The sequence below is a fragment of the Notolepis coatsorum genome (assembly GCF_963971535.1).
Source record: "Notolepis coatsorum genome assembly, chromosome: 12".
In the NCBI taxonomy this organism is placed as follows: Eukaryota; Metazoa; Chordata; class Actinopteri; order Aulopiformes; family Paralepididae; genus Notolepis; species Notolepis coatsorum.
In genome coordinates this window covers 95772174-95844111 of record NC_140176.1, presented here as the reverse complement: position 1 = coordinate 95844111, position 71938 = coordinate 95772174, and the positions used below count along the sequence as shown (strand labels likewise).

The 71938-nt window shown below is 44.5% G+C and overlaps 1 protein-coding gene across 1 annotated transcript; it reads left to right on the top strand.

Annotated features, from left to right (window-relative positions):
* Nucleotides 1–29925: 29925 nt before the first annotated feature.
* Nucleotides 29926–71655, top strand: st8sia4 (ST8 alpha-N-acetyl-neuraminide alpha-2,8-sialyltransferase 4). The gene is made up of 5 exons (XM_084326128.1): nt 29926–30114; nt 36266–36397; nt 41522–41779; nt 54628–54921; nt 68191–71655. The coding sequence occupies exons 1-5, from the start codon at nt 29999–30001 to the stop codon at nt 68471–68473; spliced, it is 1083 nt and encodes a 360-aa protein (XP_084182254.1). The 5' UTR covers nt 29926–29998; the 3' UTR covers nt 68474–71655.
* The last annotated feature ends 283 nt before the right edge of the window (nt 71656–71938 follow it).

Genomic DNA, 71938 nt, shown 5'->3' with positions numbered 1-71938 from the left:
TGTATGTGGAGGAGTGTAATCTTTTCCAGTAACCCTCTGGAGGGGGTAACGGTAGCATTGAACTGAAGAAGTTGATTTTAGGTAGTACATCCATCTTAACTATTGATATCCGTGCTTGTACTGTGTTTTTAAGTTTTGCCCATCTATCAAGGTCGTCTTTGATTTTGTTTTGGATTTTTGTGTAGTTGTGCTTCACCGTTTGTCTTATGGTAGGGAATATTTCCACTCCCAAGCATCTGAAATGTTTTACCATCGGTATCTGTCCTGGGAGGGTTGTATCTTTTTTTGCAGGGGTGTTAAGTGGAAGGAAAGCCGACTTCGGCCAATTTATCTTAAATCCCGATAAATCACCAAAGTCCTCAATCAACTTGAGCAGATGAGGCAATGTGGTGTTGGGGTTTTTCATGAACAATATTACATCGTCCGCATATAAACAAATTTTTTGTTGTGTGCCCTTGATTACGATTGGTTCTATGGATTGGGATTGTCTTATATATTGTGCTAAAGGCTCTAATGATAAATTGAACAGTCCGGGACTAAGAGGACAACCCTGTCTGGCAGAGCGTGATACCGGAAATATTTGGGAGATGATTGTGCCTGTTGTAATCATGGCCGATGGGTCTTTGTATTATACTTTAATCATATCGATGAATCCTTTTCCTAACCCCATCCTTTCTAGCACTGCCCACAGATACGACCATTCCAGCCTGTCAAAGGCCTTCATAGCATCCAGGGACAGCAACGCCTTAGGTATGGTGTCCTCCTTGTCGGCATCAAGTACGTGCAGTATACGTCTTATGTTCTCAGTGATCAGGCGGCCTCCTATGAAGCCAGTTTGGTCCGGGTGAACTAAAGACGTCATATGCTTTTGTAATCTGATGGCTAATACCTTAGAGTACAGTTTGATATCTGTTCCGAGGAGGCTTAAAGGTCTATAACTACCGCACTCGTTGGGGTCTTTGTCTTTTTTAAGGAGGACTGTTATGAGTGCAATATTGTCATTTTTATGGAAGTTCCCCTCCTTGACTGAGTATAAGATCATATTTAGTAATAAGGGGCCAATTATGTCCCAACAAGAAAGGTACATTTCTGATGGGAAACCGTCTCTTCCAGGAGCCTTACCACTTTTCATTGCGGTTATGGCCTTCTTGAGTTCCTCTAGTGTGATCGGTGTTTCTAACTGTTTAGCGTCATCCTCTGAAAGTTTAGGGAGAATAATTTGATTAAGAAATGTGTCCATTTTGTTTTGATCGAAGGTCATTTCTGATTTATATAAGTCGGAGTAGAATACTTTGAATGTATCGTTTATTTTTACAGGATCTGTTACAAGTACTTGTTGTGCTCTAATGGTAGTTATATCTGCAAATGTTGCATTAATTCTTAATCGCATGGCTAATAGGTGGCTGGGTTTGGAACCATGGGAGTACTGCTGTTGTCTTGTGCTGCGTATTTGTATTTCCGATTGTTGTCTGTATATGGCATTGATCTCTATTTTTAGTACGTTAACTTGATTTTCTAGTCGAGTTGAGTTGTTGTATTTCAGAGAATTAAATAACGTTGAGTAAAGCGTTTCCAGCTCATCCAGTTTTGTGCTTTGATTCTTGCGCATTTTGGAGGAAAAGCTATCCGTGAAGTCTTTGATCATTCCCTTTACCGACATCCATATTATTCTGGGGTCTTGCACCGAGTTTGCATTCTCCCGTTGGAATACTATAAGAGCTTCTTTGAGTTGTGTAATGAATTCCTTGTTATTCAGCAGCAACGAGTTAAATCGCCATCTTGGGGCTCGGGAGGATAGTATACCAAATGTACCTTTAAGGAGTAAATAACAGTGATCTGATAGTGCGTTGGGTATCATTTCCACTTCATAATTATCAAATAGTCTCTGTGATGCAAAGACATAATCTATTCTGGATAGTGTATTATGTCTCGCAGATCGACAAGAGTACTTTCGGGTCGTGGGATTAAGTAACCGCCATAAGTTCAAGTTTCAAGTTTCTTTAATAGTTGTCATACAGAAGTACAGAATACTTTTATACAAAATGCTTCTTACTGTTGCGCTCCAGAGACTGTGCAAGACAAGATAAGTATGAAATAAAATAACATAGTAAAATTAGAAGTAAAAAAAAATGAGGTCACAGTGTTCAGTTTAGACATATGTACAATGTTCGATGCAGAATAGACGTAGTTACCATACAATATACAATACTGTGCAGTGTACTAATATACAATACTATATAGTGCAAGGCAGAAATGGAGAAATGGGACGAGGTGCAATTTAGGTACAATTCACAGTAGGTGTACGAGTTGTAGTGCAAATCCTTTATCAATAAATATAAAGTGTAGTGTGTTTGTGTGATCTAAAGTGTGGAGAGTGGGTGCTGCAGTGTGTTGTTTGTTTGAGTGAGTGTGTGCGTGTGGGTGTGTGTGCTGTGTGCATTTGATGGTTGTTGCATAGTGATTATTGTTCGTTTAGCAGCCTGATGGCCTGGGGATAGAAGCTTCTTCTGAGTCTTTCTGTGCTCGCCTTAAGACTCCGGTATCGCTTGCCTGACCGCAGCAGTTCAAAGAGGCAGTTGTTCGGGTGGCTCGAGTCCTTAATAATTCTCTTAGCCTTCCCCTTGCACCGCTTGTTGTAAATGTTCTGGAGGGTGGGAAGCCCCCCTCCAATTGTGCGTTCGGCTGAACGTGTCACTCTTTGTAGTCTGCTACGGTCTTGTGCAGTGCTATTCCCAAACCAGGAGGTGATGTTGCCGGTCAGGATGCTCTCTATTGTACATGAGTAGAAGTTCCTAAGGATCTTCTGACTGACTTGGAACTTCCTTAGGCGCCTGAGGAAGTAGAGGCGTTGTCGTGCCTTCTTCACAACACTGTCAATGTGTGTGGTCCATGTCAAGTCCTCGGATATGTGGGCTCCGAGGTACTTGAAACTGTTCACTCTCTCAACCGGTGCCCCGTCGATGCTGAGGGGGCTGTAGTCCTTGACCCCCGACCTCCTGAAGTCCACAATCATCTCTTTTGTTTTGCTGACGTTCAGGGAGAGGCAGTTCTCCTGACACCACTGTGACAGGTTCTCTACCTCTTCCAGGTAGGCCCTTTCGTCGTTGGCAGAGATCAGGCCCACCACTACTGTGTCATCAGCAAATTTGATGATGGTGTTGTTGTTCCGCTGTGCTACGCAGTCATGTGTGTACAGGGAGTAGAGGAGGGGGCTCAGAACACAGCCCTGGGGGGCCCCTATGTTGAGCGTGATGGATGAGGAGGTGCAGTTGCCGGCTCTTACCACCTGGGGTCTGCCCGTCAGGAAGTCCAAGACCCACTGGCAGAGGTCATAGTTCAAGCCCAGGTCCCTGAGCTTGGCTATGAGTTTGGAGGGGACTATGGTATTGAATGCTGAGCTGTAGTCGATGAACAGCATTCTCACATAGGTCCCCTGCCTCTTGTCCAGGTGTGATGCTGCTGTGTGCAGCACATGGGCTATGGCGTCCTCCGTGGACCTGTTGGGGCGATATGCAAATTGCAGAGGGTCCAGGTTGATGGGGAGGGAGGAACAGATGTAGCCCTTCACTAGCTTCTCAAAGCACTTCATGGCTATGGAGGTGAGGGCTACAGGGCGGTAGTCGTTGAGGCAAGCGGGCGTAGATTTTTTGGGTACAGGGATGATGGTGGACTTCTTCAGACAGGTGGGGATGACAGCCTGTTCCAAGGACAGGTTGAAGATGTCAGTGAATACCGGGGCCAGTTGGTCGGCACAGACTTTTAGGACGCGGCCGGGGATGCCGTCCGGTCCTGCTGCCTTCCTGATATTCACTTTTTTAAAGATCCGTCTCACCTCATGCTCTGTTACCCTGAACACTGAGTCTCCATCAGCAGACCCCCCCCCCCATTGCCGTGGTTTGTAGGCTGGTGTTGTTATTCACAGCCTCAAACCTCGCATAGAAGGAATTGAGATCATTTGCTAAGGAGATGTCACTGTTCAGTTTGAGGGGGGTGCCTTTGTAGTCTGTCATTGTTCTGAGGCCCTGCCACATGCCTCTAGAGTCAGCCTGTTCAAACTGAAGTTCAACTTTATCCCTGTAACGCCGTTTTGCCTCTATTACTGCTCTCCTGACGTTGTATCTTGCCATCTTGTGTTCTTCCATGTTGCCTGTCACCAGCCCGGTGTTGTATGCTGATGTGCGCACTTTCAGAGCCTCACGGACGGATTTGTCTACCCAGGGCTTTTGATTTGGGTAGATTTTATTTTTGGTGGAGGGGATTGTTTCTTCTACCAGAGTACAGACATAGTCAATCACCGTTTCGGTGTATTCGTTAATATTGGCTGTGTTATCACGGAATACACTCCAGTCTGTGCATCCAAGTGCAGCTTGGAGTGACTCCTCTGACGTCACGGCCCAACGCTTAACCTCTCGCGAGACCACCGGCGTTCGCTTGAGACTTTGTTTGTACTTTGGCAAACAAGAATGGACTAAGAGCCTGTGACTTGTACCCATTCTTAAATTGCGAGTATACATGGTCTAATATGTTCTCGCCTCTGGTGGGACAGGTCACATGCTGATAGAAATTCGGCAACACCTTTTTAAGACGCGCGCTGTTGAAATCACCCAGAACCAAAATGGCAGCGTCAACATTAGCTGTCTGGAGTTTGTTTACCTCGTCGTGAAGTTTTGAAAGTGCGACCCCAGTGTTCGCGTGTGGTGGAATGTACACTCCGATGAGGATGATGGACGTTAACTCTCTTGGGAGGAAGAAGGGTCGACATTTTATCGTGATAAACTCCAGGTCTGGGGAGCAGTGGTTAGACAGTTCCTTTGTGTTGCCTAAATCGCACCACTCCTTGTTTATCATGAAGGCAATGCCGCCTCCTTTCTTCTTTAGTGACTCTTCTGCCGTCCGGTCCTTGCGGAGAACGAAGAAGTGGTCTGCCGGTTCTATTGCGTGATTCGGGACATCTGGACTCAGCCAAGTTTCTGTGAAACAGAGGACGTTACAATCCCGAATGTCCCTCTGGAATTGGATCCGTGCTCTGATGTCGTCCAGTTTATTTCCTATCGATTGCACATTGGCCAACAATATGCTGGGCAATGTGGTTCTGTGTCGTTTGGACCTCAGTCTGTTTCGGACCCCGGCTCTCTTTCCACGTCTTCGCGGCGGCTTCTCCTGGTCTTGGCCATGGCCATAACAAAGGATCTCGGCGGGCCATTTCTGCTGTTCAGCGATCCGATCCAGAGAGCAATCCAATCGGTAAGTTTTCCTTAATCCAATGTCAATGATTGACTGACGGTCATACACATATAATGCACCAACAGTTGGTGCAAATAAAACTCCTAATACTATAAAAATTAACAAAAGAAAGCACAGTCTCGACGGAGCGATCAGAAAGGCAGCCATCAGTGCAGCGCCAGTTTCGAGTGTTTTACACCTGTAATCTTTGACCAATCCTTTAATGCCTTCGATGAATTCTTTTGTTCGCTGGAAAAGGCGAGGTAAGATTTGTCCATCCTTGGGTTCCAGATGGCATTAAAATCCGCTCCTATTATAAATGAGTAATCGGGAATGTCTAACATTGCATTGGTTAATGTAGTGAAGAAATCTTCTTCGTACAAATTTGGGGCGTATACCGCTATCAACGCTATTTTCCTGTTCTTATGTTCAATCTTAGCTATAGTTATCCGACCTTCTACATCAGACCATACTCCCTTTAGTACAATATTCAACTTACGTTTAACGACTATTGCTACACCCCGAGTTCTCGTACCAATAGAGGAGTGACTGATATTATGGTATATGTTGTCCGCTAATTTATCTATGTCTTTCCCTAGAATGTGCGTTTCGCTTAGCAGAGCAATGTCCACATGTTCTTTTTTCATCAGTGTGAGCACGCTTTTGCGTTTGAGTTGGTTATTTATTCCCCCGGTGTTCCATATCATTATATTCAAACTAGCCATAGTCTATACATGTTGCATTGTAATTTTTGGTAATGCTTCTAGAGTGCGAGGCAATAATAGATATACATCCCACTAGTGAGGTCCCGTTGAGAGCCGAGCTTAAAAACATACATATATACAAATAAAAATCCCCTACCCTTCCCTCCCACCGAGAGTCGTACAGGATTGTGTTCCATGAACACAACCTTTGCGTATGACTCCCTCCCTTGCACCACCGGATATCCCAGAATAATCCAATTATCCTTAACATTCCTATGTATACCATAGGATCTAACACTCTAAATTCTACCATAAGTAGAATGTCGACTGTGGCTTGGCCACTTTCCTGTAAAAAATAAATAAATAAAAATTTAAATGAGATAAACTAAAAATAAAGACCAAAAATAAGCTTCAATTGTCATGCCCTAATCTTACATTTTATATGAACTTGTGTAATTTATAGTAACCCATGAATAATATGAAGGTATTGAACTGAAGAGAGAGCCTCAATAAATCAGAGAGAGCGGATGAAAAAGAAAAAAAAACAAGTAAAAGGAAGAGAACATTAACTTAGATCTTAAAAGAGCATTGCTATGCTTAAACATCTAAAGTATAAATTGGAGAAGTAGTGGAATTATTTCCCATTAATAAAAAACAGTTTTTAAATACGTAAAAGCAGCATTTCCCCTGACCGGGGTGGGCGATGATCGTTGTGTAGAGTGATATTTCTGCCGGCCGGCTAAGATGGCTCTGTGGTTCTGCATCTAGATAGCTGTTGATTATTCCCCCGAGGGGCTTCTGGTAGAGTGAATGACCACGTATTGCTGATATTCCAGAATGTTCCATATATCAAAGAATGCTTCGATGTTCTAGATTATTCCAATATGTCATTTTTACATTGTTTGAATGTTCCAGTATGTTCTGGAGTGTTCCAATCTTGAATCCAATATGTCCGCAATAATATAAACACGTCGGGGAAAGCATTCAAAAACTCTGAGCACGTAGGTCTCTGTCCCAAATCCTCGGTTATTAAAGATTGTACTATATGGTGAACTTGCCTAACTGAGATTAAAAGGCCATTTATACACTATTCTGCGTGTTGTTCAGACAGGAATTTGGCTGCATCTTCAGGCGAGTTGAGGAGAACCCTTGCTCCTTGTTTGTCGACAATGCGAAGTATTGCAGGGTATATTAGTAGGGGTCTGTATTTCTCCAGGTATAGTTGAGACATCACCGTCTTGAACTTGGCATGCAGTTCCACTACATCACGACAATAATCTTCAAAGCAGTGTATTGGTACCTCCATGTATTTCAGATTGCCTTTCATCCTGCGAGTTTCACGAATAATAATTTCTTTTATTCTGACTTGGCGCAGTATAACCAATATCACTCTGGGCTTAGCGTTATTGCCAATGGAGCGGGTCCCCAATCTGAAGCACTGATCCACCTCCGGTATTTTAGGAAGGATCCCTGTTCCCAAGATTTTCTGTAATTCTGTGGCAAACTCTTCAGGGTTTGCACATCTCACTGATTCGTCCAGACCGACAATACGAATATTCAGCTTGCGTTTTTGATATTCCATCTCGAATATTTTGGCTTTCTGTTCTTTATTGATTCGCGTAAGCTCCAACGTTATTTCGCTGAGCTCCGTCTTGATTTCATTGTAGTTCCCCTTCATCTCAGCAGTTAGGTTAACTTTGTTAACCTCTACTTCATTGTAGATGCGAGTGAAATTGATTTCGTGGGCTTCCATTACTTTCTCCAGAGCCTCGGTGCGTTTAATCTGTGCGTCGGCGTCCGCTCTCAGCGCATCAATTTTGCCTTCAATAGATTCTTTAATAGCAAGTACTTTTGGAGTTATTATCTTCTCCGACAGTTGTGATTGGAGGATCATTTCCTCCATTCTCTTCTCCATTGTCTTCCCCATTTCCTCCATTTTCCGGATGATATGTTCGGTATCTGCGGAGGTGTTTGATGGGGTTGAACTTGAAGCGGCCTCTGTCAAGTCTATATTTCCTGCTGTCCGCTGTACGAATCCTGGATCCTGCGGCGGGACATCTACGACTGTTTTTGGTCTCGTTGTGTCTTTCTTTGGTGACATCTCGATTCTTTTGGTCAATATAGTTAGTTGATAGTCTCAGTTGATATATGCGTCAAGTTTTAAACGCATTAATGGTATATAAATATGTTTTTAAAACGAAAAAAAAATAACGGGTGAGCAGCTGTGTCACATGCGACCTACTCCATTCTAAAGCTAAACCGGAAGTCCTAATTCTACTTCTGCTTCTACTTCTGCTTCTCCTTCTCCTTCTCCTTCTGCTTCTGCTTCTGCTTCTACTTCTACTTCTACTTCTCCTTCTGCTTCTGCTTCTGCTTCTACTTCTACTTCTACTTCTACTTCTACTTCTGCTTCTCCTTCTGCTTCTACTTCTGCTTCTCCTTCTACTTCTACTTCTGCTTCTGCTTCTACTTCTACTTCTACTTCTACTTCTGCTTCTGCTTCTGCTTCTACTTCTACTTCTGCTTCTCCTTCTGCTTCTGCTTCTGCTTCTACTTCTACTTCTACTTCTACTTCTGCTTCTACTTCTACTTCTACTTCTACTTCTGCTTCTACTTCTACTTCTACTTCTGCTTCTCCTTCTGCTGCTACTTCTACTTCTGCTTCTACTTCTACTTCTACTTCTGCTTCTACTTCTGCTTCTGCTTCTACTTCTACTTCTGCTTCTGCTTCTGCTTCTACTTCTGCTTCTACTTCTGCTTCTGCTTCTACTTCTGCTTCTACTTCTACTTCTGCTTCTGCTTCTACTTCTGCTTCTGCTTCTACTTCTGCTTCTACTTCTACTTCTACTTCTGCTTCTACTTCTGCTTCTGCTTCTGCTTCTACTTCTGCTTCTACTTCTGCTTCTGCTTCTACTTCTGCTTCTACTTCTGCTTCTACTTCTGCTTCTGCTTCTACTTCTGCTTCTACTTCTACTTCTGCTTCTGCTTCTGCTTCTGCTTCTGCTTCTACTTCTGCTTCTACTTCTACTTCTACTTCTACTTCTGCTTCTATTTCTGCTTCTATTTCTGCTTCTGCTTCTGCTTCTACTTCTACTTCTGCTTCTATTTCTGCTTCTATTTCTGCTTCTGCTTCTGCTTCTACTTCTACTTCAGCTTCTACTTCTACTTCTGCTTCTGCTTCTACTTCTACTTCTACTTCTGCTTCTGCTTCTGCTTCTACTTCTACTTCTGCTTCTGCTTCTATTTCTGCTTCTCCTTCTACTTCAGCTTCTACTTCTACTTCTGCTTCTGCTTCTACTTCTACTTCTGCTTCTGCTTCTACTTCTGCTTCTACTTCTACTTCTGCTTCTACTTCTGCTTCTGCTTCTACTTCTACTTCTGCTTCTGCTTCTGCTTCTACTTCTACTTCTGCTTCTACTTCTGCTTCTGCTTCTGCTTCTATTTCTGCTTCTACTTCTACTTCTGCTTCTGCTTCTGCTTCTACTTCTACTTCTGCTTCTACTTCTACTTCTGCTTCTGCTTCTGCTTCTACTTCTACTTCTACTTCTGCTTCTGCTTCTACTTCTGCTTCTACTTCTACTTCTGCTTCTGCTTCTACTTCTGCTTCTGCTTCTGCTTCTACTTCTGCTTCTACTTCTACTTCTGCTTCTACTTCAGCTTCTACTTCTGCTTCTGCTTCTACTTCTGCTTCTACTTCTACTTCTGCTTCTGCTTCTATTTCTGCTTCTACTTCTGCTTCTGCTTCTGCTTCTACTTCTGCTTCTGCTTCTACTTCTGCTTCTGCTTCTATTTCTGCTTCTGCTTCTACTTCTACTTCTACTTCTGCTTCTGCTTCTGCTTCTACTTCTACTTCTGCTTCTACTTCTACTTCTGCTTCTGCTTCTGCTTCTATTTCTGCTTCTGCTTCTACTTCTGCTTCTACTTCTACTTCTGCTTCTACTTCTACTTCTGCTTCTGCTTCTGCTTCTACTTCTGCTTCTGCTTCTACTTCTACTTCTACTTCTGCTTCTACTTCAGCTTCTACTTCAGCTTCTACTTCTGCTTCTGCTTCTACTTCTACTTCTGCTTCTGCTTCTGCTTCTACTTCTACTTCTGCTTCTACTTCAGCTTCTACTTCTGCTTCTGCTTCTACTTCTGCTTCTACTTCTACTTCTACTTCTGCTTCTGCTTCTATTTCTGCTTCTCCTTCTACTTCAGCTTCTGCTTCTACTTCTACTTCTGCTTCTGCTTCTACTTCTACTTCTGCTTCTGCTTCTATTTCTACTTCTACTTCTACTTCTGCTTCTACTTCTACTTCTGCTTCTGCTTCTGCTTCTACTTCTGCTTCTGCTTCTGCTTCTACTTCTACTTCTACTTCTGCTTCTACTTCTACTTCTACTTCTGCTTCTATTTCTGCTTCTACTTCTACTTCAGCTTCTACTTCTGCTTCTGCTTCTGCTTCTATTTCTGCTTCTACTTCTACTTCTGCTTCTGCTTCTGGTTCTACTTCTACTTCTGCTTCTGCTTCTATTTCTGCTTCTACTTCTGCTTCTACTTCAGCTTCTACTTCTGCTTCTGCTTCTACTTCTGCTTCTACTTCTACTTCTACTTCTGCTTCTACTTCTACTTCTGCTTCTGCTTCTATTTCTGCTTCTCCTTCTGCTTCTGCTTCTACTTCTGCTTCTACTTCTGCTTCTACTTCTACTTCTACTTCTGCTTCTGCTTCTACTTCTGCTTCTACTTCTACTTCTATTTCTCCTTCTGCTTCTACTTCTACTTCTACTTCTGCATCTGCTTCTACTTCTACTTCTACTTCTGCTTCTGCTTCTACTTCTGCTTCTACTTCTACTTCTGCTTCTGCTTCTGCTTCTACTTCTACTTCTGCTTCTGCTTTTATTTCTGCTTCTACTTCTGCTTCTACTTCTGCTTCTACTTCTACTTCTGCTTCTGCTTCTACTTCTACTTCTGCTTCTACTTCTACTTCTGCTTCTACTTCTGCTTCTGCTTCTACTTCTACTTCCACTTCTACTTCAGCTTCTACTTCTGCTTCTGCTTCTGCTTCTACTTCTGCTTCTACTTCTGCTTCTGCTTCTACTTCTACTTCTGCTTCTGCTTCTGCTTCTGCTTCTATTTCTGCTTCTCCTTCTACTTCTGCTTCTACTTCTGCTTCTACTTCTGCTTCTGCTTCTACTTCTGCTTCTGCTTCTGCTTCTACTTCTACTTCTGCTTCTACTTCTGCTTCTGCTTCTACTTCTGCTTCTGCTTCTGCTTCTGCTTCTGCTTCTACTTCTGCTTCTGCTTCTACTTCTGCTTCTACTTCTGCTTCTGCTTCTGCTTCTATTTCTGCTTCTGCTTCTACTTCTGCTTCTGCTTCTGCTTCTACTTCTGCTTCTACTTCTACTTCTGCTTCTGCTTCTACTTCTACTTCTGCTTCTACTTCTGCTTCTATTTCTGCTTCTCCTTCTGCTTCTACTTCTACTTCTACTTCTGCTTCTACTTCTGCTTCTGCTTCTGCTTCTACTTCTGCTTCTGCTTCTACTTCTGCTTCTACTTCTGCTTCTGCTTCTACTTCTGCTTCTACTTCAGCTTCTGCTTCTACTTCTATTTCTGCTTCTGCTTCTACTTCTACTTCTATTTCTGCTTCTACTTCTACTTCTGCTTCTGCTTCTACTTCTACTTCTGCTTCTACTTCTGCTTCTATTTCTGCTTCTCCTTCTGCTTCTACTTCTACTTCTGCTTCTACTTCTGCTTCTGCTTCTGCTTCTGCTTCTACTTCTGCTTCTGCTTCTACTTCTGCTTCTACTTCTGCTTCTGCTTCTACTTCTGCTTCTACTTCAGCTTCTGCTTCTACTTCTATTTCTGCTTCTGCTTCTACTTCTACTTCTGCTTCTGCTTCTACTTCTGCTTCTGCTTCTACTTCTGCTTCTACTTCTGCTTCTACTTCTACTTCTACTTCTGCTTCTGCTTCTATTTCTGCTTCTACTTCTGCTTCTACTTCTGCTTCTACTTCTACTTCTACTTCTGCTTCTGCTTCTGCTTCTACTTCTGCTTCAGCTTCTACTTCTGCTTCTGCTTCTACTTCTGCTTCTACTTCTACTTCTGCTTCTGCTTCTGCTTCTACTTCTACTTCTGCTTCTATTTCTGCTTCTCCTTCTGCTTCTGCTTCTACTTCTGCTTCTACTTCTGCTTCTGCTTCTACTTCTGCTTCTGCTTCTGCTTCTACTTCTACTTCTGCTTCTACTTCTACTTCTGCTTCTGCTTCTACTTCTGCTTCTGCTTCTGCTTCTACTTCTGCTTCTGCTTCTACTTCTGCTTCTACTTCTGCTTCTACCTCTGCTTCTACTTCTACTTCTGCTTCTATTTCTGCTTCTGCTTCTACTTCTGCTTCTACTTCTGCTTCTGCTTCTACTTCTACTTCTACTTCTGCTTCTACTTCTGCTTCTACTTCTACTTCTGCTTCTGCTTCTACTTCTACTTCTGCTTCTACTTCTGCTTCTATTTCTGCTTCTCCTTCTGCTTCTACTTCTACCTCTGCTTCTACTTCTGCTTCTGCTTCTACTTCTGCTTCTACTTCAGCTTCTACTTCTGCTTCTGCTTCTGCTTCTACTTCTACTTCTACTTCTATTTCTGCTTCTGCTTCTACTTCTACTTCTGCTTCTGCTTCTGCTTCTGCTTCTACTTCAGCTTCTACTTCTATTTCTGCTTCTGCTTCTGCTTCTGCTTCTACTTCTGCTTCTGCTTCTGCTTCTATTTCTGCTTCTGCTTCTACTTCTGCTTCTACTTCTGCTTCTGCTTCTGCTTCTGCTTCTGCTTCTGCTTCTACTTCTGCTTCTGCTTCTGCTTCTGCTTCTGCTTCTACTTCTGCTTCTGCTTCTGCTTCTACTTCTGCTTCTGCTTCTACTTCTACTTCTGCTTCTGCTTCTGCTTCTGCTTCTACTTCTGCTTCTGCTTCTGCTTCTGCTTCTACTTCTGCTTCTGCTTCTGCTTCTACTTCTGCTTCTGCTTCTGCTTCTGCTTCTACTTCTACTTCTGCTTCTGCTTCTGCTTCTGCTTCTGCTTCTACTTCTGCTTCTGCTTCTGCTTCTACTTCTACTTCTGCTTCTGCTTCTGGTTCTACTTCTACTTCTACTTCTGCTTCTATTTCTGCTTCTACTTCTGCTTCTGCTTCTACTTCAGCTTCTACTTCTGCTTCTGCTTCTACTTCTGCTTCTACTTCTACTTCTACTTCTGCTTCTGCTTCTACTTCTACTTCTGCTTCTGCTTCTATTTCTGCTTCTCCTTCTGCTTCTGCTTCTATTTCTGCTTCTCCTTCTGCTTCTGCTTCTACTTCTGCTTCTACTTCTACTTCTGCTTCTGCTTCTGCTTCTACTTCTGCTTCTACTTCTACTTCTATTTCTCCTTCTGCTTCTACTTCTACTTCTGCTTCTGCTTCTACTTCTACTTCTACTTCTGCTTCTGCTTCTACTTCTGCTTCTACTTCTACTTCTACTTCTGCTTCTGCTTCTGCTTCTACTTCTACTTCTGCTTCTGCTTCTATTTCTGCTTCTACTTCTGCTTCTACTTCTACTTCTACTTCTGCTTCTACTTCTGCTTCTACTTCTACTTCTGCTTCTACTTCTGCTTCTGCTTCTACTTCCACTTCTACTTCTGCTTCTGCTTCTACTTCTGCTTCTACTTCAGCTTCTACTTCTGCTTCTGCTTCTACTTCTGCTTCTACTTCTGCTTCTACTTCTACTTCTGCTTCTGCTTCTGCTTCTATTTCTGCTTCTCCTTCTGCTTCTGCTTCTACTTCTGCTTCTACTTCTGCTTCTGCTTCTACTTCTGCTTCTGCTTCTGCTTCTACTTCTGCTTCTACTTCTACTTCTGCTTCTGCTTCTGCTTCTGCTTCTACTTCTGCTTCTGCTTCTACTTCTGCTTCTACTTCTGCTTCTACTTCTGCTTCTACTTCTGCTTCTATTTCTGCTTCTGCTTCTGCTTCTACTTCTGCTTCTGCTTCTGCTTCTACTTCTACTTCTGCTTCTGCTTCTACTTCTACTTCTGCTTCTACTTCTGCTTCTATTTCTGCTTCTCCTTCTGCTTCTACTTCTACTTCTGCTTCTACTTCTGCTTCTGCTTCTGCTTCTACTTCTGCTTCTACTTCAGCTTCTGCTTCTACTTCTATTTCTGCTTCTACTTCTACTTCTGCTTCTGCTTCTACTTCTGCTTCTACTTCTGCTTCTATTTCTGCTTCTCCTTCTGCTTCTACTTCTACTTCTGCTTCTACCTCTGCTTCTGCTTCTACTTCTGCTTCTACTTCTATTTCTGCTTCTGCTTCTACTTCTGCTTCTGCTTCTGCTTCTGCTTCTACTTCTGCTTCTACTTCTGCTTCTACTTCTACTTCTACTTCTGCTTCTGCTTCTATTTCTGCTTCTACTTCTGCTTCTGCTTCTACTTCTGCTTCTGCTTCTGCTTCTACTTCTGCTTCTGCTTCTACTTCTACTTCTACTTCAGCTTCTACTTCTGCTTCTACTTCTGCTTCTACTTCTACTTCTGCTTCTGCTTCTACTTCTACTTCTGCTTCTGCTTCTATTTCTGCTTCTCCTTCTGCTTCTGCTTCTACTTCTGCTTCTACTTCTGCTTCTGCTTCTACTTCTGCTTCTGCTTCTGCTTCTACTTCTACTTCTGCTTCTACTTCTGCTTCTGCTTCTACTTCTGCTTCTGCTTCTGCTTCTACTTCTGCTTCTGCTTCTACTTCTGCTTCTACTTCTGCTTCTACTTCTATTTCTGCTTCTGTTTCTACTTCTGCTTCTACTTCTGCTTCTGCTTCTACTTCTACTTCTACTTCTGCTTCTACTTCTGCTTCTACTTCTACTTCTGCTTCTGCTTCTACTTCTACTTCTGCTTCTACTTCTGCTTCTATTTCTGCTTCTGCTTCTACTTCTAATTCTGCTTCTACTTCTACTTCTGCTTCTACTTCTACTTCTACTTCTGCTTCTACTTCTGCTTCTGCTTCTACTTCTGCTTCTACTTCTGCTTCTGCTTCTACTTCTGCTTCTACTTCAGCTTCTGCTTCTACTTCTACTTCTACTTCTACTTCTATTTCTGCTTCTGCTTCTACTTCTGCTTCTGCTTCTGCTTCTACTTCAGCTTCTGCTTCTACTTCTGCTTCTGCTTCTGCTTCTGCTTCTACTTCTACTTCTGCTTCTGCTTCTACTTCTGCTTCTGCTTCTACTTCTGCTTCTGCTTCTACTTCTACTTCTGCTTCTACTTCTATTTCTGCTTCTGCTTCTACTTCTATTTCTGCTTCTGCTTCTGCTTCTACTTCTGCTTCTGTTTCTGCTTCTACTTCTGCTTCTGCTTCTACTTCTGCTTCTGCTTCTGCTTCTACTTCTGCTTCTACTTCTGCTTCTGCTTCTGCTTCTACTTCTGCTTCTGCTTCTGCTTCTGCCTTCTGCTTCTACTTCTACTTCTGCTTCTACTTCTATTTCTATTTCTATTTCTGCTTCTGCTTCTGCTTCTGCTTCTACTTCTGCTTCTGCTTCTGCTTCTGCTTCTATTTCTGCTTCTGCTTCTACTTCTGCTTCTACTTCTGCTTCTACTTCTGCTTCTGCTTCTACTTCTGCTTCTACTTCTACTTCTGCTTCTACTTCTACTTCTACTTCTGCTTCTGCTTCTACTTCTGCTTCTACTTCTACTTCTACTTCTACTTCTGCTTCTACTTCTACTTCTGCTCCTATTTCTGCTTCTGCTTCTACTTCTGCTTCTGCTTCTACTTCTGCTTCTACTTCTGCTTCTACTTCTGCTTCTACTTCTGCTTCTACTTCTACTTCTACTTCTGCTTCTATTTCTGCTTCTGCTTCTACTTCTGCTTCTGCTTCTATTTCTGCTTCTCCTTCTACTTCAGCTTCTACTTCTACTCCTGCTTCTGCTTCTACTTCTGCTTCTGCTTCTACTTCTGCTTCTGCTTCTGCTTCTGCTTCTGCTTCTATTTCTGCTTCTGCTTCTGCTTCTACTTCTACTTCTGCTTCTGCTTCTACTTCTGCTTCTGCTTCTGCTTCTACTTCTGCTTCTGCTTCTATTTCTGCTTCTGCTTCTGCTTCTACTTCTACTTCTACTTCTCCTTCTACTTCTACTTCTGTTTCTGCTTCTGCTTCTACTTCTGCTTCTACTTCTGCTTCTGCTTCTACTTCTGCTTCTGCTTCTACTTCTGCTTCTGCTTCTGCTTCTATTTCTGCTTCTGCTTCTACTTCTACTTCTACTTCGGCTTCTACTTCTACTTCTACTTCTGCTTCTATTTCTGCTTCTGCTTCTGCTTCTACTTCTGCTTCTGCTTCTGCTTCTGCTTCTATTTCTTCTTCTGCTTCTACTTCTATTTGTACTTCTGCTTCTACTTCTGCTTCTACTTCTACTTCTGCTTCTGCCTCTGCTTCTGCTTCTATTTCTGCTTCTGCTTCTATTTCTGCTTCTGCTTCTGCTTCTGCTTCTATTTCTGCTTCTGCTTCTACTTCTATTTCTACTTCTGCTTCTGCTTCTATTTCTGCTTCTACTTCTGCTTCTGCTTCTGCTTCTACTTCTATTTCTGCTTCTGCTTCTGCTTCTATTTCTGCTTCTGCTTCTGCTTCTATTTCTGCTTCTGCTTCTGCTTCTATTTCTGCTTCTGCTTCTACTTCTATTTCTACTTCTGCTTCTACTTCTATTTCTGCTTCTGCTTCTGCTTCTATTTCTGCTTCTACTTCTGCTTCTGCTTCTGCTTCTACTTCTATTTCTGCTTCTGCTTCTCCTTCTATTTCTGCTTCTGCTTCTGCTTCTACTTCTGCTTCTATTTCTGCTTCTGCTTCTGCTTCTATTTCTGCTTCTGCTTCTACTTCTATTTCTACTTCTGCTTCTATTTCTACTTCTGCTTCTGCTTCTGCTTCTATTTCTACTTCTGCTTCTACTTCTGCTTCTGCTTCTACTTCTGCTTCTGCTTCTACTTCTATTTCTACTTCTGCTTCTACTTCTGCTTCTACTTCTGCTTCTATTTCTGCTTCTACTTCTACTACTGCTTCTGCTTCTACTTCTGCTTCTACTTCTGCTTCTACTTCTACTTCTGCTTCTACTTCTGCTTCTACTTCTGCTTCTGCTTCTGCTTCTACTTCTACTTCTGCTTCTGCTTCTACTTCTACTTCTGCTTCTACTTCTACTTCTGCTTCTGCTTCTGCTTCTACTTCTGCTTCTACTTCTGCTTCTACTTCTACTTCTACTTCTACTTCTGCTTCTACTTCTACTTCTGCTTCTGCTTCTACTTCTGCTTCTACTCTTGCTTCTACTTCTACTTCTATTTCTGCTTCTACTTCTGCTTCTACTTCTACTTCTACTTCTACTTCTGCTTCTACTCCTGCTTCTGCTTCTATTTCTGCTTCTGCTTCTACTTCAGCTTCTACTTCTGCTTCTGCTTCTGCTTCTATTTCTACTTCAGCTTCTACTTCTGCTTCTACTTCTATTTCTACTTCAGCTTCTACTTCTGCTTCTACTTCTACTTCTATTTCTACTTCAGCTTCTACTTCTGCTTCTACTTCTACTTCTATTTCTACTTCAGCTTCTACTTCTGCTTCTGCTTCTGCTTCTATTTCTACTTCAGCTTCTGCTTCTGCTTCTGCTTCTATTTCTGCTTCTGCTTCTCCTTCTACTTCTGCTTCTGCTTCTACTTCTGCTTCTACTTCTGCTTCTGCTTCTATTTCTGCTTCTCCTTCTGCTTCTGCTTCTGCTTCTGCTTCTACTTCTACTTCTATTTCTGCTTCTACTTCTGCTTCTGCTTCTGCTTCTACTGCTGCTTCTGCTTCTACTTCTGCTTCTGCTTCTATTTCTGCTTCTGCTTCTACTTCTGCTTCTACTTCTACTTCTGCTTCTGCTTCTATTTCTGCTTCTGCTTCTACTTCTGCTTCTACTTCTGCTTCTACTTCTACTTCTACTTCTGCTTCTACTTCTGCTTCTGCTTCTGCTTCTGCTTCTACTTCTAGTTCTGCTTCTACTTCTGCTTCTGCTTCTGCTTCTACTTCTACTTCTACTTCTGCTTCTACTTCTACTTCTACTTCTGCTTCTACTTCTACTTCTGCTTCTGCTTCTGCTTCTACTTCTACTTCTGCTTCTACTTCTGCTTCTGCTTCTACTTCTACTTCTACTTCTGCTTCTACTTCTGCTTCTGCTTCTACTTCTACTTCTACTTCTACTTCTACTTCTACTTGATTTGATTTGATTTTTATTTAGTACATACAATTTATACAAAAGTATAAAAACAAGGGGTACAAGGATAACATGTGAAAGTCTGTCGACTTGTTTCCAACATGGTCCCAAAAAACAAAAAAACTCTATAGTAAAAACACTAAGGCTGTCAAAGTTAACAAGTTAGCGCGTTAACGCACAATTATTTTAATGCCACTAACGCACGAGAGAAAGAGAGCTGGGAGAGAGTGTGTGTGTGTGTGTGTGTGTGTGTGTGTGTGTGTGTGTGTGTGTGTGTGTGTGTGTGTGTGTGTGTGTGTGTGTGTGTGTGTGTGTGCAGGCACGTGCACACATAGAGCCCAAGGGGTGCTTGAGCACCTGCCTTTTTGAGCCTCGTAAAAAAAGTGCCCCTTTAAAAAATAAAAATAAAAACGTTACGCATATAGACTTAGGAACTTCTACTCATGTACAATAGAGAGCATCCTGACCGGCAACATCACCTCCTGGTTTGGGAATAGCACTGCACAAGACCGTAGCAGACTACAAAGAGTGACACGTTCAGCCGAACGCACAATTGGAGGGGGGCTTCCCACCCTCCAGAACATTTACAACAAGCGGTGCAAGGGGAAGGCTAAGAGGATTATTAAGGACTCGAGCCACCCGAACAACTGCCTCTTTGAACTGCTGCGGTCAGGCAAGCGATACGGCGGCTGAACTCCAGCTAGGCTGCGTGAACTCCAGCTAGGCTGCGTGAACTCCAATATGAGACCGAATGCACTAGCAGGTCTACACACCAGTTCTGCTAGTTATCAACTGTCAAATTGACCTGAGCACAATGAGACAATATTTATATTTGCGTTGTATCTGAACGTGTATAGTAGTGCAACGCCTCATCCAAATGGGCCTTGTAGTTTGCGCGATTAGCTGCGGATAGACAGACAGACAGACAGACAGACAGACAGACAGACAGACAGACAGACAGACATGTCCACCCTAATGGTACGTTCAAATAGAATATTAAGCCACATTTGGAGGAGGCGCGAAATAAAAGATTTCATTTAGCATTTTTTTCTTTTAAGTTTGCATTTTTGTACCTCATTGTCTGCATTTTTACTTCATTGTACTTTAGGTTGTACTTTAGTTTGTATATTGTATATTTGTATAGTGTTGGGACTTTATTCCTCTTTAACTTTTTTTTACTGTATGAAGCACATTCTCAGGGCGCTCATACAGGACCAAGCATTTCACTGTAATGGACATGCACCTTATAATGTGACAAATAAAACTAAACGTGGAAACTTGAAGTAAATTGAAAGACAGGAACGGAGGCGAAGAGGCGCAGCTTCGCTCTAGACGGCTGAACTCCAGCTAGGCGGCTGAACTCCAGCTAGGCGGCAGCGTGAACTCTAGCTAGGCGGCATGAACTCCAGCTAGGCGGCAGCGTGAACTCCAGCTAGGCGGCTGAACTCCAGCTAGGCGGCTGAACTCCAGCTAGGCAGCAGCGTGAACTCCAGCTAGGTGGCTGAACTCCAGCTAGGCAGCAGCGTGAACTCCAGCTAGGCGGCATGAACTCCAGCTAGGCGGCTGAACTCCAGCTAGGCGGCTGAACTCCAGCTAGGCGGCGTGAACTCCAGCTAGGCGGCTGAACTCCAGCTAGGCGGCGTGAACTCCAGCTAGGCGGCTGAACTCCAGCTAGGTGGCGTGAACTCCAGCTAGGCAGCAGCGTGAACTCCAGCTAGGTGGCAGCGTGAACTCCAGCTAGGCAGCAGCGTGAACTCCAGCTAGGCGGCAGCGTGAACTCCAGCTAGGTGGCAGCGTGAACTCCAGCTAGGCAGCAGCGTGAACTCCAGCTAGGCGGCAGCGTGAACTCCAGCTAGGTGGCAGCGTGAACTCCAGCTAGGCAGCAGCGTGAACTCCAGCTAGGCGGCAGCGTGAACTCCAGCTAGGCGGCTGAACTCCAGCTAGGCAACAGCGTGAACTCCAGCTAGGCGGCTGAACTCCAGCTAGGCGGCTGAACTCCAGCTAGGCAGCAGCGTGAACTCCAGCTAGGCAGCAGCGTGAACTCCAGCTAGGCGGCTGAACTCCAGCTAGGCGGCTGAACTCCAGCTAGGCGGCTGAACTCCAGCTAGACGGCTGAACTCCAGCTAGGCAGCAGCGTGAACTCCAGCTAGGCAGCAGCGTGAACTCCAGCTAGGCAGCTGAACTCCAGCTAGGCAGCAGCGTAAACTCCAGCTAGGCAGCAGCGTGAACTCCAGCTAGGCGGCTGAACTCCAGCTAGGCAGCAGCGTGAACTCCAGCTAGGCGGCTGAACTCCAGCTAGGCGGCTGAACTCCAGCTAGGCGGCAGTGTGAACTCCAGCTAGGCGGCGTGAACTCCAGCTAGGCAGCAGCGTGAACTCCAGCTAGGCGGCGTGAACTCCAGCTAGGCGGCTGAACTCCAGCTAGGCTGCGTGAACTCCAGCTAGGCTGCGTGAACTCCAATATGAGACCGAATGCACTAGCAGGTCTACACACCAGTTCTGCTAGTTATCAACTGTCAAACTGACCTGAGCACAATGAGACAATATTTATATTTGCGTTGTATCTGAACGTGTATAGTAGTGCAACGCCTCATCCAAATGGGCCTTGAAGTTTGCGCGATTAGCTGCGGATAGACAGACAGACAGACAGACAGACAGACAGACAGACAGACAGACAGACGGACAGACAGAGGGACAGACAGACAGACAGACAGACAGACAGACAGACAGACAGACAGACAGACAGACAGACAGACAGACAGACAGACAGACAGACAGACAGACAGAGGGACAGACAGGCAGACAGACAGACAGACAGACCAGGCCACTGTTTTGCAAGTCCTAAGTAAGTCTCAAGTCCACTACTCGATTATGGTGACTTACTCTACATGTATGCACCTGATCAGTACCTTAGAAAGCTGGATACTGTGTACCATTCTGCCTTACGCTTTGTCACGAGATGTGGAAATCGAGTGCACCATTGCACCCTATATGCCATTGCAAGTTACCCATCTCTACAAATACGGCGATTTTCTCTATGGCTCTCTCTTGTGCACAAAGCTCTGCTTAAACTGGTTCCCTCGTACCTAAGTGTGCTTCTGTGCACTAAGCAATACAAGTATGCCCTTCGTTCTCAAGCTGCTCTAACACTGGATGTTCCCCATATGAGAACTGAATTGGGGGAAAAGGGCTTTTAAAATATGCTGCTCCTTCATCCTGGAACGAGATACAGGAGGACCTAAAGTTACCAGGACTGGTCACCCTCTGAGAATTTAAAGCCATTTTAAAATCCTACGAACTCAGTTCCCTCGGACAGTGCAACTGTGTTTGATAACTGGCCTGTTTGATAACTTGCCTGAAATTGGAGCTTGCTGTGAATGTTTTATCTGTATTTTATGGTGATGTTCTTTTTTTATGTTGAAACTTTCTGCTGCCTTGCTTGGCCAGATCACTCTTGAAAAATATATTTTAATCTCAATGATGCTTATCTGGTTAAATAAAGGATTTGATTGATTGAAGTCTTTACACTCAACCATGATGGTTTGGTTTCCAAATGTAGAGTACACTACAAATGTTATGTATTATTATTATTATTATTATTATTATTATTATTGTAACTGAGGGGTACAATTCCCTGACTGTATTAATCAAGTACTGATATCATTGAATCACTACCGTCTATGTACTCCTGGCCAATACTGTACATAAGTATTTTAAATTAGAACACTCCAACAATAACACGGTTTTCCACACAAAATACTCGGTTAGAATATTTATTACATCAAAGGGAATATTGTTACATAATATACTTTGCTTAGATTGCGCTTATAAGGCAAATAGAATGTGCAGGCAAATCAAATGGTGAATATTAAGGATTATCTCTATGGTTATTCTGGGAATAGGGGTGTACTACCGGTTGTAAGCCAGCAGAGGGGGGCAATGCTCTAGGAATGTCAATGGTCCACGGAGCTGTAGCAATGCACCTGGAGACGGTGTATTTACTCCCTGCGTCAGCGGAGAAAGCAGCCTGGTAATCCCAGGGTGCGCTCCGCGCAGATGAAGGTGGAAGCCGTGGGGTCTCCGGTACGACGGAGACGGGCTTGAGTGATGTCTCCACGGGCACGTGGATCCCACAGCAGTGGGTGTAGACGGTTCTCTGCTTCCAGCAGCGTAGTGAAGAATGAAGAATAATAATCCTTGCCGGAGAAGTGGCACTGCGGGCGGGGTGTAAATCCTCCGTGGTGCTGCTGCTCCGGTGTAAATCCTCCGGTGCGGTAATGCACGGCTGAACTTGACGTTACTATACTATTAGCACGGGCAATAAGTGCTCTATGTCGACGCACAATTACTCACTCCACGTGGTCTTTGACTCGTAATGAAGGTTTACTAATGAATAGAGAACGATACGACAAACAGACGTATTTAGGATAACACGAGACTATATTGGGGCCATGCGAGCCCTGCTCTGCCCACGTTGCGTAGTGGGTGAGACGTTGCTTGGGTAACTGAACCAGACTGAACTGAAGGCGAACTGAAGAGGAACTGCAAGGGGGGTTCTGTATTTGCCGCGCCGTATTTATATGTGCGGGGGGTAAACGATGGTGCCAGCCTGCTCACTGTCTCGTAGCCGTGGGCGAAAGCGGGCATGTTTGGGCAAGTCCTGGCGGTAGCTTTCAAGTCAGCTCGAGGGGGGTATGGCGCTGGCGCCTAGGGGTCGCTTCCAATAGGAGAACGAATATTATGGTCTGTCCTGCTACCAGGTAAAGGGATATTCCGTATATATTGTACAAGGAATATACAGGGGATATCAAACGATATGCAAATATTATACATGGGATCTCAGGCAATAAATATATATATTCGGTTTAATCTGACCCTTTGTAACAGCCGCCCCCTAATTAGTCCCACCTAATTAGCTAAGCAGGGACAGATTAACCGCACTGTCCACTACTCAATGTCTGTGAGGGGTCGGGCAGTTCACAAAGTCAGGGGTCATGGTCGTCATTAGGCAAGTCGGGGAGCCTTGGCGACTCGATCAGCCTCGCCACGGGTCGGTTGTAGGGCCGCCCTTGGCCGAGCACTTCTGCCACTCTGACCTTTCCGTCGGTACCAGTGGTCACTTTGCTTACGCGGCCGGCCGGCCACGCAGCTCGGGGTAGTGACTGGTCTATGGTCATGACGACTGGACTGGATGGAGGGGGGCTTAGGAGGAAGCGGGCCTGAGACTGCTTTGATCTGGGCTTGGCTGCGCTTTCTCCTCCTCCGTCTGTTTCTCTTGTTCGCTCTGTACCCCGTGTGAGGAGGGGCCGGTCCCGGCCGCCCCGTCAAGGAGTCGCTTGGGGTGCTGGGTTCGAGGTCAGCTACGTCTGAAGCGCAGCTGAGGGGGGTGGAGTTCCGAACTCCCTCTGGTACCCACGGTTCTTTCACGGGCCTCTCGCTTAATGTCAATAGCCTCTCCTGTACGGGGGAGAGGCCGGTGTCTTCTTCTGTCTCTCTGGAGTGGAGGCAACTAGTGGCTGCTGTTCGGTTGAGAGATTTAGCGAGGGGGCCTTGGAGGGTCCACCCTAGGCGGGTCTCGACTGCTGCAGGACAGCCTCGGGGGCCTGTATGGACCCGGTCAATCGGGACTATGAGTTCTGCATGGTCGGAGCCTATCAACAGGGTCGGGGTAGCGCCGTCCATGAGCGGGATAGGTAGTTGACGCAGGTGCACACACTTATCCATCAGCTGTGGGATGGGGTAGGTGTACTGTGATAGTCCTATTTCTTGGCTGGTGAAAGCATTTGTAATCCTATACCGTCGCTCTGGCTGCCCGCTTGCTGCGATAGTGAAGGAGACATTCTCGCCCTTTATCGTCTTTAAATCTCTTCTTATTGTCCGAATCGTCATTTGGTTCTCGCTCCCCCGCAGTCCCAGCTGGGCCGCAGCGGACGCGAGCAGAAGGGTCTTCTCTGACCCGTCATCAAGGACGGCGTAAGTGTCCATGACTTTGTCCCCGTGGCTCAGGAGCACTCTGACCACTTTGAGGAGCACACGGGGGGTCCCGCTATGCTGGGGGTCTATGTGGAGCACTCCTGTCTCGGGTGGTGACGTAGACTCTATATGGCACGAGTCGCACCTTGACTCCCAGTGTCTGCCGCGGCAGTCGGGACACCAGGGAGCGGTCTGGTGGAACTTTGGTTCTGGTGCCACCGCCTCGGCGTGGTACATGACCGCGACGGGCCCACTCGGTTGTCCTGGCTGACGCTTGTTGAGGTCATGCAGGACCTCCAGGTGGGTGCCACCGCACCTGCTGCACCTTTTCTTCAGGCGGCACTCAGCTGCTAGGTGGCTGCGCGCGCAGCGGAAGCAGCGGCGGTGGTCCTTGACCCACTGGCTCACATCATCCGTGGTCAGCTTCTTGAAGTCTTCGCACTGATGGAGCCGATGTTCTCCCTCACAGTACTGGCACTCAATCTTCCACTGGTCCTCTTTCGTCGAGGGGGTGTTGTGGTTGGAGTGCTGCGGTACTGACTCTGATTGGTGCATGACAGTCACCGATCTTTTTCCATCATTTATTCTCCTGGGTCCCTCTCTGGAGCTTGGCGTGCTCCGCCCGAAGGTGTCCAGTCGTAAGCTGCTGACCTCTCTCGCCAGGAAGTCGGCCAGATCAAGGAGGGATGGCTCGGGGCCGTCGGGGTCGCGGTAGTCCCTCTGCCGCCGAAAGCGCTCCTGTCTTGCGGGTGGCAGCTTCTCCAAAATCCTCTCAACGTTAGAGTTGGCGTATAGCTCATGCCTGCCCTTCTCCCGTTGAGCTCCCAGCATCCCCACCAGGGACTGCACTTTGATTGACAGGTCGTCTAGTGAGCGATTGTCTGTGGCTGGGGGTAGGCGGTCAATATGCCTTATCTCTTCTATTACGTAATCCCATATACGTCCATATCTCTGGTCCAGCGCCGCTAGGGCCGCTGTGTATGGTGTCGAAGAGGTGGCATAGGCCAGCGCTATATTGTGCGCCCGCGGTACTTTCAGGTGCTTCAGTAATATTGCATACTTGTGGCGTTCACCAGCGACATCCACCATCATTGTCTCTAGGCACATCCGGAGCTCCGTGTACTGTGCTCGACTCTCATAGGCGAAGTCGGGAAATGACGGCGTGGCGATGTATGATGTCATGGATGACTGGCACATCGGTGAGCGTTGGGGGAGAGGCCTCCTAGGCGAGTCTCCTCTTGCGTGTCGTCTTGGGCTGGTACTTGGTGGGTACCGAAGGTCGGGTACCCAGGTGCTGTTCCTCGGGGCTGACGGTGCGTCAAACTCACCCGTGAGTTGAGTCGGGGGTTTGTAGCGCAGGGCCTCGGGGGTGACTTCTGGGCTGTACTGGACCTCCTGGTCCTGAGTACGTTGCTGCTGGTCGGCTTGACACTCCTCCTCTTCCTCCTCCTCTTCCTCTGCTAGGACCTGGAGTCTTCTGTTCAGTCTCTCGGCGTGGTTCGGTTCTGTACCCCGGTTGCTAGGTCTCGTATGGACCGGCTGGGGAGGGGGTTCAGAGACGTGGGCAGGCTCCTCCTGTTGGCGGGGTCCCGGGTCGCTTCGTCGGGTAGGGGAATGTGTCCTAGACCCGTGTCTTGACGACCTCTGAGAGCTCCGTGCGGAGTGAGGGGGTGTCGCCATGGCAACCAGTTTGTCCATCAGCTCCGCCTGCAGCCGGTCGCGCTCTGCCTCGCGCCGGGCATGGGCTGCGTTGCGCGCTGCTTCGCGCTGGGCATTGGCGGCGTCGCGCTGCGCATTGGCGCTGGCCTGGGCAGCGTCGCGCTGTGCGTTGGCGACGTCGCGCTGGGCATTGGCGCTGGCATGGGCAGCGTGGAGCTGTGCATTTGCGGCGGCGTGCTGTGCATTTGCGGCGGCGTGCTGTGCATCGGCGCGGCTTCTCTCAATGTTCTCTTCTGTCTGGAGGCGTCTGGTCTCCAGCCTTATGCGGTCGTCTTCACTCCTTTGTTGCGCCTGGAAGCGCTCTCGCTCGCCTGCAAACTGTTCGCGCTCGCGCGTCTGTTGCGCTTGAAGTCGATCGCGTTCGGTGGAGGCTGCCAGGGTGGCGATGAGTGCTTGCGCCAGCATCTTGTCCGCCGCGCTGGGGGAAGACGCCGTTCGGGGCGATCGGCTCCCGGCAGTACTGGTTGGAGATCCATTCTCCTGTTGCGTACCGAGGAGATCCGTCTCCTGGGTGCGCGTCTCTTTAGGGTTGTCTTCCTCCCGGGGCTGATCGGGGGCTATTTCTTCGGTATTGTCTGGGGGTAAAGTCGTGTCAGTTCCCTCCTGGTCCCCACCGTGAGCTTGGTCAGTTACATTAGCACCCACTAGGGCCTCTGTGGTCGGGGTAACCTGGTTGTTAAGGTCAGACATAATTTTACTTTCTACTTTTACCGCGTTTACCGTTCCTTTAAAGCTAGGTATTGGACTGACAGAGTATGCCTCTAGGTAGGGAGGTGGCTGTCGTCTGCGCTGTGGGCGATCTAGCTCAGGAGAACCGTTTGTGGAGTGTTCGTCATCGGCCATGTCAATATTAATATTATATTAATATTACGCTAATTATTATCTCGGCTATCGAAGGACCAATTGTAACTGAGGGGTACAATTCCCTGACTGTATTAATCAAGTACTGATATCATTGAATCACTACCGTCTATGTACTCCTGGCCAATACTGTACATAAGTATTTTAGATTAGAACACTCCAACAATAACACGGTTTTCCACACAAAATACTCGGTTAGAATATTTATTACATCAAAGGGAATATTGTTACATAATATACTTTGCTTAGATTGCGCTTATAAGGCAAATAGAATGTGCAGGCAAATCAAATGGTGAATATTAAGGATTATCTCTATGGTTATTCTGGGAATAGGGGTGTACTACCGGTTGTAAGCCAGCAGAGGGGGGCAATGCTCTAGGAATGTCAATGGTCCACGGAGCTGTAGCAATGCACCTGGAGACGGTGTATTTACTCCCTGCGTCAGCGGAGAAAGCAGCCTGGTAATCCCAGGGTGCGCTCCGCGCAGATGAAGGTGGAAGCCGTGGGGTCTCCGGTACGACGGAGACGGGCTTGAGTGATGTCTCCACGGGCACGTGGATCCCACAGCAGTGGGTGTAGACGGTTCTCTGCTTCCAGCAGCGTAGTGAAGAATGAAGAATAATAATCCTTGCCGGAGAAGTGGCACTGCGGGCGGGGTGTAAATCCTCCGTGGTGCTGCTGCTCCGGTGTAAATCCTCCGGTGCGGTAATGCACGGCTGAACTTGACGTTACTATACTATTAGCACGGGCAATAAGTGCTCTATGTCGACGCACAATTACTCACTCCACGTGGTCTTTGACTCGTAATGAAGGTTTACTAATGAATAGAGAACGATACGACAAACAGACGTATTTAGGATAACACAAGACTATATTGGGGCCATGCGAGCCCTGCTCTGCCCACGTTGCGTAGTGGGTGAGACGTTGCTTGGGTAACTGAACCAGACTGAACTGAAGGCGAACTGAAGAGGAACTGCAAGGGGGGTTCTGTATTTGCCGCGCCGTATTTATATGTGCGGGGGGTAAACGATGGTGCCAGCCTGCTCACTGTCTCGTAGCCGTGGGCGAAAGCAGGCATGTTTGGGCAAGTCCTGGCGGTAGCTTTCAAGTCAGCTCGAGGGGGGTATGGCGCTGGCGCCTAGGGGTCGCTTCCAATAGGAGAACGAATATTATGGTCTGTCCTGCTACCAGGTAAAGGGATATTCCGTATATATTGTACAAGGAATATACAGGGGATATCAAACGATATGCAAATATTATACATGGGATCTCAGGCAATAAATATATATATTCGGTTTAATCTGACCCTTTGTAACAATTATTATTATTATTATTATTATTATTATTATTATTATTATTATTATTATTATTATTATTATTATAAGTCCTGTCAAGACTGGCAATTCCCAAGTTAAGGCCCAAGTCAAGACAGGCAAGTCTTGTGCAAGTCACAAGTCTGAAACGTTGGGTTTCGAGTCCTAAACAAGTCCTAATGGGTCATTTTACAAAATGATAAAACCAACAGAGTAATAGTTAGTTTATAAAATGTAGATGATTCTGAAACACAACTTCCTTCTCTGCTCACACAACTTGATTGGTGGCTGACTGATTAATCCAAAGTGGAGCTGTAATCGGGGAAATTAAGTAGATTTGCTTGACACTTTTCATGGCATAATTCTTTTTAACATTTTGGGCTTTGAGAGAGTATCAAGTCTTTCAGGTTACGAGGCTCAAGTCAGTGTGAAGTCATAAGTAATTGGTGTTGAACAAAGTCGAGTTGCAAGTCTTTTGTGATTTCGTGAAGTTGAGTCTGAAGTCGTCAAATTTGTGACCAAGTCCAAGTGGTGTCAAGTCTGCACTTCTTTTGAGAAGGAAAAATATGGCATTTTGACATGTAAACAAAAAGAAAAACATATTTAGACCACACCCTCAAAAGGTTTGGTACCCACTTTAATTAATAAATGGTCACAAGACATGAGCTTCAGTGAGAACCAAGTGAATGGCCTAAAGAGGAAAATAAATCTTGTTTTTGAGAAATGTAAATAGTTGTTTTGTGAGAATAGCACCACCATGTGGCCAAATGACTCAACACGTCACAAACATGTTGTCTTCTGGATGAATAGCACTCTGGTAAGTAAGGGGACTTTTTATTGTATTTTATTCATATATTTTTATTTTGTGTGAGCTGCCCCTTTAAACATGCTCAAGCAAGTCGTGTAAAACGATTGAAAAGATGAAAAATAACACTCCAACAGCCGACAGCTGCCAGGGGCCCTGTGTTATGCACGGTATGTCACACATATCATGGTTAGCATGGCGAGAAGGAAGGCCGACTGCTCAGCAGAGCTGTAATGGGAGGCCTCTCTCTCCCTGCCGCCCCAGACGTCTGCTCCGACGCTTCACCTCATTGACGGATAAACTAGTGGTTGACGAAAGAAATACAAAAAGGTTGCAAATTATATTGTATTATATTTATATTTAAACTGCCCGTCTGAGTTTTCTCCCCCTTTTCCATATTGCTAGGTTTTATGGAGTTGTTCCTTATCTTCATTGGGGAAAGTCGGTTGGGGGTGTTGGTGGAAAATTTTGGATTTTATGGTGGTTTTTATTGTGGATCTATTGTGATGTCATGATGCAATGTATGTCGTGTATGTCATAAATGTCACTATGAATTGAAAATGGGGGACCCTGATGTAAACAAGACGAAAGTCTTTCTCTGGTCTGCATCCCCTTAACAATTGTGTGTATTGAGCTGTACTGTATTGTACTCATTCATTCATTCATTCATTCATTCATTCATTCATTCATTCATTCATTCATTCATTCATTCATTCATTCATTCATGTTACTTGTTGAGAGTCTGGTTCCAAACGGTCCTGGGGCCCTTTCAAAGTCAATATTCACAAGATGACATTGTGGGTTGAATATAATACAGTGAAGAAAAAGCAAATCTCTCTCAGTCTTAAGTGGAGTTGCGTGAGAGATTTCCGGCCCTCCTATTGTATCGGTTACACGTTCCGTCTGGCCGCATTCTGTCTGCTAATTGATCCACAACTTAAAAAAAACGGACACGCCCCCTCCGGATAACCATTGGTTCGAGGAAGGGGGTCTAATTTGCATGTAAGGGGAAACGGAGCGAGGTGATAGGACGGCCCGCTTTGTCAATCAGTGGAAAGGGGCGTGGCGTGTGGTCCAGCTGCTAAGTGGTGGTAATGTGTGCAGCAACAGAAGCAGCAGCAGGACTGGCAGCAGGCAGAGAGGCTTCGGACGGAGGGACCCGAATCCAGGCCAATAAAAGAAGACATTAGAGGAAGAAAGAAAGGGATTCCTGCGCCGCGAAATGCGCATCACACGGAAACAGTGGACTATTTGCACGATAAGCATTCTGCTGATCTTCTACAAGACGAAAGAGATCACCAGAAGTGAGGAGGAACACCAGGAGGCTCAACTCACTGGGTACGGATCCGCTCTTTCTGCCTCTGATGCCCCGCTAGCTCACAGGTAGGCTGCCCGCCGCCGCCGGTGGTGGAGGACATGAGGAGCCGAGGAGCCAGGGCGCCGGGAGGAGTGCAAACTTGATTTGTAACACTTTTTGTTTGTTTGTTTGTTTGTTTTTGTTTTATAATCTTGATAAGAAAATAAAATAAAAATGGATCTCCTCGCGGTGTATCCTCCTGCAGCCGGTCCGACTCTCTCTCTCTCTCTCGCAGCAGGTCCAGTTGTATAACGGGGTGGATGCTGCTGCTATTGTGCTCCTTTGTTTGGACTGAACCGGGGTGCGATCACTGTCCCCCACCAGTCCCCGTGTTTGGTGCTTCCTGCGCGGCGTCCAGCCCTCCTGCCGCCCCGGTGCAGTGGCTCGCTGTGCCTGTAGTGCGAGTGCCTGGATTCTTCAGGGGGATTTTTGAACCATCCTCTCCCTCCTGAATGTGTGCCAACAATTCTCTCCTTCAAGAGCCCTCGGGCAGACAAACTGGGGCAAAATATGGCTACCCACTACTACCCAGAATCTAACCAAATATCAACCCACCAGGATGCAGCAGAAACTGGCTGCATTCTGCCAACTGTGACATTTTGATATTGTTATTATTATTCACACATTCATTAGCTTAATCAAAGAGAACGGCTTTTCGTGGTTTGTCATCACTTAACCTGTTCCACACAATGTGAAAATCCGCCTAAAATATATACCTAGGTAAATGGAATATTGCTCCACTTCTACAAGGGCTATTTGCATATTCTTGGTATCTAGGTACATCTATGGACCTCGGGGAATGTATTCACAGTGTCAGAAATATTGTGTCTATTACTAGGCTTGCTTAAATTGTGATGAAACAAAGGAGAATATGAATTATGATTTTTCTTTGCATCTTTGACAGTGAATAACACCATGATAATAATGACCAAACTTAGAACTGCCACTGATCTCGTTCAGTACCCTCTTCTTGAGTACTCTTGAGGGTTATCCGATAAGATAAACCCAATGGAAAAACATGCACAACAACAATAGGTCGCTAACGCTGTGGCGTCCTTGACGAAGACGGACAGGAGCACTTGGATTGGTCCCCTGGCGCGGCTCACGTTGACGCCTGTCTGCTCCCGGCTGCCCTTGGGGGGGAAGGACAACGGGATGGGTTAATCGCAGATACGAATCGCATTCATGCATCGCATGCGTGCCGAATGATGACCTCTGAGCAGGTCCTAAATTTTTTTTTTTTTATATTATTATCATGTGTACAAAAAATCTAAGGAAATTAATAAAGGCAAGATGATTAAACCGAAGGTTCTGTAGATACAGTACTGAATTCTCCCATCCGGACCAATGCAATTTGAAATATTATTATAGAATATGATGCTTATACATTACCTTATTATAGCCAATTCTCACATTTTTATATATATATAGTATATACATATATTATCTTTCAAATGCCCGAGTTCAATTTGGATTTAGTATCACCAGGCGTGCATAAGAACAGATAATAATCTAGTGTACTTTTTAATTTTCCCCACAGTGCAACCGTTTTGAAACTAATTTCAGATCTAATTGTTCCTACATGCTAACAATAGGGAGGAGAAACTAACTGCGTTTCAATATTTGTCAAACTTTACCTTTTGTGGCTTATCGTGAATCATAACAGTTATTGATATGATTCATTCAGAACGCTGAACTTTGAAACCCCACAGTATCTGACAGGAAGTGTAGTTCGGAAAAATTCCAACGCTGGTCGACCGCTATAGACCACCGCAACACTTCCGGGATTCTGAAATCACGGAGGAGATAGCGGGGGGAGCATATGAATGAATGTGGATGAGAGCCGTGATGTAAGTGGTTGCAGCTACGGCTGTGGGGGCGCTAGAGACATGATCGAATATACTTTTATGCGACTGAGTCTCCTGAACACGGCGCAACCCATTCCTAATCGATCAGAACTAAATCGGCCGAGATCAAGTCCCTTTTCCAGCACCTACTCCCCATACACATGCGCAGATTGTCAATGGAGTCTGGACGACGCGAGATGACGCACGAATGAATGTGGACTGTTCCATCAGAGGGGGGAGCTTCGGTGGTAGTGTGAGTGGCTACAGACCACTGCACTTAAATATAAACATTACATCTACCTGGAGACTCAATGAGGTAATTGTAGATGTCCCCATAAGACGCGTCTGGCCATTTAGTGGGATAATTTTTTCATTATCCTGTTCGGCTGAAAGGACACTGGCCACCGAAGCTTTGAAATTCCACAGTACTGGAAAAGGGACTTGATCTCGGATGATTTAGTTCTGATCGATTAGGAATGGGTCGCGCCGTGTTCAGGAAACTGGGCGCATAAAAGTATATTCGATCATGTCTCTAGCACCCCCATAGCCGTAGCTGCAACCACTTACATCATGGCTCATCCACATTCATTAATTTGCTCCCCCCGCTATCTCCTCCCCGATTTCAATGTAACGCGGAAGTGCAGTGGTCTATGCATGTCCTCTACAAAATGGCAGCAAAAAGACTACAATTCCCATGGTCCAAAATTTCCATTTCCGTTTCCGTCTTTGAATAGACTTCAGAAAATCGAAAACTTAAAACTATCCAATGGCACTTTTAACCTATTGCTAAACTAACGTATTGATGATAATATACATTCTACATGCTTTTGTGACATGTTAATACTTTAAAACGTTTGACAAAAAAATCGCAACTTATATACAATATTAAAAAAATATATGGATTTATGACCAGATGTCATTTTTTGGGTCGGTACCGACCCTGTGGGGGGGCACTTCAACTAAATAACATTGCTGATTTTATCTTGCACATAATCTCGCACGTATCCCAAAGCAAACGCATTGATTTAGTTTGACAGTTATTGAGAGTAAATGAGTTTGAATATGGCCACCACCACTGATGTCATCGGGGGGCATTGCATCTGTGTTGTGTTAATTTACAGCTCCATGAAGTGACACAGTAGCGGTCCCTGTAAGACCAGCTATTGAAATTTTTTTTCTTCTACATAATTTCAGATGTAATTAAAACAACGCAAGGATTCAATGTCCCCGGTGACATCGCTGGTAGCCATATATTAAACATTATTTACTCTCTCAATAATAACTTGTCAAACAAAACATTTGTGCAACCCCATTTTCTTGATTTTTTTGGATGTGTTTGAGATTATGTGCAAAATAAATCTGTGATGTGCCCCTTTAACCGTCTCTAGTGGTAGTCAAAGGGTTAACCGTCTCTAGTGTGGTAGTCGAAGGGTTAACCTTCTGTAGTATGGTAGTGAAAGGTTAACCTTCTGTAGTGTGGTAGTGAAAGGTTAACCTTCTGTAGTGTGGTAGTGAAAGGTTAACATTCTATAGTATGGTAGTCAAAGGGTTAACCTTCTGTAGTGTGGTAGTGAAAGGTTAACCTTCTGTAGTGTGGTAGTGAAAGGGTTAACCTTCTGTAGTGTGGTAGTGAAAGGGTTAACCTTCTGTAGTGTGGTAGTGAAAGGTTAACCGTCTGTAGTGTGGTAGTGAAAGGGTTAACCTATAGTATGGTAGTGAAAGGTTAACCGTCTGTAGTGTGGTAGTGAAAGGGTTAACCTTCTGTAGTGGTAGTGAAAGGTTAACCGTCTGTAGTGTGGTAGTGAAAGGGTTAACCTTCTGTAGTGTGGTAGTGAAAGGGTTAACCTTCTATAGTATGGTAGTGAAAGTGTTAACCTTCTGTAGTGAAAGGGTTAACCTTCTGTAGTGTGGTAGTGAAAGGGTTAACCTTCTGTAGTGTGGTAGTGAAAGGGTTAACCTTCTGTAGTGTGGTAGTGAAAGGTTAACCTGTAGTGTGGTAGTGAAAGGTTAACCTTCTGTAGTGTGGTAGTGAAAGGTTAACCTGTAGTGTGGTAGTGAAAGGTTAACCTTCTGTAGTGTGGTAGTGAAAGGGTTAACCTTCTGTAGTGTGGTAGTGAAAGGTTAACCTGTAGTGTGGTAGTGAAAGGTTAACCTTCTGTAGTGTGGTAGTGAAAGGTTAACCTGTAGTGTGGTAGTGAAAGGTTAACCGTCTGTAGTGAGGTAGTGAAAGGTTAACCTTCTGTAGTGTGGTAGTGAAAGGGTTAACCTTCTGTAGTGAAAGGGTTAACCCTTTGTCGTGTTGGAAGTGAAAGGGTTAACCTTCTGTATTGTCGCAGTGAAAGGGTTGAATGAAAATGCTAAATTCTGCACGGATGTTGACTGTGTGTGAGAGAGAAGGCTTGTAGCAAGGTTGAAAATTAGTTCTGGGAAATATGAGTTCTCTCCCGAGGCATAATTATGAGAAAGTGACTGTGAAAGATATACCTCCTCCTCTCTGGGACTCGAAAGTAGTTTAATAGGCAATGAATCTGTGTGTAGTATTGGACCTATAAATTATCTCTTGACTAGTTGTGTATGCTGTAGCTAATAAACGCATCAACACGTCCTCTTAAAGGGGACATCTTTATATATCAGAATTTCAACCTTGTGCCAGAGCTGTTCCTGTATGTAAGTAAAAAGAGAAAATGTGACTTGTTGGAACACGTTGTTGGAACCAGGTTGTGTTGCCTGAAGCAGAAGTTGGGAGCATTTCTATGGAGTATGTTATCTAAAAAAAACAAAATCAACAACTTCCTAAAATTGGTGAATAGATTTCACAATGTAGGGTGAAATGTCACATCCTATTTAGCACTTTAAGATGAGCCCGGAAGGTTGAGGCCTATGTGTGTGGTTTGTGTGTGTCTGAGTGCGTGCGTGCGTGCCTGTGTGTGTGTGCCATCAGGCGGTAGACTGTCAGGCTCTGCTTGCTTTGTTTATAACTCTTCAGAAGCGGTTGGTGACGGAAACAGATAACGGAACACACCCTTGGCCTCGACTCTCGCAGACAAACAACCGCGTCTGTCGCCTCTTCCCCGCCCACTTGATATTCAATTATGCAGAATCCCATCGATGTTCACAACGGGGGGGGGGGGGGGGGGGGTCTCTTCTCGCGCTCGATACTCGAAGATATAACCGATAACTGTGGCTCCAGTGCTTTACGTCTCACGTTTTGACCTCTTGATCTCGAGCGTCCTTTTCTTTTCTTCTGCCCAGGCAGGTGGGTTGCTAATCACAGCAGCAGAACGCAGAGGTGCCGTGTCAGAGCGCAGCAGATGGGAAGTCGTCGCAGAATGCGGCCGTGTGTTGCGTGTGAATGCCTGAAGCTCTTGGAACAATGGGGGCATTTCCCTTTTTAACGCAGCGCACATCTGCTGAAGAGCGTCATGCAGGACGTCATGTTTTCTTTCTTCTTCCTACAAACAAAACAAAATGAATCGCTCTTGACCCTGAGCCTTTAGGCCGACCGTCGGCGAGCCACACAAGGTCACTACCAAAACAAAATAAAGTTTCTTTTTTAAGTTTCTTTTTGCCAATGAAACCTGAGAACAGTTGGGGGCCCTGTTCACTGAGGCGAGAATGGCAAGGGGGAGGGACGACCTGAGTGCGCACACACACACACACACACACACACCGTCCTCCCTGGTAAAGTAACTGTGAACGTTGTTCCGTGTGTGTGTGTGAAAGCTATCGACGTCCTCGCCTGACTCGAAGACTCTGCCGCCGGGGCCGCGGCTAATGGCTTCCTCCCTCCCGCCAGTTCCGCCACGCTTTACCAGAAACAAGTGGGATGAAGAAGAATACCCTTCACAAAGTCAACCGAGCACGTCGACACAACCCTCATGTTTTGGCCTTGTTGCACCGACGAGCGCGGGGAAACAAAGACCATAATTAGAGACGGTGTATGGAGGTGGAGAAAACCCAGACGCGGGCCACGGAGCCGAGTTTGTTTTCTTTCTCTCGAGTCACTCGTATGTGATTTCAGGTGTTCATTATCCCGTAATGACTCGCTTATTACGAGCGCTTGAGTCGGGATTCCCATTGTGGTCGCGTCACGTTTGAAGTGAATGTAATCGCTACAGATGCACGTGTGTGTGTGTGTGGGAGGAGAGTGCATGCTCGTCCAGCCATGCTGCATGTGTAACTCTAGACGACTCTTAACCCTTTCACTACCACACTACAGAAGGTTAACCCTTTACTATCACACTACAGACGGTTAACCCCCCCCCTCTTACTTCTCTCTTCCCAGCGATGGTGAACTGAGCACTTCCAGGCTGCTGGTCAATGGCACGGGGACGACCTCGAGGAGGGGAGGGCCCTCGTTTCTCCAGCACTCTGCGGCGGCATGGAGGGTCAACTCGTCGCTGGTGCACTTGATCAGGTGAGAGGGGTACAGGTATTGATACTGGCTTAAAGGTCCCCTATCTTATCTTATATAAATGGCATTTTCCAGTGGTTTGCATTGTTTTCTAGCACTGTGGGGTTGTACCAACACTGACTAGATGTGAAATCTCGACCCAGTCCCGTTTCTTCAGTTCAGCTGAGACAACCCACCCCCCCCCCCACCCCCACTGAAACGAGCCATTCTGATTTGACTCACTCGCTGACGTGAATAGGGGCCGATCTGCCACCGCCCGATGAAATGAAATGTATTGAAAGAAACCTTACAGAGGTGTTCCATAGACTCACAGGAATTGTGTAAAATCGCCCGAAAAGTGATTTTATTTACTTTCCATGGGACCTTTAAAAATACGGGCTGTGTTGACACGGCCCTTACCGGTGTTGTGGAGCTCTTGACACGGCCCTTACCGGGTTGTGGAGCTCTTGACACGGCCCTTACCGGGTTGTGGAGCTCTAATACAGAACAGGACTCGGTCCAACTGAGACGAGATGAGGAACTTGTACCTAAAGGGAGGATACTTCTGCCAATTGGTCGGGTGTTTGGCTGGAAGAAGGCTGATGCTGACCACAACACCTACTCCAACACAACCTAACGTTACATGAGAACCAAGAGAGGCAGAACACAACAAACCTCCGCCACCACCTAACGTTACATGAGAACCAAGAGAGGCAGAACACAACAAACCTCTGCTACCACCTAACGTTACATGAGAACCAAGAGAGGCAGAACACAACAAACCTCCGCTACCACCTAACGTTACATGAGAACCAAGAGAGGCAGAACACAACAAACCTCTGCTACCACCTAACGTTACATGAGAACCAAGAGAGGCAGAACACAACAAACCTCTGCTACCACCTAACGTTACATGAGAACCAAGAGAGGCAGAACAGAGGGAGCAGAACAGGGAGAGACAAAAGATGTCCGCTACATGGAAGGCAAGTGTTGAAAGCCCTGTTGAATGTCACTTCCAAATAAAAGGAGAAAAGAAAGTTCTCTGGATTGTCGAAAAGGAATCGTGAGGCAGGTGGTTATTTTGTTTTTCATCAAATGTACAGAAAACTCACTATCAAGTTCAAGTTTATTTGTCATAATAAAATACAGAATACTTTATGATGAAATGCTTGTTTCTGTATGCGCCCCTGAGATTGTGCTACATACAGTAAAAAAAAGTAATTAAAAAAATAATAATAATAATTAAGAAGTAAGTAAAGGAATGTTCAGTCAATCTACATGTATACAATACAGAGTAAAATGAGTAACAGTGAGGTACAATGCAGAAATGAGATGACGTACAAAACTTACGGTAGGGTGCAAATGAGGTATGAATGTAGTGCAAATCTCTTTAATAATAGATAATATAAAGTGAGTAAGGTGAGTGTTTGTTTAAAGTGAGTGTGTACATGTGGATGTGTGTGCAGTGAGTGTAGAAGATGCTGGGTTGTTGCATACGTTGTGTCATTGTCATTGAGCATCCTGATGGTATCATGATATATATCGTTATCGAGATATGAAATCACCCATATCGTGACGGAAGATTGTGTCCATATATCAGCCTGGAGACTGCTAGCAAGATGATTGCTTGCGAGGCTGAACTTGCACAAGTACAGTGTGTTCTTATCTCGGTGAAAGAAAATGACACGTCCTCGAATGCCTGGCTCATCAATTCCAACAGTGATTTGAAATCTCTTTGTCGCCCCAATGTCTCGCTTCCTTTCTGCGTCGCTTTGCCTCGGCTAGAACGCAAGAGATTTCAGCCGTGCTTTTGTTTTTATTCCTGCAAGATATTTTGACTCCTTGCTCCATTAATCTGGGCCACTAGCACATTTTCACAGTAGGCCTTTATTACCCTAATGGGAGTGGAACAGAACAGAACAGTGTTTGTGTGAGCCTGTGTATAGAGGGGGAGAGGCGTTCTGACTGAGACGAGTACATAACCAGGAGACTGGAGCACTGGGGCATGTTCTGAACGAGCAGAATCCGTAATGTTTAAAGATGGAATAGAAATACTTTAATCATCCCGAGGGAAATTTGACACTACAAACAAATCGCTCACAGTATACATTTAGACAGAACAAAGTCACGAATAGGAATAACAAAACAAATTGCCTAAGAATAAGATGATAATAATAATAGAGTACGGACCGGGATTCACATTTCGTATGTTATGTATATACATTCTAGTATAAAATATACAGTAAAAATATACAGAAGACAGTAAGGGTAATATTGTGTTGTTTCAAAAGTAAGAGTCCAGGAAGATGGTAACTGTCACCCTGTGCTCAGTGATGCAGTGAGGCATAGAGATGCATTGTAAAGTCTGATGGCTGTCGGAATGAAGGACTTCCTGTGCCGTTCAGTGCTACATTTAGGGAGTGTTAGTCTAGCACTGAACATGCTCCTCCTGTCTGCAATGATGGCTGCAATGAAGAAACAAACTTGCTACAAACTCATTCGGAGACGAGAACGAAACCGTGCCACCTGCACATGCATCCGTCTGCTTGGCCCCTGGACGTGCTCCTTGCAGCGTTCTCAAGAGCCACTCATCCCCTCGACTTCCATACTCGACACTGCACTCGCTCGGGTCCTCGGCAATACACCCGCCAAAAACGTTCAAAAGTTCATCGTTATAGCACCGACGTCTGACCAAATGGCACCAAACCAAAAACCCGCAGAGTGTGAAGTTGATCGGACGACCGGTTCTCTAGACGGGACGGACACGGACTACAGGGCCACCATCTGTCCAAATGGCCCCGACTTCGACACTCCTCCGCAATTTAGCCGCAGAGCGCGAAGTCGGTCGGACGAGCGGCTCTCGAGATATGCGATGGACGGTCCGACGAGACGGGACGGAGACTCCTTCCTTTAGTTGTATTGAGGATGCAAAAAAGAAAACGAGCATCGGGTAAACAGTGCCCCGTTCTGGGCTGAGGGCTCCAGTAATACGTCATATTATCTTGTAACGGCTGCCTCGTCATCCTCATCGGCATGGGTGGAGTGATGTACAAGAAGTAGACGGTGTTCATATCAGTATTGAGTTTTATACTGAAAACGAGGTTTTGTTTTAACTTTAGATGAGTCATACACTATTAAAAACGTTTTTCCGTTGTCAGAAATGAGCCATCGCTTGTGATATCCAATTATACCCTCAAGTGTCTGTGTGATGAGGGCAGTGTTCTGACCCTCTGCCATAAAAACACAACAAGGTCTTGACATTTAAGCTTGCATGTAGGTGGCTCATTTCGCAGCCAGACGACTTCTCTTTTTTTATTGGGGAAATGTGCTTGCCATGCTAATAATAGCAACCAACCTGCCCCCTTCTCTCCCTCTCTCTCTCCCTCTCTCTCTCTCTCTCTCTGACTCTTTCTTCCTGCGGCCTGGGGAATAGTCTAAGTAGGGCTCGGCTGCAGCACACGTAGTAGCCCCTTGAGACAAAGAAAATGGCTAGCTGCTCAGGAGGCAAAGAACTAAAACACTATATAGAAGCTTTTTAGCTAAAAGCTGATTTTTTTTTAGAAAATCATTCAGACGCAGACCTCTTTCCTCGCCCTGTGTGAAGTGATTACAGAAACTAATAAAGTTATTGCTGTTTTTGAAGTGCCAACGAAAGTGTGGGCCGGTTTACAGTATTTATTATTCTAGGTTTTCCCCCTTCCTCGACTCGTATATACACACGAGCTCGAGCACCTGTAGAAAGCACGTGTTTTTAAGACGTGCTCATCTCAAGACTTCCCGAGACGGCTTGTTTTTACGCTCTGGGTGTTTTGTACATATTTAGATCTTGCTCAGCGGGAGGGTTGGGGAAATGGCACATCGTCATCATCCTCATCCTCGTGGCAGGCGGTTAGTGTTGCCACGCAGAACTCAAAAGGGTCCGATGTTTTTCTCGTATATTGCAGATGCACATTGTCTCTCTGCATCTTCTGCATTCCAACTTCTGTGTGTCTTTTCTGACCACGGAGAAGTTAATTAAATGATCTGTATTGATTCCCGTTTCAAACTACAGGGTTTTCCGTACAAGCCATTGTGAATGTGTTCCATCACTCGGATGACGAGAGCTATATGAATTGAAAATGGGGGACCCTGATGGAAACAAGACAAACGTCTTTCTCAGGTCTGCATCCCCTTAACAATTGTATGTATTGAGCCGTACTGTATTGTACCCATTCTGCAATCTGTTAAATAAAGTTTTCATTCATTCATTCATTCATTCATTCATTCATTCATTCATTCATTCATTCATTCATTAGCTTTGACTGGGATTGAGTGACTCTAAGTTCTCTCTCTCTCTCTGTTTTATGATGGTGTGTGTGCTGGGCAGTGTTCAGAGTAATTTATTTATTTATATATATATATATTAAGGCTGTCAAAGTTAACGCACAATTCTATTAACGGCACAATTCTTTTTAACTCTCAATTAACTTTTTCAAATCTTTTTTCTTATCTTATTTTTTAATTTTTTTTACTAGACTTCACTCTGGTGTATTATTGATACTCTCATTGATACTATGTTTCTGACTCAAAGTGTGTGTGTGTGTGTGTGTGTGTGTGTGTGTGAGAGAGAGATAGAGAGATGAGGAAGGGGCAAGAGAGAAAGAGAGCCGAGTGTGTGTGTGAGAGGGAGAGGGACGGTGTGAGTCCTCAGCCCTTGTGTGGGTGAATGTAACAAGTTCCTAACGTTTTCTTTCCCCCATTATTTCATGCACACTTTATTCATTGTTTTAAATTATTATTTTCTTAAGTTATTTTGTGCATGTTGATAAGAGTATTAAAACTTGGAACTTGAAAAATATCCGTTTAAGGTAGATAAAAAAAAATTAAAACTGCGATTAATTTGCGATTAATCGCAAGTTAACTATAGACGATCATGCGATTAATCAGATTAAATATTTTAATCTATTTGACAGCACTAATATATATATATTAGTCCACTCCACCCCACTATCTAGTCTTTACTGAGAAAGAGAGCAGAGGAGGCGACGGAAGAGCAGGTGCAGGCCGGATTCGATCCTAAGCACGTAGAGGGGATTAACACATACTGTGCTGCTAACTGAGAGAGGCAGGGGTCTTAACAACCACACATCTCTCTGGACACAACAACAGGAAGGACATTCTCCGTTTCCTGGACGCAGAGAGGGACATCTCGGTGGTGAAGAGCAGCTTCAAGCCCGGCGACACCATCCACTACGTGCTGGACCGACGCAGGACCTTCAACGTCTCGCGCACGCTGCACAGCCTGCTGCCGGAGGTCTCGCCGCTCAAGAACCGCCGCTTCAAGACGTGCGCCGTGGTGGGAAACTCCGGCGTGCTTCTCAACAGCGGCTGCGGGAAGGAGATCGACGGTCATGACTTTGTCATACGGTGGGTGACTCTCTCACTTCCTGTTTCCTCTGTTTTGGTTTTGGAGTGTGCACCCTACCAGAGATGTCTTAACTAGGGATGCTCGATATTGGCTTTTTTACCTATACCGATATTGTCCAACTCTTAATTTCCGATACCGATATCAACCGATACCGATATATGCAGGGTTTCCTCCCCCAAAAAACAGAATAATTTCAGGTAATTAACATTACATATCTCTTGTTGTGGAATTAACACAACATTATGCATACTTTTGACAATAAATAAAATCAGAATTTGTTCTTACTTGCTTGCCTGGGTAAATAAAGGTTATAGAAATGTAAAATAAAAATATGAAAACCGCTACCGATATTTTCCGATATCACATTTTAATGCCAATATCGGCCGATAATATCGGACATCCCTAGTCTTAACCCTTTACTATCACACTACCGACGGTTACCGTAAAGGGTTAACCTTCTGTAGTGTGGCAGTGAAAGGGTTAACCCGCTGTTGTGTGACAGACTGGCAGTGAAAGGGTTAACCTTATACAAACTGTCTTGTACAAATTCATTTGGTTATTGAGTTGGAGAGTTTTGAACGCGTCACATATTCCAGTACCATTTTTTAATACAGCACAGTGAAATGATGCAACTGAAAAGAAATTCAAACTCCTTCTGCATGTGGCTTCCTACGAGCTGTCAACTACTCTTTATCTTTCATAAAATATTTTTCTCCTAACTATATTTTATACATGCATAATATGACGTTGCACATTACAACGCTTTCACTCTATAACTCTCAAACCAAATTATAATTTGTACAAAAAGGTGTGCAGTTTTGGGATATGTGTGAGATTTATGGGTGGACTAGAGATCACCATACTCTTTTGGGTGGTGTGTTCCTTTAATATACCACAGGGTCCTCTTTTTAGCCCTGGCAACTGCCTGACCTCGTGACATCCCAACGCTGACATTTTGACAACATCTCAAGAGGCGACGCTTCGGTGATAAATCAAATCAAATCAAATTTATTTATTTATAAGGCCCGACAACACACGTTAATGTCCCCATGGGCCGTACAAGTCTTCTTTAAACAAGTCAAGAAGAAAACAACTAAGTCAAGAACAGAACAAGAACACCATAAAGGTCAAAAAATGTAAGATAAATGCAAATAAATGAAAGAATGCAAGCACTCCCAGACATACCCCACGCGAAGGTAAGGAAAAACTCACTAAAACCTAACAATAGGGAAAAATGCTCCACAGGCAGTGTGGAGGAGAGAAACCTTAGAAGGGCCATTCAAGGGGGGATCTCCCTTCTTAGATGTTGGTGATAGTAGTGTTGCAGACGGACAGTTGGTAAGCATGCATTCATGTGTGTAGTGAAACACAGATGAGTGCATGCAATAGCAACTGAACATTTTGAAAGATTAAAGATAGAGCTAATAGCGATAGCAACTGAACATTTTGAAAGATTAAAGATAGAGCCGAGATCTATTTGAGGCACAGGGGCGGCGCAAAGAGGGTATAAAAACCAAATACAAGCTCCCAGGTCCCCGAGATGCCATTAGCTTCGCTTTACACCTCCGGAATGGGTGTCGTACTTATAGGAAGACTCAAAGTAATGAGAATATTAGCCGTCGTTATCTAATGTACATTAGGTGGATATTTAGGTGAGCATGTATGTGTAACGGCTCTTAGCCAGAAACGCAGTCAAATAATTGACCGCGGCTTTTTAATGGGTAGCCCTGAACTTTTATGTTCCCCGCCAGGCTGCATTAAATAAAGTGCAGATTCCACTGCTCTCTTGCCTTGTCAAGTGTTCCCCATAAAATATGAGATTATTATTATTATTATATTACAGCCCGGTTCATTAGTCATTTAGTCGGCTTCCCGTGGAGCGCTGCTTCCATTTAGTTTTGGTTTGAAATGTCCTTTTACGCGGGGGGGGGGGGGGGGGGGGAGCAGGGGTGTAAAAAGTACCCAGAAATAGTGAAAGTATGGGTACCATCTCAAAATGTATCCGCAGGATTAATAACGTTAACGTTAGTTCGGCCAGAGAAACAAATATACTAATTAAAATGGTTGGACCTGTGAGATCTTGTACTTTGTAGGTCTGCATTTTAAATGGAAGGAGTAAAAAGTGTTGGTTTTTTTTTCTCTGAAATGTAATTGAGTACAAGTATACAAACCTAATAATACTCGTAAAGTACAAATCCCCAAAAACTACTTGAGTAATTGTACTTTGTTACAATACTTAAGTACTTTGAATGACGAGTAGCGGTGAGGTACGCCGTCTTGAATGACGAGGTGTCGACGCAGACGCTTTGCGCGACTCATGAATAATTCTCTGTGACTCGGGTTTGAGCTGCGCAGCGTCGTGTGGATGAAGAAGCCGAACACTTTGTAAATCTGCTTATTAAGTTACAGAGCAAACTGTTCCTACTTTGTTCCTTCAGGATGAAGGCGAACGTTTGAAGGTGTGTTTTATGCGTGTGTGCGATAGAGAAACCCAGTCTTTCACTCCTCACTGGTCTTGTTCTTCAAAAACAACACTGTGGCATGTTTTGAGGGTTTGTTTTTCTTATCCACCAAATATAGGACAATGTTCCCTCTCACTTAAAATAAGATGATCCTTTTATTAATCCTCTTGGGGAAATTCAGGTGTCAAAGCAGCATGGGGGGGGGGGGGGTACAGAGCTTCACAGTCCAGTATCTATATACACTATAGATACATACAATAAATACTAGTGCTGTCAATCGATTAAAATATTTAATCTGATTAATCGCATGATTGTCCGTAGTTAACTCGTGATTAATCGCAAATTAATTGCATTAAAAAAAATGTATCTACCTTAAACGGATATTTTTCAAGTTCCAAGTTTTAATACTCTTATCAACATGAGTCAACAAATGCTTGCTTTATGCAGCCATTTAACACAAAATGATGACCCTCATGCATTGCAAATTTGCATCAAATTCAAAACAGAGTGATGCACAAAATAACTTAAAAGAAAATAATAATTTAAAACAATGAATAAAGTGTGCATGAAATAATAGGGGAAAGAAAACGCTCTCTTTCTCTTTTGCCCCTTCCTCATCTCTCTCACCCCCCCCCCCCCCCCATCTCTCTCTCTATCTCTCACACACACACACTTCAGAAACAAACATAGTATCAATGAGAGCATCAATAATACACCTGGGTGAAGTCTAGTATAAAAAAAAAAAAAAAAAAAAAAAACGAAGTTAATCGTGAGTTAAAAAAAAAATAGTGGCGTTAATAGAATCGGGTGTTAACGCGTTAATACCGCGTTAACTTTGACAGCCTTAATAAATGCAATATAAAAAAAAAAGGATGGTCCAGTGAGTGAGTGCACGTGGATATGAGTTCTCACGTCCCGAGTTCTGACAGTGATAGTTCTCTTGACCACAGAGACGGCCGCCGAGCCCTTGGTTATAGAGCCTGATGGCTGTCGGTATAAAGGACCGGCCCAGGCGGATTGTGGTGTGTGTGGTGGTGGGGTGGTTGAGTCTTTGGCTGAACGTGAGAGGGGTTCTCCAGGATGGCTTCTAGCTTTTTCCTCAGCCACCACCTCTAGATTATCCAGCTCACCACCCACTACGGAGCTACTTGCCACAGTCTTGGGGGGGGGGGGGTCGAAGCCTAATGGGTAGAAAAGCGAGCTTGTGACTGAAGCTACGTGGGGTTTTAAAACCCAAGGTTGTGCCGTGAAAATGCTTTTGTTTTAAAAATGGAAGATGTGGAGTGTATCCCAACCCTCTCGACCCCCCCTGTGGGACCGCTTCCCTAGACCGGCCCCTCCTCTATGAGTAAGGTGTGTCAGTTTAGCCGGCTCCCGGTTTAAATCATTCCTAGTGAGATCATTCCTCTCCGGAGCCGCCCCCGCATGCCGTTCCTCTCTCCGGAGTCCAGACTGCTCGGCAATATGCTCCTGAATCTTCCCGGCAGACTATCTGGAGTCTTGTTTATTCCACACTTGGCCTCGCGCCGCATCGGCGATGAATAACACGTGTGTTCTCTGGGCAGCTGCCGGCACCGTTGCCCAGGCGTGTTCCCTCTGGTGAGGGAGGGGGAGACTGGAGGATGGCATTAGTTATCACCCCTAAAGATGAAGCATGCAGCTGTTGAGTTGGGGTGGAGAGAGAAGGCATCCATGGTAGGGATGTGCATGACTGACCACAACATTATTATATAAATGATATAGCATGACTGACCACAAAATTATTATATAAATGATATAGCATGACTGACTACAAAATTATTTTCGAATAGTCGTGCCAGTCTCCACATTTGATTTTCATGTTGAAAAAAATATATATAATTATTATAATTTATTCATTTTTTTTTCTTTTTTAAGTGAAGCAAACTATTCTTAGTTAATACATTTTTATATTTAGAGGCACATTTTTATATTTAGAGGCAGCCTAATTTTCATAGCCTAATTGATCTAAAATATGCACATGCTACTGTTTCCGTTGGTTCATTAAAACCGGTTGATAGGCCAAATGCAATGCTGTTATCATAGGCTACGATGGTGAACAGTGTCATTTTGATTTATTGGCTACGATGGTGAATGGTGTCATTTTGATTTATTGTCTGTCAGCTGAGCCGATCGACGTCCTGAAGGATTATCTGAAGTGCCTATTGATTTTAATGATCCATTCTATTAAAAAGTAACTGAATTTAAACAAACGGAAAATACAATTTAGTGTTTTCGAATATTCGGTCTTAAGAACAGTAGACTATTCGAAAATGATGTCATGCACATCCCTAGTCCTGTGTTCCGCACAATTCCCGTCAATTTGGACGCGCCGGTTGAAAGTAATTTGTCCAATCCTGTGTGTAAAACGGTAAAATGGTCCAAAAATCCAAAGTGCTTTTACAATTTTTGGCCCTCACGTTTCTTTTTTTACCCGTTCACTCACACATTCGCACACCGACGGCGGAGGCGACCATGCAAGGTGTCAACCTGCTCATCGGGAGCAGTGAGGGGTTAAGTGTATTGCTCAAGGACACGCTGCCCGGGAGGAGCGGGAATCGAACCCGGGAATGACCGCTCTACCTCCTGAGCCACTTGTGTGTGTGTGTTGACCCGATAGTTACCAGTGTGTGTGTGTTGACCCGATAGTTACCAGTGTGTGTGTTGACCCGATAGTTACCTGTGTGTGTGTGTTGACCCGATAGTTACCTGTGTGTGTGTGTTGACCCGATAGTTACCTGTGTGTGTGTGTGTGTGTTGACCCGATAGTTACCTGTGTGTGTGTGTGTGTGTGTTGACCCGATAGTTACCAGTGTGTGTGTGTGTTGACCCGATAGTTACCAGTGTGTGTGTGTGTGTGTGTTGACCCGATAGTTACCTGTGTGTGTGTGTGTTGACCCGATAGTTACCAGTGTGTGTGTGTGTTGACCCGATAGTTACCAGTGTGTGTGTGTGTTGACCCGATAGTTACCAGTGTGTGTGTGTGTGTTGACCCGATAGTTACCAGTGTGTGTGTGTGCAGGGAGCGAAATTAAAGCCCGCCAAGCGCCATTTGCGGGCAGATTTTACATTTGGCGGGTGGGACTGAGAGGTCTGTCCGCCATGTGGCGGGCAACGAAATAGTCATGTGAAAACCGTTCGAATAACATGATCCAATTCTTAGCGGAGTTCTCACTCGCTGTCTCAAGCACACAGACATGCAACGCGCTGCTCCTCCCTCCTCCAGCCCCTCCCAACCCCATGTAAACAGAGAGCAGGCCATGTGAGCCGCGCGGCGCGTGAGCGGCGCGGGGCGTGGAGCGGGCGGTTTTGACGTGAGCGAGGAGTGGGTTTTAAAATGAGTCGGCGCGACGTCCGGAGCGAGAGTTCTCCTCCGCTCCAATCCACTCCAGGCCGCTCACAGTGGTTTAACACTGTTGATGTAATATATACATTAGGGGTGGACGGTATGGTCTAAAATTTATATCACGGTATAATTTGAAGCATAGACGGTAACGGTATATATCACGGTATCAGTGTTTCTGTTAGAATAATTTTTTTTGCCTGATAGGCAGGCTATATAAAGAATGACATCCTCAAGGCATGTAGATTTATAATATTTTAACTTAAAACTAGGCTACTTTTGCGTATAAAGTCATTATATTCCAAATAAAATAAGTCCCGAGTCGAGACTCCTGCTCTCATTGCAAACAGCGGGGCTGGATGCTGGATTTTGCTAGAAGCATATGTAGCTGCAGAGCCGCAGAGCCAGGGGCTCTTTCAGGTCTGGTCACAGGCCCGCTCAACAGCGCCCCCCCACCCAACGGCTGAATTGCCAATGGCTGAATTGGAGTATTGCACAGTGCAATACTCCAATTCAGCCATTGGAAATTCAGCCGTTGGGTGGGGGGGCGCTGTTTGACGGGCCTGTAACCAGACCTGAAAGAGCCCCTGGCTCTGCGGCTCTGCAGCTGCATGCTATTCGCAAATCCACTGCTGCAGCCGTCCTCCCGCTGCAGCCGTCGTTATCATAACACTACACACATATCGTAATGTTTACAGCAAACTGTAGTTGATCACCAGGTATGTTTTATTAACGTAGAATAATTCATATAAGAAAAACGATAGGGAAATATCTTACCTTTCTCTACTGGTTAAAAATGCCAGGAACTGAAATTGAAACTTGCTGTGCGCCGCGGTGATATGTGTTTATTATGAAATGACAATTGCGTGTTGACACGCCCACTGCGCGAAGCCTCCTAAATAACTTTTTCCAGTTTGCACATATCGATTATCTATGACTAATTCTATCTATTTTTAGGGGCAAATGCGATTGAAATAGTCGCGCTGTGGTTACATGACGTCATTGCTATTTTAGAGCTGCTCTACCGGTTACACGGTATAGTCAAAATCCATACCGTAGAGCAAATTAATACCGTATACCGTTTATACCGTCCACCCCTAAATACATGCAGTACAATGCCAAAGCAACAGATGGCGATGTACAAACATGAAGGCCATTTTCAACCAATGAGAAGGGTGAACCTGTGATATCCTGTTCAGGCTTTGTCACTCACTCCTGTTAGAAAAAGTATCGACGCCATTGTTGTTGTCGTTAGCTTACATGCTAACGTTAATGGCAGCGACCATAGCATTGTGGCTCGGCTAGCCTATCATCGCTTAATAGAGCTAGTGAATGGATAAACAACGTTATTTGTGACTCGACGTGACCAAACCCGATTTGATCCGGTGAGAAACAAGTGCCAGAAAAGGAACAATTGTCTTGCTCTTCAGAAAATCGAAAAAAATCGAAATCTGTTTTTTTTTACATCTTTGAAATGTCAATAATGTGTTCTCTTATTTGCTCTTATTTGCAAACTTAAATACAACTTGTAAATGAGGTAATTATTGTTATATAGTTCGACAGTATTGTCTCTCAATACTGTGGAAAAACTACAGGTGAGGGGATTTACGTGTGGGTCTGTCAGCTTAACAGGTACTTAAGAGGTGTTGAAACACACATAGCCAAACGCTCTCCTTTCTTAGCAGGGAGAAGAACAATGTTTATACACTTTATCTTAATGTTATAAGTTATAGCAACGCAACAAACGCAGTGTCCTGTCCATATAAAAAAGATTAAAAAAAAACGAGAGTCCGCGCGGGTGTATTGTCATTAAATTAAACAACATTAAAACACATTTAGAATGTCACGAATTTGATGAGCGAACGAATTTAATTCGAGTGAATTTATTGCAACCTAATGGTATAAGAAGTAAATTCATTCAATAGGGAAACTCAAAGAAAATAACAAACAAGTTATTATTATTATTATAGGACGCGTTGGTTGTTGTTGTAGACGAACGCGCGCTGGCAATTCATTTGATGACAAGACAAACGTCTTTCTGGGTCTGCATCCCCTTAACAATTGTGTGTATTGAGCTGTACTGTATTATTGCAACTTGGCTTGAATCCGCAGCAATAAGCCAGATAAACAAAATTGTATTAACGCGCCTCGTTAAATCCTCCGCCGTTTCCTCTCTCTCAGTGCTCCACTGTCCGGCTGGCTGCTCTGCCTGTCTGTCTGGCTACTCTGATCCAATCACATTCAGCGTTTCTCCCCCCCACCCACAGTCTGCGAATCAGAGCAGAGTAGGGCGGGTTTTCACGGAATGGAAAGTCTCTTTGCTTGTGAAGAGTGGCAGAAACCTTTCACTACCACACTACAGAAGGTTAACCCTTTCACTGCCACACTACAGAAGGTTAACTTGATTGATTGATTGAAAACTTTATTAACAGATTGCAGAATGGGTACAATACAGTACAGCTCAATACACACAATTGTTAAGGGGATGCAGACCAGAGAAAGACTTTCATCTTGTTTACATCAGGATCCCCCATTTTCAATTCATCATAGAAAATAATGTTATGAATGCCCGAAAACATTTGTGATGTCACAGTATGATGTCATAATCAAACATTCTAGAACATTTGTGTATCTATTCAACAATTCTCTCACAGCTACAGAAGGTTAACCCTTTCACTGCCACACTACAGAAGGTTAACCTTTAAATCTAAACATCTAAATGCTTATTGATGTAGCCTTTCCTTCAGCCAATACCTTGACCCCCAACATTACATGGCTTATGTGAGGCTTCCAACAAACCTTTCACTACCACACTACAGAAGGTTAACCCTTTCACTGCCACACTACAGAAGGTTAACTTGATTGATTGATTGAAAACTTTATTAACAGATTGCAGAATGGGTACAATACAGTACAGCTCAATACACACAATTGTTAAGGGGATGCAGACCAGAGAAAGACTTTCATCTTGTTTACATCAGGATCCCCCATTTTCAATTCATCATAGAAAATAATGTTATGAATGCCCGAAAACATTTGTGATGTCACAGTATGATGTCATAATCAAACATTCTAGAACATTTGTGTATCTATTCAACAATTATCTCACAGCTACAGAAGGTTAACCCTTTCACTGCCACACTACAGAAGGTTAACCTTTAAATCTAAACATCTAAATGCTTATTGATGTAGCCTTTCCTTCAGCCAATACCTTGACCCCCAACATTACATGGCTTATGTGAGGCTTCCAACAAACCTTTCACTACCACACTACAGACGGTTAACCCTTTCACTACCACACTACAGAAGGTTAACCTTTCCTTATAATACATTTACATTTAGTAATTTAGCTTTTAGACTTACAAGGCAAATACTTCAACTGCCACAACAACTTGCCACAAGACAGAGTCATTGCCATAACAAAAGAGCCTGATGCAAGGTGTTAATGTCCCCAGAGAGAGGGGGGCCATGGAATACAATGCATTCTGGGTAGGGTTGTAGTTGATTAAATCACAGGTGTGAACCTCTCCACAAGTTCGAAGACCATTCATCTCTGAATGCGTTTACTGATATCTCCATGATTCATAGGATGTAGCTTGAAAAATATCCCACCAAAATGTTCAAGTGATGGCTTATTTTTAAGGTATGAATCTGTACTTTCACAATATGTAAAAAAAAAAAAAAAAAAAAAAAAAAATGAAGATCCCTCAACATGACCCTGAAGTCCATACCTGGTCACATTTAACATTGCAGAATGGGTACAATTACAATGCGGCTCAATACAAACAATTGTTAAGGGGCCCAGGGGGTGTAGACTGTTGTAGTTTGAGCTAATTTACACCATGCTCCAAAAAAAAAAAAATCTGCTGAGCGATCTGGCGCCGGGAGCGCTCGATTCAAGGTGAGCGAGCGGAGAGCGACTTGGGGGCGGGGTCAACATGAGCGATTAGCGGAGCAGACCAAGCTTTAAAGAGCGAAGAGCGGATTTCTCGGCCGTGCCGATCCGCTCACGTGGCCTGACAGAGAGGCTAGAGTCGGGCCGGGCAGTCTGCTGACTGCTCTAACGTTAGCTACCGTTACAAAATGACCCAGTCAACTATTCACTTTTAGTTTAATACTGAGGCATTGTCCGTTATCTAGCCGGCTAGCTACTGATAGCAACAAATGCTCCAGCAAGTCTAGTAGTGCATAATACCTCCGTTGGATAGGTAGCTACCTAGTACACGTTAGCTCCAGTAGGGTCCAGCTGCAGCGCCGGAGAATCCTTGCTGGAGCTGGAGGCTACTCGAGTATACACACAGACAGTGGAGCTGTTTGCAGATAGCGAGCATTTTGACTTTTTGTGTGGTGGCGATAACGTTAGCTACCGTTACAAAATGACCCAGTCAACTATTCACTTAGTTTAATACATGAGGCATTGTGTAACGTTATCCAGCCGGCTAGCTACGGATAGCTCCCGACATCAACAAATGCAATAGTCCAGTGCATAATACCTCCGTTGGCTAGGTAGCTCACTAGTCACTACGAAATGTCGCAGTAAACTAAATAGTTCACTGAGACGTTGTCCCAACGCCATCCAGCAGTAGCTACAGAAAGCTCCTGACATCAATGTCCTACAACAACAACATGCGTATTCGAGTCCCTGGCTTACATCGCTGCTGAATAGGGTCCAGCTGTAGCTCAGGAGAATCCTTTTGCATGCTGAATGTAGCGTTTAGGGACCAGCTGCAGCGCCGGAGAATCCTTGCTGGAGCTGGAGGCCACTCGAGTATACACACAGACAGTGGAGCTGTTTGCAGACAGCGAGGTGGCGATGTCTCGCAGATAACACAATCACAAGTATGATTATATAATATATATATTTTATTAAAAAAAAATTATATAAAAATGTTTTTATCAAAAAAAAAGTTGGCAGGTAAGAAATATGCTTGGCGGGTAGATTCTTCCCATCTACCCGCCACTGGCCGGTGAGTCAAAAAGTTAATTTCGCTCCCTGTGTGTGTGTTGACCCGATGGTTACCAGTGTGTGTGTGTGTGTGTGTGTGTGTGTGTGTGTGTTGACCCGATAGTTACCTGTGTGTGTTGACCCGATAGTTACCTGTGTGTGTGTGTTGACCCGATAGTTACCTGTGTGTGTGTGTGTGTGTGTGTGTGTGTGTGTGTGTTGACCCGATAGTTACCAGTGTGTGTGTGTGTGTTGACCCGATAGTTACCTGTGTGTGTGTTGACCCGATAGTTACCAGTGTGTGTGTGTGTGTGTGTTGACCCGATAGTTACCTGTGTGTGTGTTGACCCGATAGTTACCTGTGTGTGTGTTGACCCGATAATTACCAGTGTGTGTGTGTGTTGACCCGATAGTTACCTGTGTGTGTGTGTGTGTTGACCCGATGGTTACCAGTGTGTGTGTGTGTGTTGACCCTATAGTTACCAGTGTGTGTGTGTGTTGACCCGATAGTTACCAGTGTGTGTGTGTGTGTGTGTGTGTGTGTTGACCCGATAGTTACCAGTGTGTGTGTGACCAGATGTTGTTCTCTCGACGTGGCTCTCAGTCGGTGTGTATGCGGCCTCTCTCCACGCACGCCTTCACAGATGGTAATCTCGCATCGAACAGGCGACGAGAAGGAAGCTCACAGCCACGGCTTGTCGGATGCCATATGGAGATTTGAAGCTCTCCGTTCTCCACGCCTCGGCCACCGGGGGGGGGGGGGGGGGGGGGGCCTCTGTCACACGCTCCCACTCCTCCCCACAGACGGGGGGCTTCTGTCACACGCTCCCACTCCTCCCCGCGTCGCTGATTGATTTAGGCAAGCATGCTCCGACGGCAGCTTAGATCCACTTTCTCTCATTATACCAATTTGGATGTCGGCGAAGGGTAACCGAGCACCTGCACTGACAGAGGGGCGTAGAGAACGAGAGCCAGTGTATTAATAATAATAATAATAATCATAATAATAATAATAATAATAATAATAATAATAATAATAATGGTGATGATGGTGATGAGCTTCATTTGTATAGGACTTTTCAAAATGGTGTTTAACCCTTTCACTGCCACACTACAGAAGGTTAACCCTTTACTATCACACTACCGACGGTTAACCTGCTGTCTTGTGGCAGTGAAAGGGTTAACATTCTGTGTATTGTCGCAGTGAAAGGGTTAACCGTTTCGTAGTGCAGCAGTGAAAGGGTTAAAATATATATATATAATAATACAATGATGGATGATTAATCAAAGCAGCAATGAAATGCCAAGATGTAATCTAAACATTGAGAAACGCTGATATATCAATCCCTGTCTCCTGAGCCTTTCAGCCATTGTCTGGCCTGCTGCCAGTGAATGGCAGCCATTGTTGAGCCGTTGTGACCACAAGGTTTGCTGCTACACAGTGGTGGTGAAAGGAGGGCATTTACACTCGACATTGGAAAAAGCTTTCGAGTGTCTAGAAAAGCGATATATAAAACACTGGGGCGACAGTGGCTCAGGAGGTAGAGCGGTCGTCTGGTAATCCTGAGGTTCGATTCCCGCTCCTCCCGGGCAGCGTGTCGGAAGTGTCCTTGAGCGAGACACTTGGCCCCTAATTGCTCCAGATGAGCAGGTTGGCACCTTAAGATAAGATAAGATATTCCTTTATTGATCCCCTTGGGGCAATTCAAGCATCATAGCAGCATGAGGGGGAGGTACAGGTATGGGCAGGGTGATAGTAGAAGGCATAAATACAGTTATTGATTTATTTAGTTAGTATTGTACTTGTGATTGGAGCCTATTTGTGTTGTGATTTTGCAGATATTGAGTTTTTATTATGTTTCTATTGTTTTGTTATTACTCCAATGGTTTAAGTTGTTAAAATGTGTTTGGACCCCAGGAAGAGTAGTCTCTCACCCATGGTGTTGTGGACTAATGTGGGATCTATATAATAAATGATATGTACATAACAAACTGGGAAAGTTTCATAGTGAGATCTACTAAAATTTTTGTTTTGCCTATTTGTTCATTTGACCGCCCCCCCCCCCCCCCCCCCCCCAGCTGTAACCTCGCCCCGCTGGCTGAGTACGCCTCCGACGTGGGCCTGAGGTCCAACTTCACCACCATGAACCCGTCGGTGATCCAGCGGGCGTACGGCGGCCTGCGTAACGAGTCTGACGCGGAGCGCCTGGTGCAGCGGCTCCGCATGCTGGAGGACAGCGTGCTCTGGATCCCCGCCTTCATGGTGAAGGGCGGCGAGAAGCACGTGGCGCGCGTCAACGAGCTCATCGTCAAGCGCAAGCTGCCCGTGAGGACGGCCTACCCCTCGCTGAGGCTCATCCACGCCGTGAGGGGGTGAGTGTGGGACCGGGGGTGAGGGGGGGGGGGGGGGGGTGAGTGTGGGGACCGGGTGGGGGGGGGGGGGGTGTGTGAGGGGGGGTGAGGGGGGGGGGGGGGGGGGGTGTGAGTGTGGGGACCGGGGGGTGGGGGGGGGGGTGAGTGTGGGACCGGGGTGGGGGGGGTGGTGGTGAGGGGGGGTGAGTGTGGTGGGGGTGGGGGACCGGGGGTGAGGGGGGTGAGTGTGGGACCGGGGGTGAGGGGGGGGGGGGGGGGCACACCGGGGGTGAGGAGGGGGTGAGTGTGGGACCGGGGGTGAGGGGGGGGCAGACCGGGGTGAGGAGGGGGTGAGTGTGGGGACCGGGGTGAGGGGGGGTGAGTGTGGGGACCGGGGGTGAGGGGGGGTGAGTGTGGGACCGGGGGGAGGGGGGGTGAGTGTGGGGACCGGGGTGAGGGGGGTGAGTGTGGGACCCGGGGTGAGGGATGGACCGGGGATGAGGGGGTGAGTGTTATTTATCAATGACCTACCCGATGCATGCCATAACACCAATGTCCAAATGTATGCTGACGACTGTGTATCTTTACATCTGCAAAATCAATACAAGATGCCTCTGCAACTCTGACATCTGCAATGACCCATGTTCAAGACTGGCTAACAAAATCATGTCTTTCATTTAACACCAAGAAAACAGTGTGTATGATGTTCACAAAGTCACCAGTAGAGGTCACTCACTCTAATGTGTTTCTGGGAGAGGAGGAGCTGGACATTGTAAATGAGTTCAAGTATCTTGGGGTCACATTGGACTCTACATTGACCTTCAAAAGTCACGTGAAGAAAGTAACAAACACAGTCAAGTTTAACATCGAAAACTTCAGGCAGATCAGGCCCTGCCTACCAGTTAATGCTGCAAGGATGTTTCTGCATTCAATGATTTTATCACACATTGAGTACTGTTTTATCAACTGGTCTCTTTCATATGTCACTACTCTTACACCAATAGAATTACTGTACAAGGGCGATCAGGTGGCGTAACGGAGATTGCGTTCATCACCAAACCCCGGAGCGCTAGATTGCCCTGTTCGAATCCAGCTCACAGCTCCAGGGTTGTCACCAGCTTGGCTGGCCGTTCACACTAATACAATTGGCTGTATTAGGGTGGGAGAAGCTGGCGGGGTGGGTCCGGGCCATTGTAAAACAGCGACTCCTACAGTTCGGTCGGGGCGCCTGCTAAGCGCGGATAGGACTTGAGTGGGATAGTGTGATCCTTCCACACGCTACGCCCTCTCAATGAGATCCGCGCTGCCAGGTGAAAAGAAGCGGTTGATTGGCTGGACGTGTCGGAGGAAGCATGTGATAGCCTCCACTCTCCCAAACCGACTGTGGGGGGTAAGTGCGCAGCGACCAGAAGGGGATTGGGATTGGCATAACGACTAACATTGGGATGGGAGAAATCGGAGGAAAATGGAGGGGGAAAAAGATTAAAAAATAAATAAAAATACTGTACAAAAAAGCCACGCCACACACACCTTCGAACGGAGAGTGATGGAAAGAAAAAAAGGACGAGAGAGGGAGGAAGGAGGCCCCCCCCCACAAGCTGCACACCCGAGAGGCAGAGAAAAAAAGAACGGCCTGTCTTTTTTTTCTCTCTCTCTCTCTCTCCCACCCCCTCCCTCTCTCTCTCTCTCTCTCTCTCTCTCTCTCTCTCTCCACCCCCTCCCTCTCTCTCTCTCTCCCACCCCCTCCCTCTCTCTCTCTTTCGCTCTCTCCACCCCCCTCCTCTCTCTCTCTCTCTCTCTCTCTCTCTTTCTCCTCTCTCTCTCTCTCTCTCTCTCTCTCTCTCTCTCTCTCTCTCTCTTCTCTCTCTGTCTACCAGTCGCAGACTGTGTGGACTGACTGTCACTCAAGTGCTTATGGGCGGAGCCAGGCCATAACAGCCTGAAATCTTGAAGCTGAAAAATGATGGTTTGAGTACTTGATTAGAAATATAAAACAATGCATTTTTTGAAAGAAAAAAAACATACAGATGTCTTCAATACACTCACAGGAATTGTGTAAAGTTGCCCAAATAGTGCTAGGAATAGCAACGCATGTCCCCTTTAAGCAGGCTATTTATTTATTGAAAGAGTTTATGTCTCCTGTTTAGGGACTACGGGTGTAATTAGCTCTTGCTACAACCCTTTATGTCTCCTGTTTAGGGACTACGGGTGTAAATTAGCTCTTGCTACAACCCTGCATGTCTACATTTTGTATTTTGTACTTGATGTTCATTGACATGTGTTGTCCCTACCAAATAAACTATCATATCAAATCAGTGTGGGACCGGCTGCAGGGTTTGCTACACTTTCCATGTTACATTTGGTTGCATTTAATCCATCACTCCAATATAGGATTGTAGTGCATCACGTGTAGCACATAGAAACAAAAGTCCTCCGATATCCAGACAGCGTTTCTTCAGCTCTCTAAAAAGTCCTCTGATATCCAGACAGCGTTTCTTCAGCTCTGTAAAAACAAAAGTCCTCTGATATCCAGACAGCGTTTCTTCAGCTCTATAATAATAATAATAATAATAATGGATTGGATTTATATAGCGCTCTTCGTGACACCCCAGTGACCCCAGAGCGCTTAGAGTCCATTATTCGTTCATACAGTCATACCAGTGGTGGTAAGCTACAATTGCAGCCAGAGCTGCCCTGAGGCAGACTCACGGAAGTGTGGCGAATAATCATCGCCTACGGCCCCTCCGACCACCACCAACATTCATTCACATGCATACACATTCATACGAGGCAAGTAGGTTAAGTGTCTTGCCCAAGGACACAACGGCAGTGGGATGGACATGAGCTCTCTAAAAAGTCCTCCGATATCCAGACAGCGTTTCTTCAGCTCTCTGAAAAGTCCTCTGATATCCAGACAGCGTTTCTTCAGCTCTGTAAAAAGTCCTCTGATATCCAGACAGCGTTTCTTCAGCTCTGTAAAAACAAAAGTCCTCCGATATCCAGACAGCGTTTCTTCAGCTCTGTAAAAACAAAAGTCCTCCGATATCCAGACAGCGTTTCTTCAGCTCTATAAAAACAAAAGTCCTCCGATATCCAGACATCGTTTCTTCAGCTCTGTAAAAACAAAAGTCCTCCGATATCCAGACCGCGTTTCTTCAGCTCTGTAAAAACAAAAGTCCTCCGATATCCAGACAGAGTTTCTTCAGCTCTATAAAAACAAAAGTCCTCCGATATCCAGACAGCGTTTCTTCAGCTCTGTAAAAACAAAAGTCCTCCGATATCCAGACAGCGTTTCTTCAGCTCATCAGGGAGTCCGTTATGGAACATTAAACATAGGCAGGTTTGCATATGATTAGGTTTAGGAGCTATATGCAGCCAGCTTAATAATAATAATAATAATAATAATAATAATAATAATAAACAGCTCTAGTGCTATTGCTGGATTGTTTGCAGATTGAATTTGTAGCGGCTAAAATGAATTTGATGAATGCATCATTAATATGAGCACTTTGCAGAGCAGCGTGTGAGTCACATGAAGATGATGAAACCCTCTCATATAAATATGCCAAAGGGCATAACACGCGGTCAGGCGGTCCGGAGATAACGTCCCCGTTTATTCATTTGCATCCTGTTTGAAACCAAATAATATTCCAGACATGTCTTTTCTTTTTTTTTACAAATTAAACATGTGGTCGGTCGCTCAAAGGGAAATGTCAATGAGCCTTCCTCCTCCTCCTCCTCCTCTTCCTCCTCCTCTGAGGGATCCAGGTGGGAGGGACCGCTCTAGCTAGCCACCTGCGGTGTGTCTTGTTATTGTCCCAGCGTGGGGCAGAGGACGACCTGGAGATTACATCTCCCCGTGCTACAAACAGGCCAGATGTGTCCCCGCGCTACAAACAGCAGACTGTCCCCCCCCCCTCGTCCCACCACCAGGCTGTGTCCCCCCCCCCCCCTCGTCCCACCACCAGGCTGTGTCCCCCCCCTCGTCCCACCACCAGACTGTGTCCCCCCCCCCTCGTCCCACCACCAGTCTGTGTCCCCCCCCCCTCGTCCCACCACCAGACTGTGTCCCCCCCCCTCGTCCCACCACCAGGCTGTGTCCCCCCCCTCGTCCCACCACCAGGCTGTGTGTGTCCCCCCCCTCGTCCCACCACCAGGCTGTGTCCCCCCCCCCTCGTCCCACCACCAGGCTGTGTCCCCCCCCCCCCCTCGTCCCACCACCAGACTGTGCCCTGAGTGAAGGTGATGTTTATAAAGAAGCTGTAATCTGAGTGAAGGTGATGTTTATAAAGAAGCTGTAATCTGAGTGAAGGTGATGTTTATAAAGAAGCTGTAATCTGAGTGAGGAGGTGATGTTTATAAAGAAGCTGTAATCTGAGTGAGGAGGTGATGTTTATAAAGAAGCTGTAATCTGAGCGAGAAGGTGATGTTTATAAAGAAGCTGTGCCCTGAGTGAAGGTGATGTTTATAAAGAAGCTGTGCCCTGAGTGAAGGTGATGTTTATAAAGAAGCTGTAATCTGAGTGAAGGTGATGTTTATAAAGAAGCTGTAATCTGAGTGAAGGTGATGTTTATAAAGAAGCTGTAATCTGAGTGAGGAGGTGATGTTTATAAAGAAGCTGTAATCTGAGTGAGGAGGTGATGTTTATAAAGAAGCTGTAATCTGAGCGAGAAGGTGATGTTTATAAAGAAGCTGTAATCTGAGTGAAGGTGATGTTTATAAAGAAGCTGTGAATGAATGAATGAATGAATGAATGAATGAATGAATGAATGAATGAATGAAAACTTTATTTAACAGATTGCAGAATGGGTACAATACAGTACGGCTCAATACATACAATTGTTAAGGGGATGCAGACCTGAGAAAGACGTTTGTCTTGTTTCCATCAGGGTCCCCCATTTTCAATTCATATAGACATTTATGACATACACAACATACATGACATTTATGGCATAGGGACATATAGGTATTTAGTACTGATACATTTGTGACATAGGCGGTATTCAAATATACAGTACTGTTACCCCTAGATCCTGACAGAGTATATACATATGATGGGGAGGGGACTGTACATTAGGAGGGGGTGGGTGGGTGGGAGGGAAATATACATACGGCGGGGAGGGAATATATCCATGCGGTGGGGAGGAGACTGTCTATTAGGAGGTGGTGGGGGTTTTGGGCATTTACGGTGGCCAGTTTCGAATTGCAGCCTCCCGTAGGTGCTCTTTAAGGGCGGTTTTGAATGTGGGCAGGGATTCACATTCCTTTACAGCTTTGGGTAGGGCGTTCCACATTGTTGTGGCATAATTGCGAAACGTGTTTAGTCCCTTGTTTGAGCCGAATCTGGGTTTAACATGATTTGTTGAGCTTCCTCTGGTGTAGTGGTTGTGGTATTCACTGACCTTTGGGAAGTATTTTGACATGTACATGGGCACCCCGGTCGTATAGTGTATCTTGTAGACCAGGCCCATTGCAAGTTGCTGTACTCTGTCGTCTACTCTAAGCCATCCTAGGTTGGCAAAGTGGGCAGGGGTGAGGTGGGTTCTGGGGTTCAGGTCAAGTAGTAGTCTGACCAGTTTGTTTTGTGATGTTTGTAATTTTGTTTTAAGCGCCTTTGAGGTGCTTTGGTACCATGAGGTGCACGCATAGTCATAGTACCCTTGAATGAGTGCTCCTGCCAGAGTCTTCAGGGTATTCTTGTTTACCAGAGAGGAGATCCGGTACAAGAATCTAGTTTGTTGGTTGACTTTTTTTATTACATTGGATGCCATTTTGTCACAGGAAAGATTTGCCTCTAGGATGGAACCCAGGTAGGTAATTTCGTCTTTCCTTGTGACAATATTGTCACCCACTGTAACTGAGAAGCCGTCGGTCTTGCTGAGTTTGTTATTTGAACCGAAGAGAATGGACTCTGTTTTGCCCATGTGTAATGATAGTTTGTTATCAGCGAGCCATATGCAGATTTTGCCTAGTTCCGTGCTGAGGGTTTTTTCAACCTGCAATTTGTTCTTGTCAGAGACCAGCAGGGCTGAGTCGTCCGCAAACAGGAACAAGTTGCAGTCACAGGCTGACGACATGTCATTTGCATAAATTAGGAAGAGTAGCGGTCCTAGTATGCTTCCTTGTGGAACACCACAGCTCACTGTGAGGGGGGGGGATAGAGTACCGTTTACCTCTACCATCTGTTCTCTCCCCTCCAGGTAGGATTGCATCCAGCTCACTGATAGGCTATCAAAACCAATTGCTTTTAGCTTGTCCATTAGAATGGAGTGATTGACAGTGTCGAAGGCCTTTTGTAGGTCCAGCATGACCATGCCGCAGTATTTGCCAGCGTCCACCTCTTGTTTGATGTGGTCGTTCAAATAGAGGAGGCATGTGTCAGTGGAGTGGGACGTTCTGAAGCCAGATTGGAATTCGTAGATTAGGTTTTTTTCCGCCAGGTACTTTTCGACCTGTTCGTAGACTATTTTCTCCATGACTTTCGAGATGGAGGTAAGAATAGAAACAGGGCGGTAGTTGCCTGGGTCTAATTTGCTGCCCTTTTTGTGTAGAGGGGTCACTCTCGCAATTTTGAAGTCCTTGGGGACGTGCCCCTGTCTTATAGAGAGGTTTATTATGTGTGTGATGACTGGGGTGATGGCGGCTGCTGCGTCTCTGAGGAATTTGGAGGGGATGTTGTCATGGCCAGTGGCCTTGTTAGGTTGGAGGGCGCTCAATTTTTTGAGTACCTCATCGGTTGTTACCATTTCAAGTTTGAAGTCGTCTTTGTGGACCCCTAGGTTTTTGTAGTATGCTACTATGTGTTCTACCCCATAATGCCCTGAGTGGGAGGGTAGTTTGTTTACCAGTGTTGTGGCTATGTTTGTGAAGAAGATGTTTAAGTAATTGGCTACATCCAGCTTGTCTGTGATGAGCGTGTTGTCCGTCTTTATGTTTATGTTTGAGAATCTGGTTTTAAGTTTTTTACTGCAGCCTAGTTGATTATTGAGTAATTTCCAAAGTTCGCAGGGTTTGTTTTTGTTTTCCTCAGTTTTGTCGTTGATGAAATTTCTTTTTGCTGTTCTGATCATGGTGTTTACGTCATTTCTTAGTCTGTTTCTTTGGATTTTTAGTTCAACCACGTGGGCTTGGAGTTCACTGTTTGAGCTTTTGGAAAGCTTTGTCTGACTTTTCTGAAGTTCAGAGCATTTTTTGTCTCTGGTTTTCATAGCGGCCAGTATTTCAGTGTGCATCCATGCCTCAGCGCGATTTTTAACCCTGGTGGTTCTTATCGGTGCCATGTTGTTGAGTATTGCTGTGAATTTGGTTTTGAATCCAAGCCATGTTTCTTCAACCTGTGTACCACTGAGCTCATCTGACCAGTCCAAGCTCCCCAGTTCTAGGTTAAAGGCCTGTTTATAAAGAAGCTGTAATCTGAGTGAGGAGGTGATGTTTATAAAGAAGCTGTAATCTGAGTGAGGAGGTGATGTTTATAAAGAAGCTGTAATCTGAGTGAGGAGGTGATGTTTATAAAGAAGCTGTAATCTGAGTGAGGAGGTGATGTTTATAAAGAAGCTGTAATCTGAGTGAGGAGGTGATGTTTATAAAGAAACTGTAATCCGAGTGAAGGTGATGTTTATAAAGAAGCTGTAATCTGAGTGAGGAGGTGATGTTTATAAAGAAGCTGTAATCTGAGTGAGGAGGTGATGTTTATAAAGAAGCTGTAATCTGAGTGAAGGTGATGTTTATAAAGAAGCTGTAATCTGAGTGAGAAGGTGATGTTTATAAAGAAGCTGTAATCTGAGTGAGGAGGTGATGTTTATAAAGAAGCTGTAATCTGAGCAAGAAGGTGATGTTTATAAAGAAGCTGTAATCTGAGTGAGAAGGTGATGTTTATAAAGAAGCTGTAATCTGAGTGAGGAGGTGATGTTTATAAAGAAGCTGTAATCTGAGCAAGAAGGTGATGTTTATAAAGAAGCTGTAATCTGAGCGAGGAGGTGATGTTTATAAAGAAGCTGTAATCTGAGCAAGAAGGTGATGTTTATAAAGAAGCTGTAATCTGAGTGAGAAGGTGATGTTTATAAAGAAGCTGTAATCTGAGTGAGAAGGTGATGTTTATAAAGAAGCTGTAATCTGAGTGAGGAGGTGATGTTTATAAAGAAGCTGTAATCTGAGCAAGAAGGTGATGTTTATAAAGAAGCTGTAATCTGAGTGAGAAGGTGATGTTTATAAAGAAGCTGTAATCTGAGTGAGGAGGTGATGTTTATAAAGAAGCTGTAATCTGAGCAAGAAGGTGATGTTTATAAAGAAGCTGTAATCTGAGCGAGGAGGTGATGTTTATAAAGAAGCTGTAATCTGAGCAAGAAGGTGATGTTTATAAAGAAGCTGTAATCTGAGTGAGAAGGTGATGTTTATAAAGAAGCTGTAATCTGAGTGAGAAGGTGATGTTTATAAAGAAGCTGTAATCTGAGCGAGAAGGTGATGTTTATAAAGAAGCTGTAATCTGAGCGAGAAGGTGATGTTTATAAAGAAGCTGTAATCTGAGTGAAGGTGATGTTTATAAAGAAGCTGTAATCTGAGTGAAGGTGATGTTTATAAAGAAGCTGTAATCTGAGTGAGGAGGTGATGTTTATAAAGAAGCTGTAATCTGAGTGAGGAGGTGATGTTTATAAAGAAGCTGTAATCTGAGCGAGAAGGTGATGTTTATAAAGAAGCTGTAATCTGAGTGAAGGTGATGTTTATAAAGAAGCTGTAATCTGAGTGAAGGTGATGTTTATAAAGAAGCTGTAATCTGAGCAAGAAGGTGATGTTTATAAAGAAGCTGTAATCTGAGCGAGGAGGTGATGTTTATAAAGAAGCTGTAATCTGAGCAAGAAGGTGATGTTTATAAAGAAGCTGTAATCTGAGTGAGAAGGTGATGTTTATAAAGAAGCTGTAATCTGAGTGAGAAGGTGATGTTTATAAAGAAGCTGTAATCTGAGCGAGAAGGTGATGTTTATAAAGAAGCTGTAATCTGAGCGAGAAGGTGATGTTTATAAAGAAGCTGTAATCTGAGTGAAGGTGATGTTTATAAAGAAGCTGTAATCTGAGTGAAGGTGATGTTTATAAAGAAGCTGTAATCTGAGTGAGGAGGTGATGTTTATAAAGAAGCTGTAATCTGAGTGAGGAGGTGATGTTTATAAAGAAGCTGTAATCTGAGCGAGAAGGTGATGTTTATAAAGAAGCTGTAATCTGAGTGAAGGTGATGTTTATAAAGAAGCTGTAATCTGAGTGAAGGTGATGTTTATAAAGAAGCTGTAATCTGAGTGAGGAGGTGATGTTTATAAAGAAGCTGTAATCTGAGTGAGGAGGTGATGTTTATAAAGAAACTGTAATCTGAGTGAGGAGGTGATGTTTATAAAGAAACTGTAATCTGAGTGAAGGTGATGTTTATAAAGAAGCTGTAATCTGAGCGAGAAGGTGATGTTTATAAAGAAGCTGTAATTTGAGTGAGGAGGTGATGTTTATAAAGAAGCTGTAATCTGAGCGAGAAGGTGATGTTTATAAAGAAGCTGTAATTTGAGTGAAGGTGATGTTTATAAAGAAGCTGTAATCTGAGTGAGAAGGTGATGTTTATAAAGAAGCTGTAATCTGAGCGAGAAGGTGATGTTTATAAAGAAGCTGTAATTTGAGTGAAGGTGATGTTTATAAAGAAGCTGTAATCTGAGCGAGAAGGTGATGTTTATAAAGAAGCTGTAATTTGAGTGAAGGTGATGTTTATAAAGAAGCTGTAATCTGAGTGAGGAAGTGATGTTTATAAAGAAGCTGTAATCTGAGCGAGAAGGTGATGTTTATAAAGAAGCTGTAATCTGAGTGAGGAAGTGATGTTTATAAAGAAGCTGTAATCTGAGCGAGAAGGTGATGTTTATAAAGAAGATGTAATCTGAGTGAAGGTGATGTTTATAAAGAAGCTGTAATCTGAGTGAATGTGATGTTTATAAAGAAACTGTAATCTGAGTGAGAAGGTGATGTTTATAAAGAAGCTGTAATCTGAGTGAAGGTGATGTTTATAAATAAGATGTAATCTGAGTGAGGAGGTGGTGTTTATAAAGAAGCTGTAATCTGAGTGAAGGTGATGTTTATAAAGAAGCTGTAATCTGAGTGAGAAGGTGATGTTTATAAAGAAGCTGTAATCTGAGTGAAGGTGATGTTTATAAAGAAGCTGTAATCTGAGCGAGAAGGTGATGTTTATAAAGAAGCTGTAATCTGAGTGAGGAGGTGATGTTTATAAAGAAGCTGTAATCTGAGCGAGAAGGTGATGTTTATAAAGAAGCTGTAATCTGAGTGAGAAGGTGATGTTTATAAAGAAGCTGTAATCTGAGTGAAGGTGATGTTTATAAAGAAACTGTAATCTGAGCGAGAAGGTGATGTTTATAAAGAAGCTGTAATCTGAGTAAGGAGGTGATGTTTATAAAGAAGCTGTAATCTGATGTAGACCTCACGTCCGTCCACTGCACCATTTACACCAAATGCACAGGGACAAGAATTTGAGTTTGATGTCTTTCTTTTTTTTTTTATGTAAGGGGTCGTTTTGAAGGCCATACCTTTTTGGCCAATCTCCAATGTGCACTTGTCCATTTGGACGGGCAGAATAGTTAATTGGTCAGGAGTTTGATCGGTAGGCCCCCCTGCCAGGACCCTCCCGGGGTGCATGGGCTGTGACCGTCTGCTTTTGCATTCGATGTCCTTGCGAGTTGCCATAGCAGCCAAGCACCAATGCTCTTTTCAATTTCCTCCCGGCTGCTGCCCTGACTCGCAGCTAAATATAGTTTGGTTTGAAAGGGGGATAACGGCTCAACGGGCACAGACCTTCTAATTCTTATTACGGGAAAGAGGGAAAGTGTCATGTTTGGCTTGTGACCCGCCTTATCAATTAGCACCTCCTGTGATTTTGATTTAAATCACGAGCTGGTGGCTTTGACCCCATTTGTGAAGTGTCTTCTTATTTCTTTAATTTATTTTTAATCCTGCTGTCATTTTGGCCAGGTCTTGCTCGAAAAAGAGATCATTGATCTCAAGTGACTACCTGGTCAAATAAAGGTTAAATAAAAGAACGTGAACGCAAATAAAATACCTGCGATATTTATTTAAGGCATTCATTGTCGTACCAAACCGGATAAATAGATCTGCTTTTCTTCTCTGTTCCACCAGCGGATCTTATTCATAGTCTGAACGAGACGGACGCACAACGTCTTTTCAAAACCGTTGGATGTTCTTTAATTCATCAGCTGGCTGAGGAGCTCACAGGAATATATATTTTGTCTTTTTAAAGAATATACATTTATTCAGAATCGCTGAAGTATCGCAGCCACAAAAGGAGGACTGCGGCAAGAATACAAACCTTGAGAAGGATGGAACCTTTTTCAATCAGCTAATCTGCCTGTCATACATCACAGAACAGAGGTCTTCTCTTCTCTTTGTCTTCTCTTTAGACTTATCCACCTCTGAACGTCAAGCTGTTTTAGGTTGATTAGGGAATATTTGTGACAACGCCGAAGCGTGGTAAATTGTGAGCAGGCCCGTTTCTTGCTATTATGCGAACTATGCGGTTGCATAGGCCCCCGAAGCCCCCAGGGGGCCCCCTAAAATACCAAAAAAACGAATATTTAAAAGAATTATTTTAAAAATACATTTTTAATTCTTTTACTCAATACACTGTATACTGTATATATATATATATATATATCCTGTAGGGATGTAACAAATCATCAGTTTAACACATTCCCGCCCGACCACGGATATGTCCGTGTTTCGGCACCATGCTTAAAGGGCCAAGGTTGTTTTGGCTTTTATTCCATTTTAATAACCTACTCAATGTCACCGAGCAGCACTGCAGATTTACCCCACTCTTCGAATTCTGAAAAGTGCATTACCGGCCAGATCCTCTTAGGCGCGCTGTCTCGATAATGCAGTGTTCCCTGTGGCAGAACGGTGCCTTTTATTTTTTTTACTTTCAATGGAGTTTCCAGTTAGCTGGATTCTATATGTGTAGTCTGTAGCTTTGAATACCTTTTGCGACGCCGAATTCACTGCAGTAAAGGAATATATCATCAGCCAATGGACATATCGATCTACCAGATGGCGATTGATAACTGGGAAATCCTTTTGGGGATCCAACCGGCCCACGGTAAGATCTTTTTCACATAAATTACACACTGATCGGGCCTTGCTTTGTTAGCCAACCAGCCGATCAGCGAATGTGGCTACTGAGGCTAACGCGGTTATTGGTAATCAATAATCAGAAACGACGTCCCCCGCCCCCCCCTTCATGCATTCATGGTGGACCATGAATACCGACGATATGCATTTTGCATTTTAGCTCCAGCTTCTGTAGTGCCGAAACGCTGTTCGATTTAATGTTATTAGCTTAGCGCCCTGTATCTCGCCTTCCAGGAAATATACTAGTCCAAACCCCATATAATGCTTCTATTCACGAGGCTCTAAAATGAGAACGTATTGATGAAAAAATTATTTCTTTAAGCCATTTTGAAGGGACAGTTTATGGTGTCAATTGACAATGAGAATGGACAGATAGCAATACTATTGATTTTAATTTGTGAGAAAACAATATATACGTTTTATTCACGGATCTAGCCTCTTTTCCTCTTAACACATTCAGTGCCCAGCAGGGGGCGCTCATTTAGTGCTTGAATGCCCACATCCACTCCAATGTTAACGTTAATATCGCCTAATCTATGTTTTAAATTATGGCTGTGTCTAATCTGCCCGTCGCATTATCAATGACCCATTTCCAGTCAACATTGTCGAAGCGGATTGTTTTTTTATCGGCTCATTTCCGTTTGATAGCATTTTGAAAAGCCCTTGTTTTCACGGAAAAAAGAAGAGATGCCATGATAATCGCGCTGTACTGTAATATTCTAGAACGTTGTAATTTTTCGGCCTATTTATGAATCGTTTTGAAATAAACGCTAGTGGGAATCACTAGTTTCATCACGATACGATACGATATCGATTCTTTGGACAACGATACGATATTATCCGATATCACACAGTCTGCCACGATACGATACGATTCAGGTGCCTGCGATCGATATGAGACGATATTATATGAGGTTAACCGTTTTGGTAGTGCGGAATCGCCCCCCGCCCCCCCACCATAGTTTCACAAAATAGGGGCCCCCAAACAACATTTCGCATAGGGCCCCCCAAAAAGCTAGAAACGGCCCTGATTGTGAGAGATGGCAGGATTGAGAGATATAGCCTTGTGTTGTCGATGGCTTTGTGTAAACAACCTTCTCTCTCTCTTCCCAGGTACTGGCTGACAAACAAGATCAATATCAAACGGCCCAGCACTGGATTATTGATGTACACTCTGGCCACCCGCTTCTGCGACGAGATCCACCTGTATGGATTCTGGCCCTTTCCGAGGGACGCCGGCGGGAACCCGGTCAAGTATCACTATTACGACGCGCTGAAATACAGATACTTCTCCAACGCGGGGCCACACCGCATGCCGCTGGAGTTCAAGACGCTGAAAACGCTTCACAGTAAAGGCGCTCTGAAGTTGACGACGTCCAAATGCGCGGCACCTTGAAGGGACGTCGCCGTCTCTCGCGAGAAGACGCTTTGCGGCATAACTGGATTAACGAGGCTGTTATTAAGCGTGGGGGGGGGTGACGGAGATGGATCCTCAGGACGGAGGACGCTACGCGAATGTTGTTGTTTTTTAGGAAACTAGCTTAAGATTTTAATGAAGTGTTCCTGCCTTCTTTTTTCTTTTTTTTGGGGGGGAAATGAAATTTTTTTTTAAAGGTACAATACACGGAATGTATTTGAGAAAGACCCGGGGGATTGTGCTAGAACCTTTTGGGTTTGGCATTGTAAACTTGAAACTTGGAAATCAACATTTTGAATGAGGTGATTAAAAAGCATTATACTTTGGTGGATATGCGAGAGCAACACTTGAATGAGGTGATGAGAGCGTTATACATCGGTCAATACACAAGCGAGAGAGAGAGAGAGAAGGCTGCGGAGTGCCATCAGAAATAACATTTGGGGCATTTGGAAAATGACGTGCTCTGAAATTTTGATTCCAAAGATAACATGGTCTTCTATTTGACCTTTCAAACTAACGTGTTTGAAAATAATTAACTCTTTCTAGGAGTTAACAGTTCGAAGCCTCAGGGCTAAACTATTTTCCTATTTGTGTAGGTGTCAGGAGAACATATACATTTTTAAAATGTATGTTTCTAAGTAATAACTCTTGTCAAACTGTATTTGCCACCCTGAAACAAACTTTTGTACAACAAAATTACTATTGTATATGAATGAACATTGACGTTCTCTTTTGATTAATTCATCTCATGTAGCCATTGCAAGTCTAGGTATATAAAAGAAATAGGAAACGCATATCGACTTTAGTTATATACTGTAGATAAACAAATGAATAGTTTCATTCTTGCATTAAAAAAAACTGCCATCTGAGGGGGGATAAGTTTCAATCTACTCTTGACAAATGATTACTGGCATAAAAAGGAAACTTGCTACAGGACATAATAGAAGTCAACAGCTATTTAATAAATTAAAAAAATATATATTTCTGAGGATGTAATAATTTGTATATTTGAAATATTGAGTAATCAATTTGATTTTCCAAAATGGAAATTTTGCCTTTTGAAATTAAACCTTAAAGATGTGTGGTTTTGCTCGGAGACAAAGTTACGGGTGACCATATCTTTTAGTTTTACAGGAATAAGTACCTTCTGCATATCAATTATTCAAGATATCTGAACTGCTGTATGCTCATAATACCCCCCCTGACATAATGTGTTGACTTAGTTAAATACTGTATATCGAAAATACCACTGATATTTTACTAGCTCGAATATAGCCTTGAATGTAATGTACAGTATACTATTTTCCCAATATGATGTCATTCAAATATTAATGAATGTTTAATGAATGTTTTGAAAAGATGGCCTTCTTGACGAGCCCTTGCTGAATAGCTTGGTTTGGCGCCACCTGGTGTCTAACCGGACTCGGTACCCATTGTAACCGGACTCTGTACCCACTGTACACCTGGTGTGTAACCGGACTCAGTACCCACTGTACACCTGGTGTGTAACCGGACTCAGTACCCACTGTACACCTGGTGTGTAACCGGACTCTGTACCCACTGCCTGATGCTGTACTTTGCCCATTTCGATGTGAGAGATGTGAAGGATCATCACTGCTTTGCTCGTGTAAAAAGCTGAGATGATGTGTGCATCCCCGGGCCCCGTATTGTCCTCTGGTAAAGGACTGCAAGGGTGAGTGATACGTTGGAACCTGTTGACATGTAATCTAGTGCCTCCTCACCCCCCCCCACCTGGCCAAGTATGTAGAGAGGACCGAGACCGCAGGCTTTTGATTGGAGAAAAGTTCATATTTATTTGTCTTTATTTCACGTTGAAACACTCTGTCACTGGGCATTGGTTCTCGCATTTCTACCATAGAAGAATATTACTAGGTAATATTAGCTTAATAAGGTGTCGTAATATTTGTCTGTAATATTAGCCTGATAAAATGACACCTAGCGATTGTGAGTGTCGACGTAAGAAAGGCAAATGAATACCCTTTGTCTTGTGTTTGTACAAATGTTATTGTCTCGACATGCTGGTGCCAGCTGCGTGAAACTCTGAGCCAGAACAGGTCTTAGGCACTCTCTCTGAGCCAGATCAGGTTTTAGGCACTCTCTCTGAGCCAGATCAGGTCTTAGTCACTCTCTCTGAGCCAGATCAGGTCTTAGGCACTCTCCCTGAGCAAGTCTTAGGCACTCTCTCTGAGCCAGATCAGGTTTTAGGCACTCTCTCTGAGCCAGATCAGGTCTTAGTCACTCTCTCTGAGCCAGATCAGGTTTTAGGCACTCTCTCTGAGCCAGATCAGGTCTTAGTCACTCTCTCTGAGCCAGATCAGGTCTTAGGCACTCTCTCTGAGCCAGATCAGGTCTTAGGCACTCTCTCTGAGCCAGATCAGGTCTTAGTCACTCTCTCTGAGCCAGATCAGGTCTTAGTCACTCTCTCTGAGCCAGATCAGGTCTTAGGCACTCTCTCTGAGCCAGATCAGGTCTTAGGCACTCTCTCTGAGCCAGATCAGGTCTTAGGCACTCTCCCTGAGCAAGTCTTAGGCACTCTCCCTGAGCAAGTCTTAGTCACTCTCTCTGAGCCAGAACAGGTCTTAGGCACTCTCTCTGAGCCCGATCAGCAGGTCTTAGGCACTCTTCCTGAGCCCAGAAAAGGTAATTTGTACGTTTTGTGCCATTTAGGACATGGAATGTGAAAATGTACATACATGATATTGAAAAAAAACATATGAATGTCCACGCATTTAATTAGGTGTATCATTGTCGTATGTGTATAAGGTTGATTGAATTTCTCGTTGAGCGCTGCCTTCAGTATTTAATTTATCGACAGACCAAGGTCACGTTTGACTTGGTTGAATTTGTAAAGGCCTAATTTATTTTCATAAGGGATGAGGATCCTTTCTCGTTTTTTTTGTTACATCCGTTTTTTTTTTTTTTTTTTTATTTTTACTGTTCGTTGTTTCTGTAGTTTTTACACGTTGTGGTGTTTTATACACACAGTCCCTGCAGAGTCGCACCTATCGAACATTTTACTGTGGTAGGTTTTCATCTTTTTTCGTAAAATTTTATACCAAATTGCTTTGCAGAATTTTCAAGCCTCTGCTTTCACTTTATTTTGTACAATGTCTTGATTTCTATGTCTGTGTGGACGATGCTTTATATAGGAACGGGTCAAATAATAAACTTTGTAAATCTGTTCATTAATATGTTCAGCTGTGATGAATTACTTCTGAATGAGCCAGCTGTGTGCACGCCACTCGGGAGGGGAGTGACAATGAATGTGACTCTATACGGGATGCTCAATGGTATTCGCCTCGTTTGTACTTGGATCCTTGTTTTCGGAGAGAGCTGTGATGGACGGCACTGAAAGCACAGTGATTTAGAACATTTTGAATCACAATTTTTTAAATGAGAACCACCCCCTCCCCCATACCTTCT

Coding starts and splice junctions, on each gene's coding strand:
- st8sia4 (XM_084326128.1), top strand. CDS start 29,999: ATGCGCATCACACGGAAACAGTGGACTATTTGCACGATAAGCATTCTG. Junction 30,115..36,265: donor CAGGAGGCTCAACTCACTGG/GTACGGATCCGC, acceptor CTCTCTTCCCAG/CGATGGTGAACTGAGCACTT. Junction 41,780..54,627: donor GGTCATGACTTTGTCATACG/GTGGGTGACTCT, acceptor CCCCCCCCCCAG/CTGTAACCTCGCCCCGCTGG.